This window comes from Schistocerca gregaria, chromosome 5 (assembly GCF_023897955.1).
Source record: "Schistocerca gregaria isolate iqSchGreg1 chromosome 5, iqSchGreg1.2, whole genome shotgun sequence".
Classification (NCBI taxonomy): Eukaryota; Metazoa; Arthropoda; class Insecta; order Orthoptera; family Acrididae; genus Schistocerca; species Schistocerca gregaria.
The window spans coordinates 376,551,600-376,623,688 of record NC_064924.1 but is presented as its reverse complement, the minus strand read 5'-3'; the positions used below and the strand labels follow the sequence as shown (position 1 = coordinate 376,623,688).

General features: G+C 42.6%; 1 protein-coding gene across 1 annotated transcript; it reads right to left on the bottom strand.

The window, feature by feature from the left end:
* Positions 1-43,951: 43,951 nt before the first annotated feature.
* Positions 43,952-70,554, bottom strand: LOC126272022 (serine/threonine-protein phosphatase 2A activator). Its single transcript, XM_049974516.1, has 8 exons — positions 70,377-70,554; positions 70,203-70,291; positions 60,611-60,814; positions 57,876-58,093; positions 57,666-57,790; positions 47,903-48,003; positions 46,387-46,494; positions 43,952-46,127 (listed from the first exon to the last, which is right to left on the bottom strand). Exons 1-8 carry the CDS (start codon positions 70,387-70,389, stop codon positions 45,969-45,971), a joined length of 1,017 nt encoding a protein of 338 aa, XP_049830473.1. The 5' UTR covers positions 70,390-70,554; the 3' UTR covers positions 43,952-45,968.
* Between the last annotated feature and the right edge of the window lie 1,535 nt (positions 70,555-72,089).

The following is a 72,089-nucleotide window of genomic DNA, read 5'->3' as shown; positions in this document are numbered from 1 at the left end:
AGTGCCATGCGGATAAGATGCCTGTCATCTCGACTGCTAGTGATACGAGGCCGTTGGGATCCAGCACCGCGTTCCGTATTACACTCTTGAACCCACCGATTCCATATTCTGCTAACAGTTATTGTATCTCGACCAACGCGAGCAGCAATGTCGCGATACGATAAACCACAACCGCCATAGGCTACAATCTGACCTTTATCAAAGTCGGAAACGTGATGGTAAGCATTTCTCCTCCTTACACGAGGCATCACAACAACGTTGCACCAGGCAACGCCGGTCAACTGCTGTTTGTGTATGAGAAATCGGTTGGAAACTTTCCTCATGTCAGCACGTTGTAGGTGTCGCCACCGGCGCCAACCTCATGTGAATGCCATGAAAAGCTAATCATTTGCATATCACAGCATCTTCTTCGTGTCGGTTAAATTTCGCGTCTGTAGCACGTCGTCTGCGTGGTGTAGCAATTTTAATGGCCAGTAGTGTAATATCTACGAGTTACGTTACGTGACCAGACTAAATGGTGTCATGCCACGACACAGAAATGGTGACAAGGCACTCTGACTTGCATGCTCGAAGGGAACTATATGGTTCTCCAGATCATTTCAAGTCTTAAGTCTCTACGATGGATATATGCAGACTGAAGCGACGAATGAGTTTATGGGAAATACGAAGTTGACTGAGGAGTGAATGGAATCTGGACTGAGAAGGGAGACGTGCTAGGGTAATCCGTGCAGTCGTGCAAAGCCGCGGAGCCAGGGTGGCGTAGTCGTTGGCGCGTCTGTCTAGCGAGCAGGAGACCCGGGTTTCGAATCCAGACCTTGGTGCAAAGTTTCATTCGTCGCATTAGTCTGCATATGTACGTAACTTGCTTGTTATTGTATCAGAGATTCAAAGTTCATTGGATTGTGACAACAGCAGCTGATGCTGCAACAAGAACACTTAGCACTTAGAGATAGATCAATTTACCGCATGATTAAAACAAGAACAGATTACAATTGTTTATTACAGATAAGATAGAAGCACATTGCGCATGTCACTGGATAGAGAAAGTTTCAAGGTTTTGAAACAGATGCGCTTATTTGTAGCAATATGGCAACTACACCACAAGAGAAATCATTTTGTGTGTTGAATTTGCGCGTAGTCAGTCCTTCGCTCAAGAGCAACATGCATTCCGCCATCGATTCGGCAAGAAGCCACCTCTGCACAAGCAGATTTATGACTGACATAATTCTTGGAAGCAGGTTGCCTACGGAAAGGGAAGAGCATAGGTCGGCCATGTGCATCTGATGAAAATTTCGAAAATATCCGAGATGCGTTCACACGAAGCACTCTGAAGTCCACAAAGCAGGCAGGCGAGGAAAATCAACTTCCTCGAACAACGATGTGACGTGGTGTGAAAAGACACCTGCATATGACACTTTACAGTTTGAAGATACTGCAACAACTGCGCCCCGGCGATCATAGGAGATGGTACCGTTACGAATTTTGCATTTCAGTTCTCCAGGATACGGCAGAGGATTTTTCCGAACGACTCATCTTTTTAGACGAGTCGACGTTTCATCTACCAGGTGAAGTAAACTGCCATAAAGTAAGAATTTGGCGGTAACAGAATCCTGACGGCGTCGTCGAACATAAAAGAGACTCACCAAAATTGAATGTGTTGTGTCCATTTCATTTCTCGAAGTTTATGGACCTTCTTTTTTTGCGGAAGAAACTGCGATGGAATGTCATACCTACATATGCCATAAAATTGATTATTTCCCCAACTTCACGAAGATTCCTGTGATTTCATTTTTACACATGACAGCAGTAGTAGCGTAATGGGGCTCCTACTCCAATTTTTATATCAAATTAATTGACAAATTTATCACCTCCCCACTACCACCCCTGCAGTTGACGTCATGTGTTCTCCTCAGCCTCAATGTGGGTCCCCTGCCTCCTCTCCCCACCACAGTCTCCCCCTTATGCCTCCACCGCCTAATCTCTGGCGGGAATTCCAAATTTTGGCGAGAATTTCTAATTGTGATGGGAATTTCCCTGTCCCAGGGCTGTGCTGACATTCCACCCCACCCTCCACCTGGGAATTGGTGGGAAATTAAAAATGGCAGTGCCTTTTCAGGGACTTGAAGCCTGGTCCTTCTCGATGGAAATCCCAAGAGCTATCCCCAGCACATGGCAACTGTCCAGATGCAGGAGAGGAAAGTTACGTTAATGTACTTTATTTATTTTAGGTGGGAAACTGAAATAAAGTTTTGTCCTAATTATGTAATTAATCGTAAAGATTGGTCTTAATAACACAACTATATGCATAGCACTACACAAAGAATGCCTAAAATCGCAATACAGCTGAAAAATTGATGATGTCATACAACTGGTGTTATTCTGTGGGGAAAAAATTTCTCAATACCACTCGAAGCTAGTGGCAGACGTACTCAGACTCAACCCCTCGCCTACAAGCTGGCTGGAAAAAGGCTGGAGTGGAAGACATTATTTTCATTTTTGGTCAGAATTGTGTTCAACTGACGAAATGCTGGTGTTAAACAGAGAGGAGTTTAATGAGTGTAAGCATGCAGCTGAGGAGTGTATCCATCGTTGCTTAACATCAGTGTTCGCTACAGACGCCTGCATGACAATCACCTTGCAGCCCAGGTAATCGGCGCCAATACAAGCTAACTCGATTAATGGAAAATGCTTCACTGTTCTAATTACACATCGAAATTGTCGTGAACAAAACCAGCACTTGTAATCAATGGGTCATAATGCAACACATGTACTGGGGAAAATCATTGTCGTGAAAGATGGTAGAGGGGCGGCAATTGTACCTGTGTCCTCCTCAATGGGCACTACTGAGTATCCAACTTGGAGGTAGTCTACCGCATTTCTCTCTTCTGATACATCGAAAGCAGCGGATTCTTGCACTCTAGTTTTGTAAGAATTTTGATCATAGCAACCTGTTCACGCAATTTACTCACATGTCGGGAAAAAACACCATCATTTCGAGTGTCCAAAAAACGAGCTATAATTCAAGAGGAATCTACTTCATAATTAGACGTTATGAAGTATGAAATAACATAGGACTTGTGGTAACACCTATTTTTTAAACATGCAATTGTGATGATAATAATAAAAACAGTCACGAATCTACGAGAAGAGATACAGCTGGTTTTTATTAGTTTTATGAGCAAACTTGGTGTAGTTTTGATAGAATATAAGCATTCAAACTTTAACCAGTTATGCCAGTCCTTGTAATAGAACATCCTATAAGATCTCTCTTCCGATACATCAAAAACCAAATTACATCTGCGTGTTGACATTGAGCATATTACATCTGCATATATTGCTCCATTCGAGCTGGAGGCCAGTGGTCAAAGTCGCATGCACAGATCTGCATAAGGTTTCGTCGACCGTACTGGAGGAAGACCATATAGATTTGTACACTGCCATACACTTAGTTTTTCTACCATGGCTTTGAGGTCTGTGTCAGGCTCTAAACCAACGTTAACACGTTTTGATCCACTGGCTCTCACAGAAAGCCGAACATTGCATGGTAAAAATTACGAAGCTCTCACAAACCATGTGGGTAGAGATTAAACACAAAGTTGATGTTTCTCATTGACAAAAATATGAAATATATCGCAACATATGGAAGCTGGAAGAGTGTGCGGCGTTGTAGAGCCTTTCCAACAGCCAGGTGACGACCTATACAGGTAATCTCATTTTCCACAGCGACAGAGTAGCGGATGTGTCAGTGTTCCATTTGAAAGGGCATTATTTCTTCATCTTGCAGTCATGTACATGATCACTGCTCTGGTGCCGACCACCGCCGGATGATGCTGTTCATAATAAGCGCGAGGTAGTAGAAATGGGTAAAAAAAAAGTGTGGAGGGCATTACAGCGTTTTAAAATAGGACGAGTTTGCAGAATTGAGGAACACTTCCAAAAGCTGTCTCAAGGTGATGACCTCCACATTTAATCCCATGCTCCACAGTGACAAGAAGCAGATATACAGTGTTCTGCCAAGTATCTCTCCATCTCAACCAAAAGGTGTCAGTCAACCATTATGTACTAATCAGCAGCACACGGGAAGACGGATGGGATGGGAAAGACACTGATGATATGGGATGTTGTAGTGCAATACACAAAGCAGTCGACAACATGATCAGTTTTAGCAACTTTACCAGCTGTTCTGTAATTTCATCGCTAGCACTAACACAGCAAAATGTTACCCAATTTCTGTATCATCACTAAATCACCCCCTTCACTATATTCCTGGTACAATATACTAGATTGCTAATGCAGATAGATAACTGTGTAGTACATCCATTCGGTCATACACACCAAGTATACCAGACAGCATCCTATACCGACGCAATTAGGTTATCTACATACACTCCTGGAAATGGAAAAAAGAACACATTGACACCGGTGTGTCAGACCCACCATACTTGCGCCGGACACTGCGAGAGGGCTGTACAAGCAATGATCACACGCACGGCACAGCGGACACACCAGGAACCAAGGTGTTGGCCGTCGAATGGCGCTAGCTGCGCAGCATTTGTGCACCGCCGCCGTCAGTGTCAGCCAGTTTGCCGTGGCATACGGAGCTCCATCGCAGTCTTTAACACTGGTAGCATGCCGCGACAGCGTGGACGTGAACCGTATGTGCAGTTGACGGACTTTGAGCGAGGGCGTATAGTGGGCATGCGGGAGGCCGGGTGGACGTACCGCCGAATTGCTCAACACGTGGGGCGTGAGGTCTCCACAGTACATCGATGTTGTCGCCAGTGGTCGGCGGAAGGTGCACGTGCCCGTCGACCTGGGACCGGACCGCAGCGACGCACGGATGCACGCCAAGACCGTAGGATCCTACGCAGTGCCGTAGGGGACCGCACCGCCACTTCCCAGCAAATTAGGGACACTGTTGCTCCTGGGGTATCGACGAGGACCATTCGCAACCTTCTCCATGAAGCTGGGCTACGGTCCCGCACATCGTTAGGCCGTCTTCCGCTCACGCCCCAACATCGTGCAGCCCGCCTCCAGTGGTGTTGCGACAGGCGTGAATGGAGGGACGAATGGAGACGTGTCGTCTTCAGCGATGAGAGTCGCTTCTGCCTTGGTGCCAATGATGGTCGTATGCGTGTTTGGCGCCGTGCAGGTGAGCGCCACAATCAGGACTGCATACGACCGAGGCACACAGGGCCAACACCCGGCATCATGGTGTGGGGAGCGATCTCCTACAATGGCCGTACACCTCTAGTGATCGTCGAGGGGACACTGAATAGTGCACGGTACATCCAAATCGTCATCGAACCCATCGTTCTACCATTCCTAGACCGGCATTGGAACTTGCTGTTCCAACAGGACAATGCACGTCCGCCTGTATCCCGTGCCACCCGACGTGCTCTAGAAGGTGTAAGTCAACTACCCTGGCCAGCAAGATCTCCGGATCTGTCCCCCATTGAGCATGTTTGGGACTGGATGAAGCGTGGTCTCACGCGGTCTGCACGTCCAGCACGAACGCTGGTCCAACTGAGGCGCCAGGTGGAAATGGCATGGCAAGCCGTTCCACAGGACTACATCCAGCATCTCTACGATCGTCTCCATGGGAGAATAGCAGCCTGCATTGCTGCGAAAGGTGGATATACACTGTACTAGTGGCGACATTGTGCATGCTCTGTTGCCTGTGTCTATGTGCCTGTGGTTCTGTCAGTGTGATCATGTGATGTATCTGACCCCAGGAATGTGTCAATAAAGTTTCCCCTTCCTGGGACAATGAATTCACGGTGTTCTTATTTCAATTTCCAGGAGTGTATTTCCAGCACATCGATCATAGTGCAGAATTTACAACTAAAGCCGGCCATCTTTCCGTCTGTGGATGGGCGTCACAGAGATTTCTTGCATTTGTAGGATAAAGTTGGAAATTGACAGATCCCTCCCACATTGTGCTTGACGAAATCTCCCTGCAACACCAATCTTATTCACGGTACCTATCCAAATGCACTAGATCCCTCCAGATGCATGCATGTCGAGGAGGGTAGCACTTCTTATCAGTATGTAGTAAATATGACAGTGTTATAACAGAAGGTTAAGAAGAAACATGTGGTTTATACATGAAGAAGCTCCATATGGATGGAATGTGAAACAACAAATTTGCTTGCATGACCATCCTCCGCAGCAAGCATAGAAATACTTGTTTTGTAAATAAAAAAGCTCCAATCACAACACAAAACCTTTACACACAGCCAAGAAAAACACACACAGAAATTCTATCCAAGATCAGTGAACCTTATTGACACAAAGTTAAACAGTAAAGAAACACAGCTCTTGGAGAAAGGATTACAATGCAATATAAATTCAGAAATAGATGAAAATTACTTAGAAATCCTAATTATAGAAGCAGAAAGTGTTTTGACAAGGAAAGATAGGAAGGAAAACAGCAGTGTCGACATTGGTCTAACTAGAGAACTAGTAAAAAAAGAAATCCAGAATATAATAACCAGTACAAAAACATAACAACACAAAAACAACAAAACCACAGAATCTACAACACTTAGAAAAGTTAGGAGAACATTTCAAAATGAAAATGTTATCATTTCAAAAGCAGACAAGGGGAAAACAGTAGTACTGATAGAAAAACAACAATACATTGAAAAAACACAAGAATTCATCTCACAAAATAACATTAGAAAATTAAAATCAGACCCAACAAACACATTCCAGACAAAAGTAAAAAACACTGAACAATGTTGACGTCATACTGGATAACACAGGGAAAAGAAAGTTGACGCAGATAAATCCCACTGCTCCTGTTCTTCGAAGCCAACCAAAAATCCACAAACTGAATCTAATTGTGAGGCCAATATTCGTTTTCAGAAAATGCCCCGCTTACAAGCCTGCAGGACACATTTTAAAATTACTGTCTGAAAATTTCAAAGTACAAGAAGACAGAACCATTAAAAACACTACACAGCTAATACAATAAATCAAAGAAATTAAAATCCCATACACAGCAACACTCCTCTCATTTGATGTAGAAAGCATGTATTCCAACATACCAGTACCAGAAACAACAGAAATCATGGATAAGAACCTGAAAACTTATAGTGCACTCCCTGTTGAACAGATTAAGGAAATACGTACTTTAACAAAACTCATAAGAGAACAAAAGTACTTCCGATTCAATAATGAATTTTATTTACAAGAAGATAGATTACCAATGGTGTCCCCAGTATCAGGAGCCTTAGCAAATATTTTTGTAAGCTACATTGAACAGATTATTTTCCCAAAAATAGTAGCAAACGAATACAACGTATTACAACGTTTCAGGTATATGGATAAAATCCTTTGCTAAATCGATGATCCACAAACAAAAATTTAAAAACTACATAAAGAGATCAACAATATATATGAAAATATAAAATTCACAATTGAAAGAGAACAAAACAACCAAATTAACTTTCTGGATATAACAATCAAAAAATAAAACAGTAAGCACATGTTTGAAATTTACCATAAACCCACAGCAACAGACATTATGATTCCCCAATCCTCAAATCATCCACTCTCACAAAAGCAAGCAGGACTTCGACACATGCTCCATAGACTCAACACACTGCCACTCACCAAAGAAAGCTACCAAAAAGATCAGGACATAATAATGCAGATAGCACAAAATAATGGTTACGATAACAACATAGACCCAAAGCTAAACAACAAAATTAAAAGCAAAATAAAAGCAGAAAGCACGAAACCACAGACAATAACACCACAGAACCAAACACAAATTTGCAGTTCCATAAAACCAACATTAATACATTTCGATCCATTGGCTCTCACGGAAAGCTGGACATCGCACGGAGTAAACTATTTTGCTCCCACAACACACAGGACGCTTGAAATAAAAGACATAGTCAGTGTTTCTTTTTGACAAAAATGTAGAGGACGTACGGAAGTGTGTGGCATTGTGGGGCATTTCCAAACAGCTGTTCGAAGGTGATGACCTCTACATTTAATCTCATCTTCCACCGTGACGGGGTAGCAGATGTCTTGATGTTCCGTTTTTCGAAGAGGTTCTGCATATTGTACCCAGGAAAACGATCACTGTTTGGGTATCCTAGGTGCTAGTCATCCTAACCTGCAAATCTTTGGAGACTGCGTCTTTCATTTTTATGACTTGCTGTATATAACGACATGTGGGACAAGGGGGTATTCAACAGGACTTAAACCCATAGAGAATGGATAGTATGAACCATTAGTTGTCAATCCCACCAGAGGAGGAATTGAATGATTTTCATACACCCAGGCGAATATGTAAGTACCCTCATTCCTCTACATTTTTCTCGTGCTTTCATCAGTTTTGCGTATTTTCCAACAATTTCCGTGTTTTGCCAGGTTTTCGGTAATTCCAGCGCATTTTACTCAATTACTCGAGGTCCAAACCACCACTCTCGACGAGTTGTCATGTCAATAAAACGTTTCATCACATCCCGTGATGCTATCAGTCAATGACATTCCAGCATGGTTCTCAATTTCTGTATCATTGCTAAACCACCCCCTCCATTCCTTTGCGAAACCCTGCTACATAGCCTACGTGACACGAGACAAGTACTGTTTGTTAGTATAGGAAATACGAGTAGCAGTCAGCAGAGAGGAGGTGCAAATCCAAAACACTTTATAAATTCGGTAATATTTTGTTACGGTATGCCCTCTCCCCCTATGTGTATGGCACCACAAAGTATTCTCACATTCGTGGGATAAAGTCAGAGAGTCAAAGCTCTAGCACTCAGGTCTCTATTTCGAAACGAGCTACCCCTTCGTTGAACCTATAGGTTTGACCTCTCTCTGTGCATCTCGTAACTCTTCTTTGTCTTTAACCAATCCTCTCTGCAACATTGTCTCCAGTTTGATTTGAAACTGATCAGAAATAGGAAGGTGCTATTCCCACTACATTCGATGTCTCATGAAGGAACAGAATGAGCTATGTTAGACGTAATCAATACACTCTGATATTTTGCTTTCGCAGAGAATATAACACGAGTTCCAAACTTGAACTGACCGGCGCTAGCGATATAGACTGGTATTCTTACTGCAATACCGTAACTGCCGTTCTGTCAAGACTGTTCCTTTCCAATCTTACTCAAGTCGCCCATCCAATTGCTGAGGAGATTGGCACTCCTTATCGGTGTATAGTAGATACGAGATTGATACATTTGAGAGTGGTGTAGTGATATAATGGACGATTAAGAAGAAGAAACGTTTCATTTATGCATGATGGAGCTCCAGACGGAAGAAGTTCGAAACATTTGAAGTCAATCACTTGTGATATCAATTCTGTAGAATTGTAGTGTTTGGATTATATAGCAAGAAGGTAATGGTAAGAGAGAAATGATCGTAGAATATAAACACAGACACATAGCGGCTGTATTTCATATGTGACATTACATACCATGCTGCAGTAACTCCGTGAACAGAACACAGTCTCTTCCATACACACAGCATTTGTCAAGCAAAAGTGTACATGGGGATTGCAGTACCTCACAAATCCCTGTCGCTAACGTAGAATCACTACAGTTATGACAGTGAAGACTCAATTTATGTTCCAGATGTGGTACAGAAATGCAGTACTTCCCATACATCTTCATTCATCTAGAGGACGGAGTTGAAATAGATTTTCTATCGATGGGTATGATCCATCACAAAGTCGCTGGAAGTCCTCTACTGACTATGGTATGGAGAGTTTTCCTGTTAATGATTGTAGGCAAAGAGCGCTGTAAGTCACACACGGAACACCCAATTGTGTAAGAGATGAACGCAAGTTATACCACACAACTGATGCATCCCTAGAGAAGAATGTGAAAAAATGGTTAAATGCAAGATAAATGACATGCTGCAATATCTCCCTCTCTCTAGAGTCTAGAGTGTATCATCAGTCTACCATTAAATCATACTTCGTTACAACCCTACTCAAGTTATTATTCCATCTAATTTTTATCACACTTTAACGGAAATCCATGTCAAGTTAGAGGCAGATGATCCTCTTTTCCAGGAAAGCATCAGGGACAGCAGTCAACTTGCATGTATCACTATTACGTCGATAGACACACAGTAGAACGTTGTCAAAACCATGCTGCAGCCGTTCTTAAAGGTATTTCTTAGCTGACGCCGCATGGTTGTGATCGGTAGAGAGCACAGAGAAGCCCATTGTAAATACTGTTTTTTCTTGAACAGAGTCAAACACGCGATACACTCTGTAGTTATGTATTGCAGTCCCCCATCTGGTAATACAACGCTCTTTAGCTAAGGACACTTTATAAAAATCTACCAAGTTGTTGCCGATAACTCTGGGGACACACCTGGGCTTGTGATCCGACATATTGCTCTACATTTGGTTGTCATCCACTTTAAACATTCCAGTCCAGCCGTCTTAACACTGTCGAGGAAAAATGACTGTCTTCTGCTTCCTGGTGCTTCTATGTAAAATTTTTCTCCTATTCCACTGCTGCCACACACTCGTTCCTATGTACAAGAATTGTCCTGCACCAAGCATATATGTAAGTACTCCTTCATTCACTCACAATTTCCACGCATTTGTGTGTATTTTCCTCAATTTATACGTATTTTCAATCAATTTTCGTAATTTTATCGATTTTATGTCACTTCTGCTGTTATGATCATGACACCACTTCTCACCACATATTCTAAAATTGCTTGTAAATGTAGTACAGTTGTCACTGCGTAACGTAAATGCAATATTTGTCTGTATGTGTAGAAGTCACGGTAAATTTTTACTGTTAACGAAACGCTGCCCACCTCCAATGAATTCGTTCGTCCACTGCAGAGAATCTTTGTTTTCCCATCTTTGGAGTGGAATTGTGGCCTTCGAAAATATTTCCACAGTCCTTTGGGCCAAATACCCATAGTTTTCTTTTTCGCAGCTTCAGAGTTCCTGCTAATTGAAGACTGCCGGTTAGTTGTCAAACAAGGCTGCTTTATTTTGCTGACCTTACGCTTTTCACTCAGTACTTTTTTCGCCCCTATGAAATTCTGCCATTGCAGTATTTACAAAACAAAAAAAAAGAAAAAGAAATCTGCTTATTTATTGGGGGAATGAAAGTCTACAGTCCCTTGGTCTGTCGCCAGGCAGTCCTCAGCAACTTAACAGCTATGAATTACTTTCACACACATGTTCGTCACCTTGTTTAGGATATAACGAAACTTGATGTGCAACTACGGCTCCAGGTTTATGAAGTTTACCGAGCTAAGGCCGGAAATCGAATTTCGGTGATTCTTGCGCAACACACAACAGTAAGTCAGCCCATAATTCTGCTATATTACCTTTGAAAACTGATATAAACACACTGAAATTAAATGCATTCGCATGAGGAAGGCGTTTTATTATTCACATTTTTACATCATGTACTCATTTTCTGCCGGTGACTGGAGCTGGTTCCAAAACTGTACTACGCAAAGTTGTTTCTTCTCGCATACCGTTGGCTCTCAAGGAACCTGAAGTTATTTTAAACTGACTTAATTTTGTTAGTTGCAGGAAATAAAACTTTCAAAAACAGAAACTACACTGCACTCTGCTAGAGATAGCGAAGCATAATTTTAGGTTCTTCAAAAGAAATTAGTTTCCTTCTTGCATCATATTTTTCACTCTGTCATACATTTCAACTTCTCCGTCCTCCTATTTAATTTTTGTACATGTAATTTTTTTTTCCTTATCGACCTACATTGTCACTGTACCACGAACAATACAGTATTTTCACTCGTTCTTCCACCTTAAAAGACAAGCATTGCAAAATGATTCAGCAACATCTGACATACAAATCTGATACTGTATTTTATCCATTGCAGTCCCTCTTCTTCCTTGCGGATTATCTACGTCCGGCGCCGAGTTTCCGCGTTTGTGGAGATTACCAGCGACGTACTGTATCAAAAACGTTATTCACTGAAAAGACGACACGTTTCAATAGACAGACGATCGAATTCCGATGGTCCCGTGCCCACTGCACAGTCATAATTGCTGATGTCATTGGGTCAACATGGGAATACGTACGGTTGGTTTGCTGCGGAGCTCAGCAATGTGCGATGAATGGTCTGCGTGAGCAGCGTTGTGCTCTTGCGGCAGACATGCCACAAATCACCATCTATCCTACTTTACAGAGCAGACAAGCCTCCGAAACGCATGTTCTGTGAAGAATCGTGAACATCCAAACACTCCGCCACACACCGTCAGGTGGCTTGCGGAGTATGGATGTAGATGTAGATGTAGATTTAGCACCAACTGGTAGTTTCACTGTCCTCCTACCTCTTCCCGAAGATGTTCACCACAGTAGCACGTGAACATTCGGCCAATTTCGACGTTTTCGAGCTACTCGTTCACAGGCTATGTGTAATAATAATAATAATAATAATAATAATAATAATCAATTTCTCTAAGTCGCTTATCTCAATGTATTCCCCCATTTGCATCCCACATCTTCGCTACGGTTATCCCCCATCCGTGTCGGCGCTCACATACTTTAGCTGCAAGAGAATGTCGTTTTAAAATAAGAAATTATCCTTTTCGTGCATTCGTTTCGCACTGGATCGTAAAATTCAGATCTCATCTGCTAAAGAAATTCATTTTTAATTGTGAAGGAGCTAAGTTTGTAAATTATTCTTTAGTTTATGAACTACATCCATAGTTTTGATCCTTTTTATAGTTGAAAACCTTCTCTCACCTGAAACACTGGCTGCAAGAATAGTCTAAATAAGTCCAAATAGTTTTAGAGTTTAACAGTACGGAGTCTAGAATCCATTTGATATAAATTTAATAAATCACAAAAAATTTTACTATGCTTTTCTTTGGAAATACGCTATTGGCCATTAAAATTGCTACACCAAGAAGAAATGCAGATGATAAACAGGTATTCATTGGACAAATATATTATTCTAGAACTCACATGTGATTACATTTTATGGGAGTGTTTACAGCTGAGAGAGGTAACTGACACATGTACTGGAAACGGGGTGAGTGGCAGGACAGGTGTATTGGAGATTCAAGGTTCAAAAATGGTTCAAATGGCTCTGAGCACTATGCGACTTAACATCTGTGGTCATCAGTCGCCTAGAACTTAGAACTAATTAAACCTAACTAACCTAAGGACATCACACACATCCATGCCCGAGGTAGGATTCGAACCTGCGACCGTAGCAGTCGCGCGGTACCGGACTGAGCGCCTAGAACCGCGAGACCACCGCGGCTGGCGAGATTCAAGGACTGTGGGGAAGAGGGAGTACCACTGTGCTTTTTTTTTTTTTCTTTGTTGGATTTCAGTTCCCCATCTAGGGTGGGCTGGCAACAGCATAGGCGCCGCTTTTCAGCCAAGAGGCAGTACATCACATGGAGACACTTAAAACAACATAAAGGAAAAAATATGGCGAAAAAGAGATATAAAAAGGGGGTATAACGAAATATAACATACAAAATGGGTCACTGTAAAAATGGAGATAAAAATCTAAGAAAAAATGGTGTACACAAAAAAACCACACACTGTGACTATTAAAAGAACACAAGGTGAAGTACGGCCAGAGCATAAAAGTTGCAACAGGTGACGTATCACTGAACAAGCACGGACAGCAACACTATGTACAAGTCCAGCACAAAATTAAAATCACAGCACTTGACATCATCGTGGAACAGCACTGGACACAACACTGACTCAACACACTGATGACACAGAACAAACTGGGAGGATCTGCCAGGGATAGGGATATGAGGGAGAAGGGAAGAAAGGGGGAATGAGTGTTGCTAGAGTGGGGAGGGAAGGGGAGATGGGGCAGGGGGTGTGCCAAAGGGGGTTGGGGAGGGAAAGACAGGAGGGGTAAACAGCTGAGGAGGGGGGTGGAGAGACTCAGGGTGGAGGAGGAGGAAAAACCACTCTGGGGGAAGGAGGGGAGAGGAAAAGTGGTGCCCTGAGGAGGGGATGAATGAGGCCAGGCTACAGTTGGTAGAAAGGGTAGACATCATGACGAAGTTCATCATCTGGGAGGGGGAGGTACTAGAAATTGCCCTGATGAAGGAGATGGAAGGTGTGGAAGTGGAGAGAGGATATGTGAGGACATGGGCAGGATTGGGAGCTGTTGTGGGTGTGGAGGCTGGGGGAAGGAAGTAGAGGTGCAGGTAAACAGCAAGGGAGGAGGTGGGGGGATTGGGTGAGGGGGGAGAAGAGGTGAGGTGTAAGGGGGGAGGCCAGGGGTGGCACTTCAGAAAGTGATAGTGGAAGTGGAGAAGGGGGAGGTGTAGATCACAGTGGAGATGTGAGGACTCATGACAGACAGACGGATGGACAGACAGATAATCAGTCAATGGAAGTGGTGGTGGCTGACAGACCGATGGATGGGAGGGTGGACTGACAAAAGGACAGGTGAGCAGGTGGGCAAGCAAGCGAGTGGACAGATGGGTGACAACAACAATGGCAGATGGCGGAGGCTCTTCCAAAAACGTCGATTGCACTCTGAGAGCAGCACAGGCAGCATAACCGTCTTATTAGGAAGTTAATGGAATCCAACCCACGAGATGTGCTGTGCCTTTTTTTTTTATTTAGAGTAATTTCATGCCCCTGCCCCATATGGGCAGGGGAGCGCTGCCAGTGATACAGTCCACTGCTCTACAGTCCAGTGGCTTTACAAAAACACATTAAAGGGGAGCTCTTACATAAAAAGGGAGGATAAAAGTGGGACATCAAAAACACAGTAAATGGAGATGAAAGGAGTTAAAATACACACTAATACAGGGATATGCACTGGGGCACAGTGGAAAAAGTCACCATAAAGTTAAAAGAACACAGCTAGCAATTCACTGTGTTCTTAAAATCACTGGGGCCAAGCACAAGTTAAAAATCGACAACAGTATAAAAATCACACAAAGAGAGACACTTAAAAAACAAAACACAGGAAACGACAGAATGCTCATGAGGAATAAAAACTGCTGGGATGGACCTGCTGAGGGACTAGAAGGCGTAGAGGATGAAAAAAGAGAGGAGGAAGGTGCAGAGGGAGCTGGGGAGGAGGGAGGAAGAGGAAAAAGGGAGGGCAGGGGGCGCACCAACAGGCAGGAGATGAGTGGGGTGGGAGATGAGTAGGGAAGACAAGGTAAAGAGGGAGTGCAGAGAAACAGAAGTGGAGCACAGGAGAGGGAGGGGGTGTAGAAGGGAGAAAGCCACTCAGAGGAAGGGAGGGTGAGGAGAGGGAGCCCTGAGGAGTAGGGGGAGGAAGATGGGGTTAAAGTTGGTAGGAGGGGGGGGGGTTACGTGCTGGAAGTTGCGTTAGGAAAGGTGTATGGTGTGGAGATGGAGAGCAGGTGGGACACAATGGTAAAGTTGCGGCAATGGACTGGAGGTGCAGAGGAAGAGGGACACCAAGGGGTGGGGGGGATCGAGTCGGCGGATGATATACAGGGTGCAGATGTGTTCAAGGAAAAGAAGTAAATGGGGGAAGGGGATGAGGTCAAAGAGGTTTCGCTTGGGGGATGGAAGGCAGATACAAAACGTGAGGCGGAGTGCATGGTATTTTAGGGTTGAGAGGGCTTTATAGAATTTGGGAGGGATGGAAATTGAGTGACGCTGGCATAACAAAGGATGGCTTAGATCAAGGATTTGTAGGTGTGAAGCATGGTGGAAAGATACAATCCCCATGTCCAGCTGGACAGGGGTTTCAGGAGGCAGAGTCTGTTGTGGGCTTTGTGTTGCATCATAAGGAGTTGAGGAGTCCAGGTGAGGTTGCAGTCAAGAGTGAGACCAAGGTATTTTAGGGTAGGAGTGAGGTGGACAGGACGACCACAAATGGTTAGATAGAAATCATGGAGACGGAAGGATTGGGTGATGTGGACTATGATGATTGCTGGGGTCTTGGAGGGGTTGATATGAAGGAATCACTGGTTGCATCAAGTGGTGAACTGGTCTAGGTGTAGCTGCATTCTCCGTCCAGGAAGTCAGCTCTGTTCTGGCCTCACTTTGGTGTTTGTAATAAAGTGCTTTTAGTGCTAATTGTTGTACTTTATTGACAACTTTGCTTTTGGATTTGGATTTCAGCGTAGTTTCTATGTGACATTGTCTGATGGAGATGCCAGCCACTTCAAAACACCTAAATTACTGTGATTCCAATTAGCCAACAAACACACAGACAGGAACCGGAATACAATCAGTAGATCGTTCCCATGGCCAGTATAATCAGGCGACCAGTGGATTAAATTCCAGCAGTAAGTCAGCTGACGTCAGACATCCTTCAGTGTTTCCCTCAGATACCGGTTAGGACGCTACGAAATAGCTGAAAGGATTCGACCAAGTCGCCAAGTACAGCAGATGAGGTGACATGATATGTTCGGCAAATGTGAACTTTTATTTAGATGGCATATTGCTGCAGTGGTTCGTCTGTCTCTGTGTGTGAAATCTTATGGAACTTAACTGCTAAGGTCATCAGTTCCTAAGCTTACACACTACTTAACCTAAATTATCCTAAGGACAAACACACACACCCATGCCCGAGGGAGGACTCGAACCTCCGCCGGGACCAGCCGCACAGTCCATGACTGCAGCGCCTGAGACCGCTCGGCTAATCCCGCGCAGCAGCAGTGGTTCGAGAGCAACGGAGAGAAGCTCAATAACCGTGACAAATTCCAGGCCAAACAGAACATTTTGCTACAATCAGCAGCCAAGCCCGCTTAGCGTAAGAACACTTGAATAACAGGGACAAACATCATGGGGAAGGCGCACAATCCTAGCTACAGAATATTTCGGCCCTCTTTTGAATTTAATTATAACAGAGGCTGACAAAACCTCACACTCGATTAAAGGAGTTGCATTTGACATGCATCATGCTTACATGGTAAAGGATATCTCAACGATCGAGGAATTCATCGAGTGGTGATAGCGCCTCAAGGAAATACAAAAGAAAAAATCGGAAGAAATATCTACATGGCACCTATGACAGCTGTGGAAGACCACAACGTCATCGCCTCTCTCAGTGCCAGGAAATGAGAGAAGAGAGCGTTTTATCGCAACCAGAACTAGCATGACTCTCCAGCACCAGCCGAACACGACAAGATGAATGGACTTAGCCAGTTCGGACTGATACCACGACCATCAAATCGTTACCCAACACCCAACCAACGCAGGTACAGCCCACTCCTACACCAAGTATGACACGCAGGAGACCAGGCATTTGGAGGACAGCAGACAACACGCCGCCGTATTTCACTGTGGACGCCATAGACACGCTGTATGTTACAGCAGATAAAGAAGGCAAGTTTCTGACGATTACTATGCCACCAGACGTCAACCATAACAGCACTTCTGTTTATTCCAGTCAACTGCTGCATCCTGGAAGAGGTCGCTCTTCAACACCCCGTAGCCATTCCCCGTAGCCATATAGAGGTACCAGCTACTTGCCTAGCTGCCTTCAGGGAAACGAAGCGAGACCACCATCTATAAAGATGAGGCCATCATAGACGTAAACCCTCCATGGACGATAGTCACCAAGAAGCCAGGAAAATACGACATTTTGTCTATGCAGTGCGTGACTGAATCTCTTGTAAAATTTTTTTTGTTTTTTTATAGACACAATCACATGTTTGTGACACAGTCATAACCGGTTTCGGCCATACAATGACCATCTTCAGATGCTAAAGGCGGCATACACTGAACACATGTTCATGCGTTTGACAACGCATGTGAATGTGTCTATAAATAAACAACAAAGTTTTACAAGCCAGGAAAAGTCATTGACGTCATCATCGCCAGCTAGAGAATACTGTGCTCCGTCGTATGAAAGTGATTGTGCTGAATGTCACAAATAGGAAGTATCGGATGATTCAAGAAGAAAGAACAGATTTCAATTGTTTATTAGAGACAAACTATGAAAGGTAGAAACACATGACACATATCACTAAATAGAGGAAAGTTCAAAGTTTTGATACAGCTACGTTGTTGTTTGTTTGTAGCAACAGGGCAACTACACCACGAGAGAAATCATTTTGTGTGTTGGAATTTGTGCGAAATCAATCCACTGTTCAACTGCAAGGTACATTCCGTCGTCGATTCAGCAAGGAGCCGCCTATGCACAAGCAGATTTATGAACGGAATACAAAATTATTGGCAGTTGGTTGCATATACAGAAGGAAGAGCACTAGTCAGCCACGCACGTCTGCCGAAAATGTAGAGCGCATCCGAGATGCATTTACACGGAGCCCTCGGAAGTCGACAAGACAGGCAGTCCAGGATCTCCAACTTTCTGAAACTCGGTGTGGCGAGTCCCGAAACGACGCCTGTACATGAAGCTTTACAGGTTGCAGTTGCTGCAGCAACTGCGTCCCGGCGCCCATAACAGAAGATAGGAATTTTACATTTCAATTCTCCAGGATACGGCAGAGGACACTTTTCCACAGGTATCATACACTCCTGGAAATTGAAATAAGAACACCGTGAATTCATTGTCCCAGGAAGGGGAAACTTTATTGACACATTCCTGGGGTCAGATACATCGCATGATCACACTGACAGAACCACAGGCACATAGACAGAGGCAACAGAACATGGACAATGTCGGCACTAGTACAGTGTATATCCACCTTTCGCAGCAATGCAGGCTGCTATTCTCCCATGGAGACGATCGTAGAGATGCTGGATGTAGTCCTGTGGAACGGCTTGCCATGCCATTTCCACCTGACGCCTCAGTTGGACCAGCGTTCGTGCTGGACGTGCAGACCGCGTGAGACGATGCTTCATCCAGTCCCAAACATGCTCAATGGGGGACAGATCCGGAGATCTTGCTGGCCAGGGTAGTTGACTTACACCTTCTAGAGCACGTTGGGTGGCACGGGATACATGCGGACGTGCATTGTCCTGTTGGAACAGCAAGTTCCCTTGCCGGTCTAGGAATGGTAGAACGGTGAGTTCGATGACGGTTTGGATGTACCGTGCACTATTCAGTGTCCCCTCGACGATCACCAGAGGTGTACGGCCAGTGTAGGAGATCGCTCCCCACACCATGATGCCGGGTGTTGGCCCTGTGTGCCTCGGTCGTATGCAGTCCTGATTGTGGCGCTCACCTGCACGGCGCCAAACACGCATACGACCATCATTGGCACCAAGGCAGAAGCGACTCTCATCGCTGAAGACGACACGTCTCCATTCGTCCCTCCATTCACGCCTGTCGCGACACCACTGGAGGCGGGCTGCACGATGTTGGGGCGTGAGCGGAAGACGGCCTAACGGTGTGCGGGACCGTAGCCCAGCTTCATGGAGACGGTTGCGAACGGTCCTCGCCGATACCCCAGGAGCAACAGTGTCCCTAATTTGCTGGGAAGTGGCGGTGCGGTCCCCTACGGCACTGCGTAGGATCCTACGGTCTTGGCGTGCATCCGTGCGTCGCTGCGGTCCGGTCCCAGGTCGACGGGCACGTGCACCTTCCGCCGACCACTGGCGACAACATCGATGTACTGTGGAGACCTCACGCCCCACGTGTTGAGCAATTCGGCGGTACGTCCACCCGGCCTCCCGCATGCCCACCATACGCCCTCGCTCAAAGTCCGTCAACTGCACATACGGTTCACGTCCACGCTGTCGCGGCATGCTACCAGTGTTAAAGACTGCGATGGAGCTCCGTATGCCACGGCAAACTGGCTGACACTGACGGCGGCGGTGCACAAATGCTGCGCAGCTAGCGCCATTCGACGGCCGACACCGCGGTTCCTGGTGTGTCCGCTGTGCCGTGCGTGTGATCATTGCTTGTACAGCCCTCTCGCAGTGTCCGGAGCAAGTATGGTGGGTCTGACACACCGGTGTCAATGTGTTCTTTTTTCCATTTCCAGGAGTGTATTTTCGGATGAATCGACGTTTCATCTGTCGGGCAAAGGAGCCCGCCGTAATATAGGAATATGAGGATCGCAAAATCCTGACGTCGTCGAACATGGAAGAAACTCACCGAAACTGAATGTTTTGTGCCGTTTCTGTTCGCAAGGGTTATAGAACTTTCTGTTTTGCAGAGGACACTGTGACAGGAATATCATACATGGACTTGCTGAAAAAATTGATTGTTTCTCAACGTCACGAAGATTCCAGTGATTTCATTTATATGCATGATGGCGCTGCACTTCCTTTCACCTCTAAACTCGACGTTATCTTAACAACAACACCATTCCACAACACTGGATTGGGAGATGTGGACTACAAGATCTTGTTCATTTCTTTCGGCCTCCCATCTCATCAGACCTCAGACCTTGCGATTTTTGTCTGTAAAGTACATAAAAGACAGAGTCTTTGTCCCACCTAAGGCAGCTACTCTTCAAGAGCTGAGAAATTGAATTTTTGAAGCTGTCGATTCAATAAACACGGACCTGTTGGTTCGAGTGTGGAATAAAATTGACTACCGTTTCGATGTTTCTCAATGCTCATGTTGTTCAAATGTGTTTGAAATCTTATGGGACTTCTAAAGTCATCAATCCCTGAGCTTACACACTACTTAACCTAAATTATCCTAAGGACAAACACTCACACCCATGTCCGAGGGACGACTCGAACCTCTCCGCCGGGACCAGCCTGCGCATGTTGAGTGTATGGTATAGTGCCTGTGCGAAGATAAAATTTAGAGCCTTTCTCTGTCCAGAGACATGCACGTTCGTCGTTTCTTTCTTTTGAGTCATCAGTCTTCTGAATGGCTTTAAGCGGCCTGCCACGAATTCGAATCCCTCTCCCTTGCCATCCTCTTCTTCTCCGAGTATCTCTTGCAACCTCAGTTATATGCTGGATGTATTCGCATCTCTGTCTTCCTCTACAATTTTTACTCTCTCCCTTTAGTACCACGGCAGCTATTCCCTGATGTCTTAACTGATGTCCTACCATCTTGTCCCTTCTTCTTGTCATTGCTTTCCATACATTCTTTTCCTCGCCAATTCTGCAGAGAACCTCCTCATTCCTTACGTTATCAATCCACCTAATTTTCAACATTCTTCTGTAGCACCATATCTCAAATGCTTTGATTCTCTCCTTTTCTGGTTTTCCCACAGTTAGTATCTCACTACCATACAATGCTGTGTTCCAAACGTACATTCTCGGAAATTTCTCCCTCAAATTAAGGTCTGTGTTTGTCCAGGAATACGTTTTTGCCGGTGCTGGTCTGCTTTTTCTTCCTCCTTGCCATGTCCGTTGTGGGTAATTTTCCTGCCTGGGTAGCGGAATTCCGTAACTTCATCTGCGTCATGATTCCCTATCCTGCTATTCAGTTACTCGCTGTTCTCATTTCTGCTACTTCTCATTACTGTTGTCCTCCGTTTTACTCATTATTCTGTTCATTTCATTCAGCAGATCCTGTAATTCTTCGTCGCTTTCACTGAGGATAGCAGTGTCATCAACAAATTAATAAACAATTGAAATCTGTTCTTATTTTTTGAATCACCCTGTACATCCAGCCGACATGAACATGTGTTGCAAGAGTAACTGTCACTTACAGAATACAGCCCCTCGAATTTTTATTTTTAGCAGAATTTAGTCACAACGTTATTCTCAGATGGAATTTCTTGCAGGCATCACAAGGCGGATACATATGGGGGCGCGCGGGGCGCCCCCTCCCCCCCCCCCCCCCCCCCCCCTGCGAGGCCGTTCGCTTTGCCACCCGCGCTGCCCCCGACAGTCAGCCCGCACGCTATTCGTTCGTTTCTTTCGTCAGTCAACTCGACTGAGTCGAGTTACCGAGTAGTTGTACTTTCCTACGTAGCAAGCGCGTCCGCGTCATCGAATTTTATACGATAGCTAACACATACCTACGAGAAAAGTCGTGGCCATTCTAGTGATCTCGATATATTATGAAGGAGGATCGACTTAATGGCTTAGCTCTGTTGAAAGCTCACCCTGGCTTTGATTGTCCTATTGACGACGTAATTGACCAATTAGCCAGGAAGAATAGGCGCACAGAATTCATCACTTAAGAAACAGAACCACAATTGTAACTTTTTTATATCATAAGATGGCATTGTCTTGTATATGTATACAATCAATTTAAATAAACTTTCTTAATGTGATTTCGTAGGCTTTCCCGGCATAATAAGTCTTAAAAGTCTCTTCGGGTTTGCTGCCGGATCCTAAAATCAACTTAACTCGATATTTCGGCGATCCAACTGGTCGCCATCTTCAGGAAAATGCTGCTCCTGCTGATGAGTTCCGCTGAGAACTGACGCCAGCTTGCAAATCGACGTCCTATATAGGCCACCGTTCAGTACACGGCACATGCGCCGCCCATCACAGTTTCTGCCTTCCAAAACAGGGAGGTGGCGCCGCCCTTAGTGAAACGCTGCTGGCAACGATATATCGCAATCAAGGCCGCACCGAAGAACGTAAAGTTTTGATGCGAGATAATACAGGATTCCACGTTTTGCTAAGAGGAAACCCTATGTCTCTGTTGATTAAATTATCAGTCAACCTAATTCCAATCGCCTCTTTATACACACTGTTCCAAAAACCGGAAATGTCGGCAACCGCAACAGTTTCCTCAAATTTCATTTTGTGTCCCTCATTTAGGCAGTGTTCTGCTACCGCCGATTTTCGGCTGTTGTAGACTCGGATGTCGGCGATGTTCCACACACACCTGTCTTGCACTGAGCCAATAGAACGCCCAACGTAAGCTTTCCCACATTGACATGGAATTTTGTACACTCTGTGTTTCCTAAGCCCCAAATCATCCACAGGATGAGGTACGTGGGCGATACCTTCTTCGTCTGGCCACATGAACGTGATGCTCTTAACAGGTTTTTGGACCACTTCAACTGTCTTCATCCCCTTATCAAATTTACTATGGAGGTTGGAAATGATGGGATGCTTCCATTTTTAGACGTAATGGTTTATAAAAAAACCAGATGGAACTTTGGGACAGAGTGTTCACCAAAAGCCGACACACACAAATTGGTATCTGCATCCTAAGAGTTGTCATCCACCACACCAACGTAGTGGCGTCCTTAGGACTTTGGTTCTGTGGCCTTTCTTCCTTATGCTGGAGGCTTATCGTTTAAGATTGGACGAATTTTAAGGAACTTTAACATTAAGAGTGTTTTCCGTCCACCTTCTAAGATTAGGACTCTGATCGGCCCTGTGAAGGATGCTTTGGGGCTTAGGAAACCCGGGGTGTACAAAATTCCATGTCAATGTGGGAAAGCTTACGTTGGCCGTTCTATTCGCACAGTGTAAGACAGGTGTGTGGAACATCGCCGACATCCGAGGCTACAACAGCCGGAAAAATCGGCGGTAGCAGAACACTGCCTAAATGAGGGACACAAAATGAAATTTGAGGAAACTTGTGGTTGCCAACATTTCCGGTTTTCGGAACAGTGTGTATAAAGAGGCGATTGAAATTAGGTTGACTGATAATTTAATCGACAGAGACAATGGGTTTCCTCTTAGTAAAACGTGGAATCCTGTATTATCTCGCATCAAAACTGAACGTTCTTCGGTGCGGCCTTGATTGCGATATATCGTTGCCAGCAGTGTTTCACTAAGGGCGGCGCCACCTCCCTGTTTTGCAAGGCAGAAACCGTGATGGGCTGCGCATGCGCCGTGTACTGAACGGTGGCCTATATAGGACGTCGATTTGCAATCTGGCGTCAGTTCTCAGCGGGACTCATCAGCATAAGCAGCATTTTCCTGAAGATGGCGAACAGTTGGATCCTCGAAATATCGAGTCAAGTTCATTTTAGGATCCGGCAGCAAACCCGAAGAGACTTTCAAAACTTTCTTAAACTTTGCACGTGACTTGATTATTTTTTATTACGGTAAAAGTAAAAGTAGCTCAAGATATCTTTAGCGCCCCCTTCTTGAGGTTTTCCTGAATCTGTCATTGTACACAAGCAATCATAGATTACTACTCCACACTGCTGAAGCTATTCCGACAAGCACACGTAATCAAGATTTCTCTGGAGAGTTATTTGCCAATAAAGACGTTGTTTCCTGCCACCATCAACAACACGAGTTTCAATCATCAATTCAGATGCTGTTAAACTGTGCTTTCGCCACTTGAAAAAAGCAACTCAGGTTCACAATAGAAATGTTAATGCCAGCGATGATCAAGGAGAACTTTGGAACAATAGTTGTCACGAGCAGGTACAACTCATCCCTAAAGGTACGTGCGTAGGGACAGACGAACCACTTTAGGAAGAGCAGCGTAATACCAGCAACGAAGAACTGTTCTCTGCTACTACCACAGACAATGCAGGGAAGGAAGCTACTATCGAATTGTCAATATGATCTGGCCTGACTTAAGAACACTGTCGGCCATTCTGTTTCTGTTTTCTGATGCTTTCAACTCTGGTAATTAGTCAGCACTCATAAAGAATGTTACAGGCTGAACGACGGATAGTCTGGAGGGGAAGGGGGGGGGGAGTGAAGAAGATGCTGCAAGATGACATCACTAAACCTTCAGGGGGTGCTGTGGTCCTTGTGAAGAAGAAGGATGGCACAAGTCGTTTTTGAGTCGATTGCCAAAGACAGAACAAACTCAAGAAGATAGATGTCTTTTCATTGCTACACGTTGATGACATGTGTGATTGCTTGAAAGAAGGAGCAAAGTCTTTCTCAGTTGTGGACATGCAGAAAGGCTACCAGCAGATTGATGTTGACACGGCTGACTGGTAAAACCCAGCCTTCATAGCCCTGGACAACATTTACGAGTTAAAAATTATGCCATTTGGACTGTGTATTTCTCCAACACATCTTTGAACAAATGACAGACAACCTGGTTCGAAACCTTAAATGAATAATATGTCTTTACTATACGGATGACAGTCATCTTTTTATGACATTTGAACAACATCTAAGCCATCTGACTATCATGTTGAAGGGCATTCACTCTGCAGGTCTCTGGCTGAATCTGATAAAGTGTCTCTTTGCAGCCCAGAAGATAAAAATCTTGGGACATCTGGTGAATGGCGATGGAGCCAGTACCAATCCAAAGAAAATAAGAGCAGTACTAGATTTTCCAACTCCTCAACACATTTATGATGTGAGAAGTTTTTTGGAATGTGTTCATACTACCATCGATTCATATAGGACCTCTGTACCGAGTCAAATCCTTTGCAAGAGCTACTGCAGAGAGCCGCCAAATTCTCCCGGACAAGGAGCAAGAAAATGATTTCCTTGCCCTTAAGAAGGTGCTGACAACTTCTCCAATCCTAGCATTGTACGACGAAAATGATGAGACAGATCTTCGCACAGATTCTAGCTGTTATGTGATAGGAGCAACTCTAGGAAAAGTGATAGCCTGTACTTCCAGAATACTCTCCAAGACCGAAACAAGCAACTCTACAATTGACAAAGATTGCCTTGCATTGTTTGAGCCATCAACAAGTTCTGGCCTTATGTATTTGGCAAACCATTTACTGTTCTGATGAATCACAATACTACCTGACAAGCCTGAAGCAACTGCCACATCAGATGGCCAGATGGGCACCGAGTATTCAGGAGTAGGATGTCACAGTGGTACACAAAAGTGGATGAAAACACAAATACACGATCTGCCGTCTAAGGGATCTTTTGGTGGAATAGAGGAGTGTGGATGAAATCTCATTCATCGGTGCATCAGATGATTTTGCTACTGTACAGGAAGAAGAGCCACCATTGTTGAAAACCACAAAAACCTTGTAGGAGGAGGAACCAGCCAAAGAAGATTTCTAATTAATTAAACAGGGATTTTATAAGAGGCTATTCAATGCCCACCTATCCTGAAATATTTCCACGATGCTGGTCACCTGAGAGACAGAATCAGGTACAGGAATCAATGACCAATCTCCACCAAACAAATTAGAGACTACACGAGCCACTGTACAGAAATACACGTTGCAATTACCCCTGGGGCACCTGGTACCAGACCCACCTGCTACTTTGGGCCATATAGTATCCACTGTGGCATGTCGGACGTCTCACATGAAATTGAGGATTGTACTCTTCCATCATGAACACAAAAAACACAGAGCTGTCGCCCATGTCCTCCGTGTGAAGCCCTACTATCGTTCAAGGAAACTGAAGAACCACACGTGATTGCAAAGCTTTGATGGTAGACGCTACCTTCTATGCTCGTCACAGTGAAGAATATGTACCAACATGATCAAAGTATGAGGACCCACCACTGTCACTGTACAGAAGACCATTGACAAGTTTAAATCCTGGATACTAAAGTCAGCTCCAATAAGAGTTTCTGGAACAGCAGGACGCTATTTCTCCAGAGGAGGGAGCAATGCCACAAGCATTGATGCATCAAGTGTGGGGTAGGGATCAGCTTCACAGCCTGACATGCTTTGGGGAGGCAATTCATACCAGACACCGTCAGTTATTTATTCAGTGTGTCACGACGTGGCAGTATTGAGGCATTCTAACAGCTACTCACAATTGTTGTAAAGTTTCATATTGAAAAGTCTCCTGCAAGATTTCACCTGTTATGATGGACAGTTGAGTTCTAGGTCTACATAGTTGTATTACGTTCTTCTCCACTTGGAAACTATAGGCAACGAAGTTGAAAAGCCCCACAGTCACACCGGCACAGCTCTGCATCGATGTCCAAGATTTTGTGCTCAGTGGTATGATACACAATGGGCTCAGTTGTTTACCTTCCTGACTACAGCAGCATACCTATACGACGTACATTGTGAACTGTTAAGGCCGTATATGGCATTACAACGAGATAAGACTATTATCAAATGTTAATGTTTTCCACAAACCCACATAGAAATTACAACTTTTATTCTTCTGAGCACATACCAAGGCCCACAGTTCCCTCACTGCGCGCCCTAGTGGCCTACGTAGCAAGTAGCCACCCTTTCCATAGTTCTAGATGCAATTAGTACAGCCTGTTCAAAGAACATCGTTTCTTGCCTGAATATCAATACATAGTGGGTACAAACTTATGGATTTGGGTGACAGTCCTGAAAAATCAGCAGCACTAATCGAAAATAATTGTGTAATATTGCATTTGTCAACCATTGTTTCCAGTTATGTTGACTCCACTGAATAGAAGCCATTGAAAAAAGACCACATACACTGCAAGGTGTCAGACATCAAGCCACTGAAAACTGTCTTTTTCAATGAGCGACTAAATTAAAGAGGCCCTACAATACAGCTGGTATTCAGTTGAAATGGATCGATAAAATACGGCAAAAATATGAACATTGGGCTACGTTTCTGAACAATGTTGCCTCAGCCTTTATTTAACATTCATACAACTTACAATCAAATTAGCACCTTTCAACCTAACTTGGGTCTTGGTCTATGCAACAGATAAATCTGCCACTACAACCAAATCAACCAATTTTAGCCAACTGCCGGGTATTTGTACCATACTCATTTTAACAAATCAAGTCTGTCATCTGCTGTCTCACACGGCTTCTACTCTTCCCATGAGATATCAGGTCCTTGGAGCTGTTGTTGCAAGTCAGGATGCAGAAACTTTTCCAGCGACTTTTGAAAACAATATCCAAAGAATTAAGGTGATACTAAATATTTTTGTAAATTAATGCACATTTTAGGCGGAGTTTACACTGTGACAAAGGTATTGTTTAAGCACTAAGATTGGCATCAAGCAGACATGAAATATGTCTAGTCCTATTTCTTATCTACATCTACATCCATACTCCGCAAGCCATCTGTCGGTGTGTGGCGGAGGGTACCCTGAGTACCTCTATTGATTCTCCCTTCTATTCCAGTCTCGTATTGTTCGTGGAAAGAAGAATTGTCGGTATGCTTCTGTGTGGGCTCTAATCTCTCTGATTTTATCCTCATGGTCTCTTCGCGAGGTATACGTAGGAGGGAGCAATATACTGCTTGGCTCTACGGTGAAGGTATGTTCTCGAAACTTTAACAAAAGCCCGTACGAGCTACTGAGCGTCTCTCCTGCAGAGTCTTCCACTGGAGTTTATCTATCATCTCCGTAACGCTTTCGCAATTACTAAATGATCCTGTAACGAAGCGCGCTGCTCTCCGTTGGTTCTTCTCTATCGCTTCTATCAACCCTATCTGGTACGGATCCCACACTGTTGAGCAGTATTCAAGCAGTGGGCGAACAAGCCTACTGTAACCTACTTCCTTCGTTTTCGGATTGCATTTCCTTAGGATTCTTCCAATGAATCTCAGTCTGGCATCTGCTTTACCGACCATCAACTTTATATGATCATTCCATTTTAAATCACTCCTAATGCGTACTCCCAGATAACTTATGGAATTAACTGCTTCCAGTTGCTGACCTGCTATTTTGTAGCTAAATGATAAGGAATCTGTCTTTCTATGTATTCGCAGCACATTAAACTTGTCTATATTGAGATTCAATTACCACCATGCATCAATTCGCTGCAGATCCTCCTGCATTTCAGTACAAGTTTCCATTGTTACAACCTCTCGATACATCACAGCATCATCTGCAAAAATCCTCAGTGAACTTCCGATGTCATCCACCAGGTCATTTATGTATATTGTGAATAGCAACGGTCCTATGACACTCCCCTGCGGCACACCTGAAATCACTCTTACTTCGGAAGACTTTTCTCCTTTGAGAATGACATGCTGCTTCTGTTATCTAGGAACTCCTCAATCCAATCACACAATTGGTCTAATAGTTCGTATGCCCTTACTTTGTTCATTAAAGGACTGTGGGGAACTGTGTCAAACGCCTTGCGTAAGTCAAGAAACACGGCATCTACCTGTGAACCCGTGTCTAAGGCCCTCTGAGTCTCGTGGACGAATAGCGCGAGCTGGGTTTCATACGATCGTCTTTTTCGAAACCCATGCTGATTCCTACAGAGTAGATTCCTTGTCTCCAGAAAAATCATTATACTTGAACATAATACGTGTTCCAAAATTCTACAATTGACCGACGTTACAGATATAGCTCTATAGTTCTGCACATCTGTTCGACGTCCCTTCTTGAAAACGGGGATGACCTGTGCCCTTTTCCAATCCTTTGGAACGCTTCGCTCTTCTAGAGACCTACGGTACACCGCTGCAAGAAGGGGGGCAAGTTCCTTCGTGTAAAATCGAACTGGTATCCCATCAGGTCCAGCGGCCTTTCTTCTTTTGAGCGATTTTAATTGTTTCTCTATCCCTCTGTCGTCTATTTCGATATCTGCCATTTCCCATCACGGGAAATGAACCACATAAATAACATGTTATTTACTGTAGAACATAAAATGCTATTTCTTAAAACTCTATGATATACACTTGATCAGAGAATAATTAGTTTGCATGCTGTTTATGCGCAGTACAAGGAATGACTTTCTATAGTCATCAATAACCGAAAAAGCTCACTCTGGGTGACATCATGATACTGTCAATATGACATAACATCAGCCTCCCCTCCTTCCCCTTTTCTGAAGAGATGAAGCACGGAACATGCTGAAGTAATGACTGAAAAAGTCAGATACCTTATAGTTTCACTCCTCCCATAGGAATTTTGGGGATGGTAATTATCTGTGTTGTGGCTAACCACATAAGTAGAATACAGCTGGGCCCTTTCTCAATGTTTTGTGGTTTAGTAACAACAATGCACAGTGAATATGGCGGTGATGTCTGTCTGCTGCTTAACCACCCACTTTCACTTGCATTTGCACTTAGATGTTAGCTTGGAGCATGCACAACATCAGCTGTTGACTGAAGATGGCAGAGGTGTGTCACAGTTAGCTGATTTGCAGCAGCTGTTGGTGAATGTACACATCTACTGAACCCAGGAGTCCCTAGCACATGCATAAAATGGCAAAATACTTGCCTAGCAAATCTGTGTGGAAATGGCTGTTGGATCAGATGATAGGTTGTTGCAGTAGCACATCTGTAGCTGACATCTTGGTGTCTTCTGCCAGTCTGGTATCTGAGCAGAGGTGTCTATACGGGTTGTTCTCTTGAAGTTCTGATGTGGCATTGTGGAAGACATGAGGAGTAGGTCTTCATCAGTACATAAAGTTTTGAGTTGTTCAGTAGATAAAGTGTATTGTTTACCATTTCTGTCTATAACAAATGTATTGCTCCCTCTGGCAGTAACTATACAGAACCCAAAGAAGCGTGGCAAGAGAAGCGACAGAGTCATCTTTGAGCCAAAAGTGTTGAGACTTTTGTAGGTCCGTGTGGATAAGCACTTTTCTCTATCTGTGTCTCATTGTATTGTATGGTTGGAGATGCTGCCTTTGTCAGCTTGACTATTGAAAACAAATTTTATATACCTCCGAGGATGGTAGCGGCAGTGAAGAAGGCATTATGAGTTCACAGGACCATAGCTGCTCTCTGTAAAATAGCTGCCCAGGTGAACAGTGGATATCCTCTCTGGCTAACAGTAGAGTGACAAACTGCAATGACGCATGGCACAACATGACGGTTTTTAGGAAGCGATGCATTCGCTCTACCACTGTGTTACCGACAGCCTGTCATATGAATGTGACTGCAGCTGCAAAGTGGAGTAATTCATGAAATAGCAGCCAATTGAACTGACATCATCTGTCAGTGATTATGGTTTGTGAAATGTATATCGCAAAACCATGGCTGAACTAGCACTCTGTGACAAATTCAGTAGAGATACCTGGAGTGGGCACTGTTCCTGGTCATCTGGTGAAGTGAGCAACGATCGTGAGTATGCCCTAATGAGTAGCCTATGGAAGTGATCCCATAATATGTATGTTAAAGTGTGCAAAGCTTGCTGTGAGTGTACAAAAGTTCTCAACTAGTGTAAGAACATGTGGATCTTTTTCTTGTTTGCAGACGACACCAATCAAGTTCGTAGAGATCAATGCAGCACCATTTTGGGAGAGACAATCTGTAACAATAGTATCCTGTACGACACATCAGTCATGAATTGTGCTATAAATTCCATGTGTCTGAATTTGCGAAATGAGTTGAGGTCGGTTATTCGAAAGTTGGTTGTGAATGTTTTATGATCTGTGAATATTGATTTTCAACAGAGGAAGTAAGATGTTTGAAGAACATGTAGATTGCAAGCAATTTCCTGTCAACGGCGCTCCACTTCTGTTGTTGAGACAGATTCTTCGAAAAAATTGCAAATTGCTCCTGTCTTATATCAACTTTATGTTGCACTGCAGTGCTGTCTGTTTGTGACTACCATAAGTGCTAAAGGTACATCTAATTTGGAGTGGGCCAGTAGCACAGCCTCAAACATAGCCTGCTTGAGATCTTGAAAAGCAGATTCCATTTCTTACATCCATGGAAGCTTTAAGTTACCCAATGTGTTTTTCCATTAATTAGCCTAATGAAAGGCTTCTGTGCAGCTGCTAAGTGTGGTAAGGGTTGGCAATAGTGGTTAAGCTTTCTGATAAATTTGCAAAGCCCTTTGTAGGTTGGCAGCAATGGCACCTGTTATGTAGCTTCTACACACTCTAGAAGAGGAATCCGGCCTGCATGAGAGAATTGAACTTCTGGTTTGGCAAACACACATTTGGTTGTGTTAATTAAGATACCATATGACGAAACAGTCGTCATGAATGATGCTCCAGCAATGCCAAGAACACTAAGATATTTTCTGTGTAGCAAAAAATTAAGGATAGTTTCCTTAGCACATCGTAAATGAATTGCTGCCTGGTTTGTGCCAGATTTCGCAGACCATGTCATGAATTTAAACTGAAACAGGCTGAATGCTGTGATAACAGCTATCCTTTGCATTTAGCTAGTGCTATAAGAATCTGAGAGATCGTCGTAGCATAATCATTTACATTCAATATGCGGGACACTCGCAACGTAACTTCTGAAATCTGCTACATTAGGAATCAGGTATCAGTCTGGAATAGGTTAGGTTAGTGTTGTTTAACGTCCCGTCGAGAACGAGACGGAGCGCAAGCTCGAGTTAGGGAAGGATGGGGAAGGAAATCAGCCGTGCCCTTTCAAAGGAACCACCCCGGCATTTGCCTGAAATGATTTAGCGAAATCATGGAAAACCTAAATCAGGATGGCTGGAGACAGGATTGAACCGTCGTCCTCCCGAATGCGAGTCCAGTGTGCTAACCACTGCGCCACCTCGCTCGGTCAGTCTGGAATAGTGCGGGTGTTTAAAATCATGTAATTGCCCGACAGTCTCCATGGTTTGTCCCCTTCCGAACCATGTGGAGCAGAGAAGCCCAAGAGCAGTCAGATGCTGTTACAGTACCTTCTTTGATCATCCTTTTGAAATTGGGATAAGTTTGTCCAAAGGTAATCAGGGAGGATGTACAGTTGTCCGGGGGTTGTGCTAATGTAACAGAGTGATGAATAAAGATGCTTCTTGCTAGCAGCGACTGGGTCAGTAAGTCCTGAGAGCTTGTGAAATAGCCTCTGAAAAAGTTTCTCATCAGTCATTGACACTGTTTTGCCTATCACTGATATAGTTTCGCAAAAGACGTAATGATTCTCATGTGCCACACACTAGTGCATTCCGAAATGTATCCGACATGACAATGACTACGGCAGAACTGGCACTTCGATGTAATACCACTGGACATCTTCATATGGGCACATACGAGCACATCGCACATCATGGGGCTGAGCACGGATGATGCGACAGGCAAATTTGTGACAAAGGTTTCTCGGGTCTCCAGCTGGTTGGTAGCACTGATATATCACGACATTTCGGGAAGTGTCATACTACCCTTCTTCTGGCGCAGTGTCAAGATTCGCGGAGAGTGGGGTATTTATATGCACGGACACCCTCTCCACTAGACCTCAGGAGGCTGTGGTGGACTGGCAGCGTGCACACGGAGGTGGGGGTAGCGGTAGCCCCCAGCGGCCGCCTTCGATTCTTGGTGGAAGCATTCTGTCTGCATCCACAGAGGAGGACGTTGAGACGGGCGCGCTCCCGACGGATTGCCGCTATCGCAGGTTTCCATGCTGCACTGAGTTGTTATCCCTCATTCTGGTTGACCAGGTTGTCATGAATCCTTGTTTCTACAGATTATTTGATAATACTTTCCCAGAAGCCAGATGCTCGGCACAGCACCTGCTGCCACGAGACAAGGCCTACATGAGGCTGAAGAAGGATCCAACCCCGATGATGAGCAGAAAGATGATAGCTCTGCTGAAGAAATCTGACTTACCTGAGCCAATGAAGAAGTGGCTGCACCCCACAGCGCCAGCGATACCACGCCTTCCATAAGGAAGGGGTACCTCTGACACCAACTGTGGAGACCATCAACTCTCACAGTTGTGGACTAGCTAAATACCTAGCGACACTGCTCAAACCCCTTGTGGAACACTGCAGCCACAATGTGAGAAATTAAGCCGAATTTGTAAAAATGTTCAGGAACATGCGACTACAAAGGGAGGATCTACTTGTGAGCTTCGACGTGACGTCGTTTTTCACGAAAGTGCCCCTTCAAGATTCCTTGGCACTTTTAGCTCAGCACTTTGAACCACAAACAGTCAGCCTTTTCAAACACACACTAACAACCATCTACTTTCAGTGCAATGGCGAATCCTTCGAGAAGATCGTCAATGTGGTCATGGGCTGCCCACTGCCTCCTGCGACTGCAAAACTCTACATGGAATATTTCGAGGAGGTGGTCCTTCAAGCTACCAAACCAAAGCACTTCTTCTGCTATGTGGACGACACTTTTGTCATGTGGGGACATGGCAGACAGGTGCTAGATGAGTTTCTGGAGCACCTATACAGCATCTATGCGAATATCAAATTTGCAACGGAAATGGAGGTAAATGGGTGCCACACCTTCCTTGACATACTAATTAAGAGGAAGGCAGATGGTTCACTAGGCCACGCAGTACATAGGAAGAAGACACACACGGACCTATACCTTCATACAACAACTTGCCACCATCCAGCACAAAGACAAACAGTACTGACCACCTGTGTACATAGGGTGCAAGCCATCTGCGACAAAGACAGCCTACCATCCAAGCTGCAACACCTGAGGAAAGTCTTCCACCAAAATGGTTACTGTGAAATGCAGTCAACAGGGTGCTTAAAAGGAAGAAGGAAGCAGTGGCAACCCCAGAAGAAGAAGAAGAAGAAGAAGACAAACGACTCACATTCCTTCCATATGTGGGTCCACTCTCAGCAAAAACTGCATGACCTCTGGGCAAATACAATACCAAACCATTCTCCGCCCACCACCGAAGTCAGTGGAGCTCCTAGGTTCTGTCAAAGATCCGCTGAAGCTTAACACACCATGAATATACAACATACCATGAGAATGTGGTAAACAATACATTGGACAAACACAGTTATGTATATCTAAACACTGCAAAGAACATATCAGCCGGACCGGCAGTGTGTGCGAGTTGGTGGGGTTAGTGATCGCCCCGGCGACTGTGTTTGGTTCTTGGTGTAAGCATTATGTCTGCATCCATTGTGGAGGACATTACCAGGCGCACTCCCAATGGATTGCCGCTATCGCAGGGTTCGATGCTGCGCTGAGTTGGTATCCCTCATCTCTGTTGACCAGGTTGTTGTGAATCCTTATTTCTAGGGATTCTTTGATATCATCTTTCTAGAAGGCAGATGCTCAGCACAGCACATTCGCATTTTTAAAGTTGAAGGTGTGTTCTTCATTTATGCTGTGTTCTGCTATGGCTTATTGGCTGATATGTTCTTTGCAGTGTTTAGATATTCATCACTGTGTTTGTCCAATGTATTGTTTACCACATTCTCATGGTATGTTGTATATTCATGGTGTGTTAAGCTTCAGCGGATCTTTGACAGAACCTAGGAGCTCCATTGCCTTCGGTGGTGTGCGAAGAATGGTTTTGATATTGTATTTGCCCAGAGGTCATGCAGTTTTTGCTGAGAGTGGACCCACATATGGAAGGAATGTGAGTCGTTTGTCTTCTTCTTCTTCTTCTTCTTCTTCTTCTTCTTCTGGGGTTGCCACTGCTTCCTTCTTCCTTTTAAGCACCCTGTTGACTGCATTTCACAGTAACCATTTTGGTGGAAGACATTCCTCAGGTGTTGCAGCTTGGATGGTAGGCTGTCTTTGTCGCAGATGGCTCGCACCCTATGTACACAGGTGGTCAGTACTGTTTGTCTTTGTGCTGGATGGTGGCAAGTTGTTGTATGAAGGTATAGGTCCGTGTGTGTCTTCTTCCTATGTACTGCGTGGCCTAGTGAACCATCTGCCTTCCTCTTAATTAGTATGTCAAGGAAGGTGTGGCACCCATTTACCTCCATTTCCGTTGCAAATTTGATATTCGCATAGATGCTGTATAGGTGCTCCAGAAACTCATCTAGCACCTGTCTGCCATGTCCCCACATGACAAAAGTGTCGTCCACATAGCAGAAGAAGTGCTTTGGTTTGGTAGCTTGAAGGACCACCTCCTCGAAATATTCCATGTAGAGTTTTGCAGTCGCAGGAGGCAGTGGGCAGCCCATGACCACATTGACGATCTTCTCGAAGGATTCGCCATTGCACTGAAAGTAGATGGTTGTTAGTGTGTGTTTGAAAAGGCTGACTGTTTGTGGTTCAAAGTGCTGAGCTAAAAGTGCCAAGGAATCTTGAAGGGGCACTTTCGTGAAAAACGACGTCACGTCGAAGCTCACAAGTAGATCCTCCCTTTGTAGTCGCATGTTCCTGAACATTTTTACAAATTCGGCTTAGTTTCTCACATTGTGGCTGCAGTGTTCCACAAGGGGTTTGAGCAGTGTCGCTAGGTATTTAGCTAGTCCACAACTGTGAGAGTTGATGGACTCCACAGTTGGTGTCAGAGGTACCCCTTCCTTACGGAAGGCGTGGTATCGCTGGCGCTGTGGAGTGCAGCCACTTCTTCATTGGCTCAGGTAAGTCAGATTTCTTCAGCAGAGCTATCATCTTTCTGCTCATCATCGGGGTTGGATCCTTCTTCAGCCTCATGTAGGCCTTGTCTCGTGGCAGCAGGTGCTGTGCCGAGCATCTGGCTTCTGGGAAAGTATTATCAAATAATCCGTAGAGACAAGGATTCATGACAACCTGGTCAACCGGAATGAGGGATAACAAGTCAGTGCAGCATGGAAACCTGCGATAGCGGCAATCCGTCGGGAGCACGCCCGTCTCAACGCCCTCCACTGTGGATGCAGACAGAATGCTTCCACCGAGAATCGAAGGCGGCCGCTGGGGGCTACCACTACCCCCACCTCCGTGTGCACGCTGCCAGTCCACCACAGCCTCCTGAGGGCTAGTGGAGAGGGTGTCCATGCGCATAAATACCCCAATCTCTGCGAAAATCTAAGTGGGATTTTCCACTTAATAGCTACAGCGAGAGCTAGATTAGACATCTAATATAGAACCACATGTTGCTAAGCTCTCAACAATTCTGGCAATCGCAACATTAAGGTCATCAAAAAAGCCACCACCGATAATAATGAACTTGAATGATCTTGTTGCACCAAATGTCTGATATTTTAGTATCAATCAAGTGATAGCTGAAACTGTGTGTCCTCTAGCATAGCTTGGAACACATTCAATGAACATTTCTTAATAAGAAGGAAGAAATCTATGTTCACATACTATAGTCTTGATAAGGACATACATCCAATGTAAAATGAATCATGAAGTGCTTAGTAAAAGATTCCATGGGAATTGGAAAAAAGGGTTTAATTCACTAAGATGGGAACTATGATACAAATTTCCATTCAAGACCCCATTCTGGTTGAAGTACAGGATGAATGTGTGCTGCTATTTACATACATGCTAGTTTGTGCTTGTAAACTAGAAACAGAGTGATGGTTCAAAGACTCGAGTATGGTGGTAGGGAAGAAATGAGGCCATTATATTGTGGAAAAACACAGGGCTATCAGGTATCTCAACACTTTGAAAGAAGATTGGTGAGAATATTGATGAAATGTGTTTTTTCTGCATCCTCACTTGGACTGGGACCCAACAATGTTATGTATTAGTGCACAAAACTACATTAGCATGGAAAACAAATGTAATCTTTGTTTACAGACACTGGACATTACGGATTTCTATGAGTAAGTAATTAACATTTCCTTTGTAACAGTGGAGGCACTGCCAATATTTACTAAATTATAAGAGGTTATGCTCACATTCATCATTCAAAAAATACAGGGTCATCTTAATATTTTCAAATTAAACTATAGCTGCTGCCGCTGTAAATGTTTTTACATTGTGTAGTATTTTAATATATGGGTAGCGTCACATTTACAGATCAAGCTCTGACAACAGTAGTCATTTGCAGATTTAATCTGAAGAACTAAAAAGAGTTATAGGGAGAACATCAGCTTTGTTGAGCACTAGAACAAATTGTGGGAAGGAACTGGGCAGCAAATTTTCTTCTGCTGCCAAACAAAAGAATGTATACTACGAACCTTGCAACATTTACCATGTTTAAAAACTGTGGTCTGCCAAAATCCTTTGTTAGTCAAAACTGAATTGAGTTCAAAACCGGACAAAATATCACCAGCACATCTTTCCAATGGATATGAATTCTAACAAAAATATGTTCTTTCATCACAAATGAAACATGAGGTCAACAACAAAGCTTAAGTTGCTATTGCACTACAGCACTTTCAGCTTTCAAGGTTGGCTACCATATTAACCAAAGTGGTAAAATTTCTGCAGACCCAGCTGTAGGTAGGGAGACAGGTCTGCTTATACTGTTAATGCAGTAAGAATTGTAAATAGTAGCAATTGATAACATATGCAAATTACAACCATGTCACTACTGAAAAATGTGGATCTATGAGTTTGCAGCTCACAGTTTGTTCACGCAGATAATATTAAGGAAATTTTAAATTATTGGTTATTCATGAAGCAGAGGTAACAAACAAGATGTACAGCAAGAAGAAAATTTGATGTCACAGAAGCAATGTTTATAGGTGATATCAGAGAAAATAAGAGCAGGAGGGTGTTCAGTACATGCAAGAGAAATCACATGACTACTCAAGAAATTATCCGAATTAAGCTGCTGCAGGTAAAGAAGAATTTCCCAACTACAGTTGTTGCACAATAATTCAAAACAAGCACTGTAAATTGGAATGAAGTGGGTCAAAATTTGATGTTTTCTTAAGAAATTAGGTTTAAACATTAACAGGAATCTGGAAAAAATACTGTCTTGTGATTTACATTTTTGGTCTTTCCTGGTGCTGCTAACATATTTTTACAGGAAACATTTATCAACATACAAATTTTAATAATCTGATTCACTTTATTCCACTACATGGGGTAACACTGATCACCTATCTATTTTCATATTTAGACCAATTGGTCTCATTCAAGATGGAAAGTGGAATACTGTAACGTCTTTTTTGAAGAAACAATGGTGTACATTTAAATAATTTAAAAAAAATCTTTGATATTACAATTAAAACTGAAAATGCAGTTAAATGACCAATACTTAAACAACTGTCTTGTGAAGTGGTCCTCTTTTTATCTACACACTTTAAACTTTCCACCACTCTCTCTGTAAAAGACGAAAATATACCACACTTGGAGACTAGCATATGAGTAGATTTTGATGGAAGGGAATACAGACGATGTTTGCTTCACAATCTGGGATAGATGTTAATGTTAAGAGACTCGAGAGATTTTCACCAATGAGCACTTTTGGATCGTCTATTTTTTGGCAATATGGCATAATTATTGTGGACAGCCATTCATGGTAAGTGTCTACGTCAAACCATACGCCTGAGTTTCAGTTGTACGCAGAACCACTAATTCCAACTTTAGTCCATCCTCAGTAAAAGTGCTTAGCCTTATACATTACATAAGGGTGAAGGAACATTTCCATCTACAGCTATAGCAAACGTAACACCAGTGTTAGTTTTGCTCCAGCCCACAATTCTATCATGATGTTTCACACCCCTCTTCACAACTTTCACAGCTCCTGGATTATACGTAAAATTTGTCTCCTCATAATTTATAACAAGGGACAATGAAAATCCTATACAGCTCACCAAGTTTCTCAAATAGGATACAACAGATTCCTGTGACATCCCAACGCTTAATCTATTAATATTTTCTGAATATTTCATAGTCAGGTTATGACTCCAAAACATAAATGACAAACTAGCACACTGTCTAAATCGTGTCTAGTCCTGCCTACCCATACAGGTACTGCTGTATTACAGTTCCAATGTCTGTGCTTCCAATCTCCAGTGTGCACATACAAGAAAGCCTTCAACAAGACACCTCTCCTCCTTTCCACTTAACTCAGTCGGCATTCCACATTTCTTTATCACCATCTTCAACCCATTTCTGAAGACTAGTAGTAGATACTAATGTGCACCTCTCCTGAATATGAATGTCCTATCTGTATTCTGTCTTTTCTGGACATGAGTATATATTTCCAGGGCATTGTCTTGTGTATTGTGAAGTCCTATACATTGAATATCATGAGGTGCACTAGTTCAAGTACCATGTATTACTAACATGTAACTAAACATGCTCTATTGGTCAATTCCATTACAACATGTATGTCCATCACTCACACATGGACAAAACATACTCTCATCACTGAAGACAGCAAAATGCCATTCCACTCTCCAGTCGACTCTTTCGCAACACCAGGGTAGCCACACTTGGGAGTTTAATAGTGTCCGTGGCAGCCTGGCCAGAGGCAAGCATGATGTTAGTCCTGCTGCAAGCACACAGATCTTTGATGACACATAGGTGTCACATGGACCCAGATTTCTCCCATGGATAATGCGCAGTCTGCCACAACTGCTCACCACACAAATCTATTTTGACCTGCACCTGTACTACATGGACATTCAATAATCGGTTCATGGGAGTGGTAATGTTCCACAGACCACTGCTGAAAGCAGTGACACACCACCAATACATTGTGCACAACATGAGCATAAGTGTGTCAATACGTCCCTCCAGCTTCCCGCAGATCCACAATGTGACCACATGCAAATGCCTGAAGTAATTCAACAGGAGTATGTAATCATCAGCAGGCCACAGTTGTACTCTAGGATGAATGTTACAAACGCTGTTCACCTCTAAAGGCACCACAGTTACTGTCTGCAGAATCAAAATAGAGGGTGTGTAGACAGGCATTCTGAGCACCATCTGATTGCTGATTAGCATGACAATTAAATCAGTAAGACTACAATCCCTCAGTGTCTGGCACCACTGAACATGGTCCCTGAGAGTGTTGCTTCTTTCTGGCAGTGTATTAATACAACACATTTAATTTTTATTAGTCACAACACACTGGAGATAAAAATTTCTCGTCATGCCTCATAAAAAAAGGAGGGTTGTATTATATTCATGGTTATCTTGTAGCCATGTAAATACAGTACATGCATAATCTAATTACACAATATAAACTATTCCTCCCTGATGAGCAACAAAAAGCACAAGGAACACACTAGAAAAAGAAAAGTATGATATACTTCAGTATTTAAGTATTTTTTTCATCATCTGTATATGTGCCCTTTCCAATAATTAAATCTACATGAAGTTCCTAAGTGATATTTCTGTTATTGGATTCCAAAGGGCAATAATTGTTATTTCCACTGTTCACCTTTATGATAACTAATTAATCCTCCGAAACCAAATTTATAGGAAATGTTTATATACGAGCAGCACAGCACTCCCATAATTTTTGTAAAAAGCAGTGCTTGCATTGGCAGTATGTGATTGATCAGTGTATCCTGGTTGTTTGTACAATTACTTTCAATGCACAGCAGCAATATGACTTCACACAGTCACAGTTGCCACAATATGTATAAACTTGTTACAAATTAAACACTCTTAACAAGCCCACTTGCAGATTCAACACTGTAATTCCTGTATCACAACAGCTACTGTTTTTCAATTTACACGTCAAACTGCCCATCTGTTTCCCCCCCCGTCTTGTTCTCTCAGTTATAAATTTTCTACTGAAATTTGGTAACAGACTACCTACAATTCGTGTATACACAGCTCAGCCATTTGTGTTTTTGTATCATACTGTAAGACACAAACAGCACAGTCACAATGAATGAAAGTTTATTCTTCTTCCACATACAAACAAACAACAGTTGAGAACAGACATACACAGAAACAATACCGGTACTGCTACAAGCAGTTGCTCGTAATAAAGTATTGAGACAATAAGAAGGTGAGTGCCTGCCGCACTGTGCTTAAAAAGATGGTGGCTCCAGCAGACAGCAGTGCAAATACTGTGCCAGGCACACAAGTCATTTGGGCCACAAAAGGCAGCCTCTGGTGGCTGACCTGTGTAGATGCCATTGGTGAAATACTTGTAGTGCAGTGTGCTGGCGGCCTAGTGCTCCTGCACGTATCAAAGTATTACACACTGGATTACAGCACTCCCACCCCCTTGGGGAAAGGTTGCTGTGTCAATGCGGGCACCAGAGCAACTGTTGAAACACACATGGCCTATGTGGCAGAAATTGCAGGCTTTTTACAGCAGCAGCAGAAGGAGATTCCAGGACAGAACTGGTGAGTAGGGGCAGAAGTGGCACAGGATTCCAGGCCAGAACTGGTGAGTAGGGGCATAAGTGGCACAGGATTCCAGGCCAGAACTGGTGAGTAGGGGCATAAGTGGCACAGGATTCCAGGCCAGAACTGGTGAGTAGGGGCAGAAGTGGCATAGAACTGGACATGCATGGCCCGCACTTCCCTGTTTAGTATCATATTATAAGACTCGAGACAAGGGCATTGGTAGCAACTCAAATTTCTGATTCCTTGACACGGTGGAGCTGCGCCAATAGCGAAAATGCTAGCTGCTCAGTCAGAGGCACTCGTACTGAAGAGCCCTAAAGGCACTGGCTCAGTCTGTGAAGGAATCGCTGATGGCAGTTTAGTATCGCAGGAAGGCCTAGTAGCAGCAGGCGGAGGGTGGTTGAACACCGGATGAGTGGTTGAACACCGGATGAGAGATAGGAGGTGACAACATTCACAAGGACAGCAGGTCCACCCTGCAATGCTACAACAGGAACTGAGGGAAAAAACAGAGGATCCACAGTCCTCACCATGGCACAGGGATGCAGCTGAGTGTGTTGGTGCGCCACCAGCATCATACAGAAACTGCAGCCTCAGCAGCTGTGGACCATAGCTGTAACCCACTTTGATCAGCAGCCAAATCACCAAGCCCAGACCGTGGAGCCATGAGTAAAATACGATAAGGACTGCACCAATGAGTGTTAGTGTTGGTGTGGTAGTATGAGAAAATGCAGGAAGGTGTGTGGCTGGCAACCACGAAGCATCTTGGGAGGACTCCAATCCCCCACTGGGGTAAATCTGTAGAAGTCAAAAAGGGTGTCAAAGTGTTGTCCACATTGGAGTCTGCAACGTACTTCTTAATTTGTACCTTTAACACGCAGATGAGACGTTCCATCTTGCTGTTACACTCGGTGTGAAAAGGAGCAGCAGTCACCGCACAAATGTCTTGATGGGCACAAAAATTGTGGAAAGTTGCAGACAAAAAATGTGGACCGCTATCTGTCACAAGTGTATTAGGCTATCCTTCAATTGGAAAATTTTTGGAGGGGGCCTGAAACCTAGCCATGGCTGACAATAAAGGACAGCAGATAATGTACAGAAATTTAGACAACACATTGACAATCAACAACTAGAAAGAACTTAGGAAGAGTCCCGTGGAATCCACATGGATGTATTCCCACAGACGCCGTGTGGTGCGGGCCACAGAGAGAGAGTGTTGCCAACACAGAGTAGGCTGTGATAAGATGTAAAATGTCACCATCACCACATCAAAACACATATCGATGGGCCAATAACTTTATACACAAGATTCAGCAACGTCCCTGATTTAGGATCTGAAGCACATCCTGCCACAGAGCAGCAGGGTTCACAACCCTAGGCCACAGCTCATCCGTAGTTAAGAGAACAGTATCACGAAATACAGCATGGTGGTGATGGAGAGCAACATAGTTATCCAAAAGATCAGAAGACCTGTCCAGAAGCCTGTTCGGCCAACAATGCTGAACAAGATGTACAACTTGGTGCAAAACCAGATCAGGAGTGACAACACCTGCAACCTAGGAGCATGTAATAGGAAACCCTTCCACTGTACATTGCACTTCAACATCTAAGTGAAAACAAAGGAGTTCATCCTCTTCAAAAGTAGAATCCATTCCCATTGCAAGCCAGGACAGTGCATCGGAATAGGCATGTTTCACGATAGGCCCAATATGAATTTCATAGTTGTAATGAGACAGAAACAAAGCCCAATTCCGGAGGCAAAGTGCTGGTTTGTCGGGCAGTGTACTAGAAGGATTAAACAATGAAACCAAGGACTTGTGGTCAGTAATGAGGAGGAACTTAAACCCACACAAGATCACATGAAACTTTTTGAAAGCATAGAAGATAGCAAGCATTTCCTTTTCAACTTGAGAGTAGCGCTGCTGGGAAGAGCTGAGTGTTTTTCATGCTTATGCTATTGACATCTGGAACCATCCTCATAGCAATGTGTACGAAAAGCCCCAAGTCCATACTGAGAGATGTCCATAGCCAAAACCAGATAGTGGCCAGGATGAAAATAACCAAACAAGAAGCAAAATATAATTTCAAAAGTGTAAACACGCGCTTGCAGGCCAGCATTCACTGAAAAGGAATATTCTTGTGGAGCTGTCCAGTTGGTTTTTAACTATCACAAGCGGGATAGACCACTCACTTGAGGTGATTGTTGGGTGACTCCCCAATGACGTCAAACTGTACAATTCAGATTTCACTTGATCGCACGAAGCAATTGGAACATGGCGTGCATGGAAAAAGCATGGCCACACCCCGGTTTCTGGCTTATGTGGGTTGCAAAATTAGTGGCATAAATTAGCCCATTCAAGAAAAGAGACTAGAATTCAGACACGAGGTGCACTGTATGCAACTGTATGCAACTAAAGCCACTGAAAGCATCCAGACCAAAAAAAAAAAATGCTACCAGCAGCATCCACGACTAAAAATGTCAAGGAATACACCACATATTTATACATAATGGGAGCCATAAACTGCCCCAAAACTGGAACATGCTGGTGGTTGCAATTCGCCCAACACCAAGTAACCAGATGCACCTCCAGAGATCCCAAATCAACTTAAGTTTGGAAGATCTGTAAAGTCACTTGTAGTCCAAGCATTTGGCCACCACTCACACTTTGACAAACACTTTGTTACGATTTGCAAGCATTGGGGTCACACAATTAACATCCATGTTTATGTCTGCATGATAGGGGTGGGAATGACACACAGACACTATATACCCTGTTTCCTACTGTTGTTGCAATTCGCCCAGCACTTAGGACACCCCGCCCTGTCACGTTCCATGGAACAGTATGGACAAGATGCAACCGTGGAGTGCTGCAATTTCTGTAGTGGCTGTTAACTACATCATTGTCCACTGCAGTGCAGTGGCTGCATTTGACCACTGCCATGTCATTGTCATCCTGAGAAATAACCAATACCCAGTGACCAGGAACAGGTCTTGTCTCAATTTGATATCTACCAGCACGAGATACGTCGAAAGATTGAGCAATATGTAACACTCCAGCCAAAGATGATTCCTTGCACGGTAGTGCACTTTGGTGCATCAGTTTGTCAGGAGGCAACCAAATGATGGCATCATAGACCACAGAATTAGCAAAGGGATCATCATGAGCAATGGTAACAAACTGACATTTGCAACTGAAGTAGTTGAATTCAGCCAACATGCCTGGTAGGTGGGACTTTTAATGACAATGGTAGGACTTTACACATGCTAGAAAGACATGTGCATTTACAGTGAAAACTGTACAACAAACATATTTTGTTGAACAAATGCAGTGCAGGCTAACAGCACAACAACTTTTAGATTTGAGGAGAAATTCAAGAAAGGAACAAACACAAGTTTATCAGTGATACCAAAATGAGGAAGTGTGGCTGAAGCCACTTCTCATAAGCCTCCCTGACTTCAGCCACATTGTCGTAAGTGGGGGGTGGGGGGGGTGGGGGGGGGGGGGGGAGATAGCAGTGAGTACACCAATGGCCTGGAAGCCTGCATAGTCAATGTGGCTAACAAGTTTGTGATAGCAATTGTAAAGGCATGCTGCTGCTCAAGGAGTGATTGGACAAACCTTCATGGACACAAGAAGCAACAGAAAAACCAAATAGACTGAACACGCAGAAGTGAACACCACACTTGTCACCAGTTGTACCATACCGAAAGAGACAAACAACACGGCCACAATGAACCAAAATTTATTCTTCTTCCACATGCAAGTGAACAACAATTAAGAACACTGAGATAAACACAGAAACTATCCATGTACTGATACAAGCAGTTGCTCACAATAAGTATGAACACAATAGTAGGGTGAGTGCCTGCTGCACTGCGCTTACAAGGCTCCGATAGAAGGCACAGTAGATGCCGCGTTGTGTGCAGAAGTCATGAGACCCATCACAGGCGGCCTCTGGTAGCCAGCCCATGCAAATGCTGTTGCCTGGTGCCATGGCACATGTGCAAGTATTATGTACAGAGTTACAGCAGATTTACTTATAGAACTTAACAGATTTGCTTTTTAAGGTAAGATAAATGGAATCAACAACGCAAAGAAAAATAATACTTGATGTCTGCTGGATAACAATGTTTACCATTGTATGTCCGCCCTATTTATACTCTGGTAGATCAGATTTTATTTTCCAGAAAGGATGGTTCTCACAACATTTTCAAGATGCTGAAAAACAGCAGTAATAACAGGAGAATAACTTACATTCCACATTCTTGCCCTTGTCAGCATCTCAACTGTAATACTCAACACCATTCACAGAAACTCAAAAATTAACACAGACACGAAAAGTAAGTAACGTACTAAGATTTGTATACAATAAGTTATTTATTAAAATACATATTTTACAGTATCTAACACTGTCGCAATTTTGGTAAGAAATTTTACAAATTTAAAGTGAGTGCATGAGAATCATTACTTTTTTGGTATTGCATCTGTTGAAGCATATGTACAAATGATCCTGAAATAGCTCTAAAATTTAATTTGGTAAATGCAAAGGTATAAATTTATGTAAAATATAAAATAGCATTTAGCTTTGTCTGGGTTTAATTTTTGGGTGGTGGTGGTGGGGCACGGAATGAGTCAGGTGGCCTGGGCCTCATTGATCCTACACCTCTTTCAGAGAAATGGCTTAAGGGGGCTGCTTCAATGGACATTAATGAACCAAATAAAACATGTTGTACAACAGGAAATTTCTCCAGCACCTGTCAAAGAAGAAGAGAGCCACATTAGGAATGGTATGTCTAACAGTGTACATTACTGAAGAAATGGTTATGGTCACAAAGGGGTATAACAAATAAAATAGCGTAAAATAAAATAAGTACATCCAAAACCTGTAATATACCAACAAGTAGAGAATACTTGAATAATAAGTAAGCAGAAAATACAAAAAATTGATTCTGTATCAACACAATAATTCTTTTTTTTATTACATTAGAACATTTTATTAGTTACTACACTTACTTCTGCAATATACATCCTGATCAGACCAGAATTTATTTTGGACCATGAGGGAACATCACTGATATTCCATAACTGGTTTGAATGCTCCGCAAATAACCCAGTTTTTACCTATTTGACAATAATATCTGCATATACAAAACTGGATACACATATACATAAAACTGATATGTCACAATTTGTTACATTAATTTCTGTTGTTTTTGAATAAATTTCATATGTAAGTATAATTTCATACAAATCAGCTGAGTATTTATGGTGTAAAATACTCAGCATGTTGTGAGTATTCAATTTCTATCAAAAACATTTTCTCTTGAAAACTTTCACAAAATAAATTATTTATTTCACACAGTATATTATTTACAAACCTGTAAGCAGACTGGTGCAACAAATGATTGGGGCATTAGATTGGTCATACAGCAAAGTCATTAGCAAAAATATAATGTTCAAGTCATGAGATGGCAAGCACACACAATGAAAGAAAAGACCACATAACACATACATCGACAGGCTCATGGGATACTATTTTGTAAGGGAGGTGGAAGAACTTTGAGAAGTATATTCTGCATTTCAAGATATGATGCATGGTAACTGATGTCCTGGCAAAGGATACCATTTACATGTTCGAGTCTTTCATGGCACTGTATGTTAAGGAGAGCATTTCTTTGTAGCTGGTTACTGTCTCAGAAAAAAGTGTCAAGGGAATGAGAGGACGTATTACTGGATATTTGTTTGTGAATCAGGTAATAAAAAATAAAGCATTTAGTAAGTTAAGGCCTTGGCAGATTTTCGTATTTCAATGCTACCTCATTACTACCCATTCTGTCCCTCTCCTTATGTGTAAACTAATTCCTCGCTTCGGAAGTTGCTCTTGCATTTCCCACTTATCTTCCTTATTTTGTTCTTGCTATGTGGCTTGCCTGTCCATCACCTTTTCTTCTCCAATCCAAACTTACACCTACTTAGCAATGAGAGAGGTTTTGTGTTAATTAAGGCATTGGACTCTCACTTGGGAGGAATGGAATTCAAAATTTACATGATTAATTTAATTAACTATTCTTGTTCTATCCAATCCTGTACTCAATGATAATCACACTGACAAGAATGATTAAACACTAATTTGCCATCTCAGCACTTTCTTACACCTTCTTGAAACACTGCAATTGATATCTTACAACTACTCTTCCTTATATCATTGACTGCACTTGTAGTTCATAATGTAACTGGTTTTGTGAGAGATGTGCTGGGACCAGAATAGTGATACTGCCACCTCTTCTACAGCTAGTATCTGATACATGAGCAGCAACAGATCTGCCAGATAAGATTGCCATTCTTTTCCACTTCTTGTAAAAAGAGATTTCTTTTTATGTGTAAGTATTTTCTTACACTCAGTGGTATATGTGTTTACTCCCAGACATTTTAGTTAGAGTGAAACATTTTCCATTACAAACCAAATCACAGATTTATCATAATCTAAGTCGCCTTTGAAATGTTACTCTATCATCAATCAAATACATACCTGATTAATAAATTTAATACACCCTAAAAATAAGTAATCGTCACAATAGGCCTCAACAACTTCATTTACTAAGAAAGATTTAGGCTCAATCTGTGGATGATCTGCAAAAAAGTAAAGAACATGAACTTAGATCAGTAAAGGACAAGAACTGCATGTTTACATTTATCAAACTTCACTTATTGTTGTGCTAACACATGCAAGTTTCCTTTTCAAAACTCCTATCGAAAAGAATAAACCTGGTAACATGCGCAAAGAAATTTGTAAAATCATTGGGCAATGACGATCATTTTGAAACAGAAATGTGAAATACATTATTGAAAGTTTATTTTCAAATCTATTGAATAATTAAATTCCTCTTATTGCTCTATGGAAGATAAGTAATATTCAGTAAACAGTCTTGTAAAATACCTATAAGTTTTCCTTTGAATACTACAGGATTAAAAATCTTTGAGAAGTTTAATTCTTGGCACTTACACAAAAACTTGTCTAGATCACACATATTTGTTAATGCTTATCATGACATGTTTCAGTAACAGCAAAAACAATACGTAAATAGCAATCTTGACATCAATCACCTAGAGCCTGACACAGCTTTCTTACAAGGTAACTATCATAGAATGAAGATATGTTGTGAAACTACTTAAGATATATTAAGCTAAAAAGACAGTTGAATATATTAATACTAAATGACTAAAAACCAAATGAGTATATAGACTGAAGCATGGCACCCAATGCTGGAACTTCAATTTAGACAGCACAATGCTGAATGTAAACTTCAAAAGTGCGATAGCTACTCCATGCATCTACAGCAAATGTCAAGAATCAGATATTTTAATAATTGTCATTCGTGTGGATGACATGTCAATTTACAGTAGCTTACTCACACACACACGCGCACGCACACACACACACACACACACACACACACACACACACACACACAAACACAAACAAACAAACATTATTTGTGACTAGACCAGACGCACTACAAACAGTAAATTCTCAATGTATTCAACATGAAAAACTGTAACCTAAAATTCCTACAATGCTTCCCCCACCTCTCGAAGCAGTATTCCACTGCCCATCCAATCTACACAATATCCTAGTCCAACCTTACACCATATCCACTCCCAACCCCTTGCCACGAGGGTCATATCTCTCTGGATAACCCAGGTGCAAGAACTGTCCAATACAGCCACCCAGCACATCTTACTCCAGTCACACCACACCCTTATCCTACCCAACCAGAGGCAGGGCCATCTGTGAAAGCAGCCATGTAGTATAAAAGCTACACTGTAATTTCTGCAAAGCATTTTATATGAACATGATTACCAACCAGCTGTCCACCCAAACGAATGGCCACCAGCAAACTGTGGCCAAGAGCAGAGCTGAGCTAGTGCACATTGCTCTATTTTAATCGTTACTTCACACCCCATACATCTGGATCCTTCCTCTAATTTCAGCTTCTCTCAGTTATATAGATGGGAATTGTCCTTGCAACACACCCTTTGATTCCATAATACTCTTTGTCCCAATCGACACTAACCCCTTGTCCCAAAACCCATACCCTACCCTGGACAGTAACTTCATTCATCCTGCACCAGCACCTACACCTTCCCTGCAGTCCCCTATCCCCAACTCATCTTCCCAGCAGTCAATCACCCTTTCGGAAACCACACCACCATTTCCAGTCTCCTTTCTGTCCTTACCCACTCCTCCTGACACAACGCGTCAAATCCAGACAAACAGCAAGTATGCAGAGGCAGAAAAATGTAGTCGGGTGGCACAATGTAGCTCTAAATGTTTATGTATATGCATACTCTACAGCTGTTGAAAGGGATTTGTCTGAAGGCTAGCGAAGTTCACAATCTTGTTTATGTCCTTATAAATAAAATCAACGACTAATATTTTGTTTTATTGTTATTTTATTCCTTAAATTATTTATAAAAATATATATTTCTGGTAGCAATTAGAAAATGCTGTTTCCCTGCGAGGTACAGCATCCAAATGTGGCAAAACCTATATCAAACTAATTAATGAAAAATATCATATAAAGATATGAAACAATTACTAACAAAGAGATAGAGGGGCTGCCCAGTACTTACCTCAGCTCAGTACAGCCGATAGAAACACAAAAACAACCGAAAATTTAAGTTCCTGGCTTTTGGAATAAATGTTCCTTCATCAGGGAGGTGAGAGGGGAAAGAAAGGGAAGAAGGGAAAGTGGATTTAGTTACTCACAACCCAGGTTATGAAGCAACAGGGAAAGGAAAACAGGGAAGGTAGCAAGGATGGAGGCATGGTTGTCAGAGGGAAGCCAAAGATAATCTACTGTAGGTACTGTGCCAGCTTCAAACCAAAGAGGCTGCATACAGAAGTAAAGAGGTGTATAGTATAAAGATGTACGATGAAAAGATGCATGAATGGCTAAAGAGGAAAGGGAAAGAGTAGAAGACTGAAAAGTAAATGGGAGTGAGGTTGTTTAACGTAGGTTCAGTCCAGGGGGATGGCGGGATGAAAGGATGTGCTGGAGTGCAAGTTCCCATCTCCGCAGTTCAGAGGGACTGGTGTTGGGTGGGAGAAGCCAAATGGCACATACGGTGTAGCAGGTTCCTAGGTCCCTAGAATTATGCTGGAGGGCATGCTCCGCTACTGGGTATTGGACATCTCCTAGGCGGACAGTTCGTCTGTGTCCGTTCATGCGCTCAGCCAGTTTAGTTGTTGTCATACCAATGTAAAAGGCTGTGCAGTGCAGGCATGTCAGCTGATAAATGACATGTGTAGTTTCACACGTGGCCCTGCCTTGAATTGTGTATGTTTTACCAGTAGCGGGGCTGGAGTAGGTGGTTGTGGGGGGATGCATGGGGCAGGTTTTGCAGCGGGGTCGGTTACAGGAGTAGGAACCGCTGGGTAGAGAAGGTAGTCTGGGAATATTGTAGGGTTTAACAAGGATGTTACGGAGGTTAGGGAGACGACGAAAGGCAACTCTGGGTGGTGTGGAGAGAATTTTGTCAAGGGATGATCTCATTTCAGGGGTTGACTTGAGAAAGTCATATCCCTGGTGGAGTAATTTATTGATGTATTCGAGGCCAGGATTATATTGGGTGACAAGGGGGATGCTTCTGTGTGGTCTGAGGATAGGAATATTGTTGTTGGACGGGGAGGAATGTATTGCTCGGGAGATCTGTTTGTGGACAAGGTCTGCAGGATAGTTGTGGGAGAGGAAAGCACTGGTCAGGTTATTGGTGTAATTGTTGAGGGATTCGTCACTGGAGCAGATACGTTTGCCATGAATACCTAGGCTGTAGGGAAGGGAGCGTTTGATGTGGAATGGATGGCAGCTATCAAAGTGAAGGTACTGTTGTTTGTTGGTGGGTTTGATATGGACAGAGGTGTGGATGTGAGCTTCAACAAGATGAAGGTCAACATCCAGGAAGGTGGCTTGGGTTTTGGAAAAGGACCAGGTGAAATTCAGATTCGAAAAGGAGTTGAGGTTATGGAGGAAATTAAGGAGTGTTTCTTCACCATGAGTCCAGACCACAAAGATGTCATCTATAAACCTATACCAGGCCAGGGGAAGCAGCTGTTGGGTCTTCAGGAAAGCCTCCTCCATGCGGCCCATGAAGAGGTTGGCATAGGACGGTGCCATCCTGGTTCCCATGGCAGTTCCCCTGATTTGTTTGTAGGTCTGGCCTTCAAAAGTGAAGTAATTATGGGTGAGCATGAAGTTGGGAAGTGTGATAAGGAACGAGGTTTTTGGAAGATCTTCGGGTGGGCGTCGGGAGAGGTAGTGCTCAAAGGCAGAGAGACCATGGGTGTGTGGGATGTTTGTGTAAAGGGATGTACCATCTATGGTGACAAGAAAGGTTTCAGGTGGGAGAGGAGTGGGAATGGATTTGAGGCGTTCTAGGAAGTGGTTTGTGTCCTTGATGTAGGATGGGAGTCTGCGGGTGATAGGTTGGAGGTGTTGGTCTACCAGAGCTGAGATACGTTCTGTTGGGGCTTTGAAGCCTGCTACAATGGGACGGCCAGGATGGTTCTCTTTGTGGATTTTGGGTAATAGGTAGAAGGTAGGGGTACGTGGCTCAGGTGGAGTGAGTAAGTCTATGGAAGCCGTTGTGAGGCCTTGTGAGGGACCTTGGGTTTTTATGATTTTCTGCAGCTCAGTCTGGATGGAGGGAATGGGATCCTGGGTAACAGCTTTGTAGGTTGAGGTGTCTGAGAGTTGATGCAGTCCTTCTGCCAGATACTCCACATGGTCAAGTACCACAGTTGTGGAGCCTTTATCCGCCGGAAGGATTACAATAGAGCGGTCTGTTTTTAGCTGCTTAATGGCACGGGATTTAGCTGGGGTGATGTTGGGGGTTGTCGGGATGTTCTTCAAGAAGGACTGGGAGGCAACACTGGATGTGAGGAATTCCTGAAATGTGTGCATGGGATGGTTTTGGGGGAGGGGAGGAGGATCCCTTTGATAGGGCGGTTGGAACTGTTCTAGACAAGGTTCAACACTGGGTCTAGTATTTGGGGGCTGTGTTTGGGTAGTGAAGTGATATTTCCAGTTGAGGTTCCGGGTGAATGAGAGGAGATCTTTAACCAGGGCAGTGTGGTTGAATTTAGGTGTGGGGCTAAAGGCTAAGCCTTTTGATAGAACCGATGTCTCTGGAGGAGAGAGGGTTCTGGATGAGAGGTTTAGAACTGAATTGGGGTTGGCGATATGTGGGATTTTACTGTGGTTATAGTTGAGATTTGGTCTGTGTGGGGTATGTGCTGGGATGGGGAGATTGAGTAGGGTGGCTAGGCTAGGTTTGTTGGCTATGAGGGGGGTTTGTTGACGGTTCTGTTGTGGTTGGTGTTTGTGAGGGATAGGGAGAGGGACTCCACTACTTAGGTGTTGCACTAGCACTGTGGATAGTTTTTTCAGGTGGTGTGTGGCATGGGACTCAAGTCTGCAGCTGGCTTCTAGGATGATGTTCCTGAGTGTGTTCTCCAAGCAAGGGTTTGAGAAGTGGAGGACTTTGAAGAGAGATAGGATCTGTTGGGAGTGGTGGTTACATGAAGTAGTGTAGATATTCAGGACAAGTTGGGTAAGGGCTAAGGATTGAAGGTTCTGGAAGTCCAGGAGAGATTGGTGGAAGGAGGAATTGCACCCAGAGATGGGAACTTTTAAGGTAAGTCCTTTAGGGGTAATTCCAAAGTTTAAGCAGGAACGGAGGAAAAGTATGTGGGATTGCAGTTTGGCTACGGTAAATGCATGTTTCCGGAATGAATGTAAATAATGTGGTATAGGGTTAGGGTACATAGTTGGTAACTGGTGTGTAGGGAAATTAAATAACTTAAGTTAAAATAGTAATCATAAGAATGAATAAAACATGGAAGGAAGGGCGAGAAAGAAAGAAAGAAATTGTGTTGGTAATGTTAAATACCAAAGAAAGACCACCAAATAAGAAAAATACAGAAAAAGTTGACCAGACCAAGCAAGTATGTCCATATCAGGGGAAAAAGAACACACGCTGCTCGAAAACAGAGATCGCGCGTGCGCAAGAAAGTTCGCGCGGGCGCAAGAAAGTTCGCGCGGGCGCAAGAAAGTTCGCGCGGGCGCAAGAAAGTTCGCGCGGGCGCAAGAAATGTTCCAAAACATGATTCCTGTGGCAGAGAAAGATAGGCAATGGCACAAAAATACCACCGGCAACACGAAATTGACGGAATTGGATGATACTGATAGGTGTGGAAGAGATTGTTGGCAGTGATTGTTGGCTGGAAAACAGCGAATAACGAACGTTAAAACTATGGAATGTTAAATAAATAAATCAATAAATAGAAAGAGAGAGGTGGACTATAAACGGAACAAGACAATAGGAGGCAAATGAAACTAGCACATTTGGAGACAAAAATATATATATAACACTGAAGAAGAGAAAGTGTTTAGATGACAGATGTAAGTGATAGCTAACAAAAGGGACAAAACAATGAAGAATGTGGACCATATATGTGATCTAACTAATTAATGGAAAATCTCATATAAAGATGTGAAACAATTACTAACAAAGAGATAGAGGGGCTGCCCAGTACTTACCTCAGCTCAGTACAGCCGATAGAAACACAAAAAACAACCGAAAATTTAAGTTCCTAGCTTTCGGAATAAATGTTCCTGCATCAGGGAGGAGAGAGGGGAAAGAAAGGGAAGAAGGGAAAGTGGATTTAGTTACTCACAACCCAGGTTATGAAGCAACAGGGAAAGGAAAACAGGGAAGGTAGCAAGGATGGAGGCATGGTTGTCAGAGGGAAGCCAAAGATATTCTACTGTAGGTACTGTGCCAGCTTCAAACCAAAGAGGATGCATACAGAAGTAAAGAGGTGTATAGTATAAAGATGTACGATGAAAAGATGCATGAATGGCTAAAGAGGAAAGGGAAAGAGGAGAAGACTGAAAAGTAAATGGGAGTGAGGTGGTTTAACGTAGGTTCAGTCCAGGGGGATGGCGGGACGAAACCTTTCTTGTCACCATAGATGCTACATCCCTTTACACAAACATCCCACACACCCATGGTCTCTCTGCCCTTGAGCACTACCTCTCCCGACACCCACCCGAATATCTTCCAAAAACCTCGTTCCTTATCACACCTCCCAACTTCATGCTCACCCATAATTACTTCACTTTTGAAGGCCAGACCTACAAACAAATCAGGGGAACTGCCATGGGAACCAGGATGGCTCCGTCCTATGCCAACCTCTTCATGGGCCCCATGGAGGAGGCTTTCCTGAAGACCCAACAGCTGCTTCCCCTGGCCTGATATAGGTTTATAGATGACATCTTTGTGGTCTGGACTCATGGTGAAGAAACACTCCTTAATTTCCTCCATAACCTCAACTCCTTTTCGAATCTGAATTTCACCTGGTCCTTTTCCAAAACCCAAGCCACCTTCCTGGATGTTGACCTTCATCTTGTTGAAGCTCACATCCACACCTCTGTCCATATCAAACCCACCAACAAACAACAGTACCTTCACTTTGATAGCTGCCATCCATTCCACATCAAACGCTCCCTTCCCTACAGCCTAGGTATTCATGGCAAACGTATCTGCTCCAGTGACGAATCCCTCAACAATTACACCAATAACCTGACCAGTGCTTTCCTCTCCCGCAACTATCCTGCAGACCTTGTCCACAAACAGATCTCCCGAGCAATACATTCCTCCCCGTCCAACAACAATATTCCTACCCTCAGACCACACAGAAGCATCCCCCTTGTCACCCAATATTATCCTGGCCTCGAATACATCAATAAATTACTCCACCAGGGATATGACTTTCTCAAGTCAACCCCTGAAATGAGATCATCCCTTGACAAAATTCTCCCCACACCACCCAGAGTTGCCTTTCGTCGTCTCCCTAACCTCCGTAACATCCTTGTTAAACCCTACAATATTCCCAGACTACCTTCTCTACCCAGCGGTTCCTACCCCTGTAACCGACCCCGCTGCAAAACCTGCCCCATGCAACCCCCCCCCCCCCCCCCCCCCACAACCACCTACTCCAGCCCCGCTTCTGGTAAAACATACACAATTCAAGGCAGGGCCACGTGTGAAACTACACATGTCATTTATCAGCTGACATGCCTGCACTGCACAGCCTATTACATTGGTATGACAACTAAACTGGCTGAGCGCATGAACGGACACAGACGAACTGTCCGCCTAGATGTCCAATACCCAGTAGCGGAGCATGCCCTCCAGCATAATTCTAGGGAGCAGGAACCTGCTACACCGTATGTGCCATTTGGCTTCTCCCACCCAACACCAGTCCCTTTGAACTGCGGAGATGGGAACTTGCACTCCAGCACATCCTTTCATCCCGCCATCCCCCTGGACTGAACCTACGTTAAACAACCTCACTCCCCTTTACTTTTCAGTCTTCTCCTCTTTCCCTTTCCTCTTTAGCCATTCATGCATCTTTTCATCCTACATCTTTATACTATACACCTTTTTACTTCTGTATGCATCCTCTTTGGTTTGAAGCTGGCACAGTACCTACAGTAGAATATCTTTGGCTTCCCTCTGACAACCATGCCTCCATCCTTGCTACCTTCCCTGTTTTCCTTTCCCTGTTGCTTCATAACCTGGGTTGTGAGTAACTAAATCCACTTTCCCTTCTTCCCTTTCTTTCCCCTCTCTCCTCCCTGATGAAGGAACATTTATTCCGAAAGCTAGGAACTTAAATTTTCGGTTGTTTTTTGTGTTTCTATTGGCTGTACTGAGCTGAGGTAAGTACTGGGCAGCCCCTCTATCTCTTTGTTAGTAATTGTTTCAAAACCTATATCAATCTACATAATTTTGTCAATGCAAATAACTAATTTACAGATTCAGAATCAAAATCCAGTATGCAATATATGTTTATCCAAACCCTTAAATATTCAGGGATAGTCAATGATCTTGGCTACATAATGTTCATGTTATTTCTGGTGCACTTAAAGAGGCTGTGAGAGAATAGGCAACTTGCATCATTTTAGATATAGAATACTACACAAACAAAACTGATGAGATGGTGGCCAATTATTTTTTTGATATTCTCGTCTGGTGAAACGTACAAGTATCTCCTCATACTAACTACTAACTAGGAAAATAGGCCAGAAAAATCACACTCTTACTATGTCTGACACTGCAAAAAGGATCATCATTAGCAAAAAGCCAGTATAAATAGTGCCACCAAAGCATCTGTTCAGAGAGTGTGGACCTGATGTCAGAGCTGTCCAGATCTACCTGCTGTGCAGACAGTTTACACCAGATATCACAGACATCAGGACACTAACAGAGCATTCACAAGACACAACTAACCCTTCTCGCACCTGATAAGTTGTCACAGAGGACACTCATGGGTTATCTCTACCACACTGCTTTGCTGTCAACGTTTATCCATTACAATTATACAAAGAATTACGGAGTCCACAGACAACTTGCAAGGTTACTGCCATCCAGTCTGCTCAGGGACTTCAAAATGTTAACAGTTTCACTTAACATCCAGTGTTCTGTCCGGCGCATTTTAATAAATTGGGGGTCTGGCATCTTCTCCCACAGCAACTACAGGTACATATGACAGATAAACTGGAACATGCATTATACAAACTAGTAAGAGATTGGTAAATGAATAATGTGAGGGATGATTACTCATCTGACAAAAAATTACACTTTTTGCACAGCACCAGAGAGACAACATATTTCATTTCTTAACAATTGTGACACTGCATATAAAATGACTATCATTCCACTTGGGACCTGTGAAAAGTACATCAGCTTTTTTATTTTAGTTGTAAATATTTGTCATGTATTATTGTTTATCTGACATGTTCTACATCCTGGAGGACCTCCCCACTATGGCTCAATTGAAATTAAAATAAATCTAATCTAATCTAAACACGAAAAATGCAATGAACATTTAATCCTACTCGACGATCCAGTATGATATTTATTAACTAGAAGAAAAGATATGGCCTGTATATTAATGAAGAATTGTATTCTTCACGTTGTAACAAAATACTCAGCAGACAGCTCTGATAATTGATTAAATACTCAAGCATAAATTTCCTATCATAAACTAGAAATTTATTTAAAGTGCTGCACAAAAATTTAAACTTCAAAATGCCTGTTATTCATTCTGTAAGTTTCCACAAGAGGACATTACAGCATAAAGAAACTGGAGGTGGATTGGGAGCTGTGGCCAAAAGCACAATCTAAAAGAAAAATCAAGTAATACACTACAATTCTCTTACCTATAAGCTGAGAACTTCCCCAAATAAAAGGGACAAACTGATAATCATCTAAACTCCACACACCATGGCTTCCTGCAGGTTCCATTCTGTATGTCAGCTGAAGTTTGCGGACCAAGGTTAAGTACCTGCAAGTCATTAATTTTTATAATATATAGTCATAAAGAGGGATGTGGAAACTGAAAGAAACAGATGATTGGTAAAAAAATCTACCTATTAAAAACACAAGTAACAACTGCCACAGTGTCAGTTTCAACAAAGGCTCCAATCTTGAACAAGCAACATAGCAACATAAGAAATGCCATTTCATGACCTGTACCGTAATCAATTCGAGTTGAATTTCCAAAGCCTTCAACTAAATACACCACAATTTCAGGAATAGCCCGGTGGAACTTGGGTTGTAAGGCTGCCTGCAGCAGGTGTTCTGCTTTCTAAAAGCAACAGAAAAGTAATTCACTTATTATTCACTAATATCTTAAAAAGAGTCTCTCTCTCTCTCTCTCTCTCTCTCTCTCTCTCTCTCTCTCTCTCTCTCTCTCTCACACACACACACACACACACACACACACACAAAAATGGCAAAAATCACAGAAAAATGTCAAATTTTAACATCTGTTCATTAGAAGCTTTAAGTGAAGCATAATCAAGAAATGGGAGCATATTTCCTTAAAAAGCTTTATGGGTTTATGGACCAAGGTAAATCATAATGTATTTTGCATAAAAGATTCCAAAAGAATTACAAATTTTTTTGAAATCAAGGGCACACTTACCTTAAAAAATGCTGGGGGCAGAGAGGAAAATCAGAAAATAAGCGTTCGACTATTCTGAGCAGAAACTTACACCACATTATTATAAATGAAATTAAATGAAATGTTGTGTGGCGAGAGCCTCACGGTGGCTAGACCGGTCTTTTCAGTTGACGCCACTTTGGCGACGATGTGTATAATATGATGATAAAGACAACACAACACCAAATCCTGAGCAGAGAAAATATCCGACCCAGCTAAGAATCGAACCTGGGCGCCTTTGCACAGCATTCCACTGTGTTGGTCACTAAGCTATTGAGGTGGACACCATATTATTATGAGGTGGTTGGTGAAACTATTCATGAAACTGTTTCATTTGTTCTGTGCCATAAACAAATGAAACAAATAATTAACAGACTACAGGCTTTTTCCAGAGTGAAGAAGAAAACCGTGATCTTTGCTAGGTCTCTAGAATGTACTGCAGTGGCTCTACAGGCGTGTCAAAGTTGTTGTAAGGAAGCAACACCACTGTATTAATATTGTCTCACTGTAAGTGCACCACCTTAGTTCACAACTGACTCTTACACTGCCATTGTAATTGTTAGTAGCATCGCACGCTCTTTATGAGGTAGTCTAAGAACTTCGCTAGCAACAAATCCTGAGAAATCCTGTACATAAGTCTCTACAAGTCCTTGGTGGTAGTTGATGTCTATGCAACATATCCCAGATATACATTATGTGATCAGAAGTATGCGGACACCTGACTGAAAATGACTTACAAATTCATGGCATCCTCCATTGGCAATGCTGGAATTCAATATGGTGCTGGCCAACCCTTAGCCTTGATGACAGCTTCCACTCTGACAGGCATATGTTCAATCAGATGCTGGAAAGTTTTTTGAGGAATGGTAGCCCATTCTTCGTGGAGTGCTGCACTGAGGAACGATACTGATGTCGGTCGGTGAGGCCTGGCATGAAGTCCATTACAGGGATGTTATTGTAGTGTAACCTCTCTACGCACACCATGCTTTATGAACAGGTCCTCGATCGTGTTGAAATATGCAATCGCCACCCCAAATTGCTCTTCAACAGTGGGAAGCAAGAACGTGTTTAAAACATCAATGTTGGCCTGTGCTGTGATAGTGCCATGCAAAACAACAAGAGGTGCAAGTCCCCTCCATGAAAAACACGACCACACCATAACACCACCGCCTACGAATTTTACTGTTGGCGCTACACATGCAGATGACGTTCACCGGGAATTTGCCATACCCATAACATCTATTGGATGGCATCTTGGCCTGTATCGCGTCTATTATTATCTTTAGCCAAAATGGAGTTCTAAAAAACAAACGCATTGATATTGTCCTTTGCTGTAAAAGCATCAATTAGGAACTAGTGCCCGGTGGATATATAGACAACAAAAACTGCACAAATAAATTACTGACAGACATCCAAAAACACCATCAGACCATAGACATTCAAAAGCAGTCAGCCATCCCTTCTCAATAAAAACAATCCTTCACATACATGAAACAGGAATTACTGCCCCAGTTCCAAGATCCTGGTAAAACACTGAACAACACTGTCCTGTCTACAACCATTACTGTCAGCGAGTTTCCTTCATTTCTTTAAACTCAATTTCTTTGTAAAAAGTATTGTGTGGCACAACTGTACAGTAATGAAGACAAGTATCAACAAAACCAATAAATGCATAAAGGAAATATTTTCATGCTAAAGCAGGGATTCTGACAAAGACTCAAACCTGCCAAAAAATGTCACTTCCTCTAAATAAAAAAAATTAACCATTGTGCTGAAATTGTTTAATGCCTTAAAACTCTTTGAATATCCTGCAAACCTTATGATAAGCTAAGAAAACAACCAAATAAATATTTGAAAAAGAAATAGATGTGATGCAGTCGAGGGTTTATAGAAATAAGCATAGATAGGAACCTGTAATTCCTCCTTGTGATGGGAGGAAAGAAAATGACTAGAAGAAGTCTAACATTATAGCAATTCCACGTATGAAAGAATTTCAAATGTGAAATTATATTAGCCAGACCGATTTTAACAAAATCACTCATTTATTAGCTACGACTTTTAAAGTTAGACAGTAGCCTTTGTACATGTAACAGTTTCAACTAATTTCTTTCTCCATTCTGATTAGCAGTTTATTTTAAGTGAGAAGCAATAGATCCTTACTTCTTGAAGTCTTGCAAACCAAGTTCTGAATGCTTTGTTGCCAAATCTCTGAGCTTGCACCTGTGGTGGAATTTCATCTATCCATTTATCCAACGTATCCAGTAAATCTAATATACCACATATTGTATCAGACTTTGAACTCTCATAAGAGAGAGCTTTACCCCTGACAGCATCGTTTAGTGTTTTTATAAAGCCAAGGTACTCCTGAAACAAAAAAGAAAGAAAAGAACACTATCAGAACACTGTGATTAGATATATTGTGTAATTTTTATTTCAAGATTGTGAAACTAACATACAAGGAGAATTGAACAATTGTGGGTTTTGGATTTTGATGAAATTTTGCATTGAGGCTCTTCATTGGGGGAAGTGCTATTTTGGCTTTTAGCTCACCACCCCATAGTTTTTATGAAAACTTATACAGAAGTTTTCTATGCCAGTGAAGCATTAATGACTATACTCAGTAGGTAATGTGGTACAGTGGGTGATTGGTAACTCCACCATACTCCAGATATACAGGGTTATTATAAATGATTTAAGTTATTTCACAGATTTGCTGTAGTTATATTATTTGACATATTGCCAAAGTGCTTTGCCCACACATAGAAAAACTGAAAATATTTTGATGTATTACAAGTGTTCTATATGTTGCCCCCTATAATCCAGCTAATGTGAAGTCGATAATGAAGTTCTTTCCACGTTCAGTGCAGCAAGTCCTTATCAATACTTTCAAAAGCACTGCTGACATTAGCTCATAGTTTGTTAAGTTTATTAGTAAAGGAAGCATGAACAATGAATCTTTCTCATAACTCCACAGAACACAATCACATGCAGTTAGATTGGGAGAGTGGATACCATTACATGAATTGCTGACCATCAACCTGACTGTTCTATAGGTTTCTCAATTTCCTGTTTAAGGATTCATAAACATTATGATGAAAGAGGGATGAAGCACCATCCGGGTGGCATGAGCTGATTTTCCAGCATTGCCAAATACAGATGTCCTGTAATAGTCTTTTTGCTGAAGAAAAAGGGATGAAACTTTAAACCACAAGACTTGACAGAAGACATTAACTTTTGGTGAATATCAAATGTGCTGCATGATAGCAAGGAGAGTCTATGTCCAGCAAATTTTCTTAGTGCCTGTTCATTGTACCACTCAAAAAAAAGTGTTGCTCCATCACTAAAGTTGAGTTTCCCACATGAACAATCCTCTTACATAAGCTGTTCCAACTGTGCTGAAAATTCAAAGGATCTTATTTTGTCGTTGGGAGTCAGGGCATGTAGCAATTCCAAACGGTAGGGCTTCAGCTAACGTCATTTCCTTAAAATTTTCTGAACGATCTGTTGTTGTTTGTCCAGCTCTCTACTTGCTCTGTTCATTGATTTCTGTGGGCTTCGTGCAAAACTGTCCCATGTGCAGTCAACTGTTTCTTCACTCACTGCCAGCCAACCTGTTGATTTCCCCTTATGGAGGCATCATGAAGCTTTAAACTGTTCATACCATTGCCAATTTGAGTTGGCAGTTGGTGGATCTTGGTGAACTTTGTTCCGAAATGTCACTGCACTGTCAGGGCAGACTGGCATTTAAAGCACAACATATGCTTTCTCGCCATCTGTCACCATTTTGCCTAGCTGCTCACTGCTGCACTCTCATGGCAGAAATCTGAAATGTGGCAGCAACAATACAAAAAATTTTGAGTTGTCATATATGAGCAATGAGTTTTGTGATAATATGTTAATTAATGTACCTACAGTGAATTTATGAAATTGCTTCGAACATTTATAATAACAGTGTACAGTTACAAATTACAGTCCTCATCCTAATTTTGATGACACTTATTTCCTAATTAAAAATATATCTGATCATATATAAGGAAAAAGAAAAACAAGTACAAATCTGGTGCATGTAATCTTCAACAGTGACCAGTCACAAGCCAGATTGACAATTGCTAACAATCATTAAGACTTGAAGGAACAAATAAAAGTTACATGTTGGTTTCCTTAAACACTATGAAGTGTCTAGCTAAAAGCCACAATACAAGGCATCTTTCTAGTCCTCTACGAAGTTTTGTATAAAATTTAATATTAACAGAGATTTTAGTTTGATAAATCCTCATATCAGTCATGCATGTAAGCCACTCATTGAATTGTAGAAGAGGTTTTCAGCTGAAAAAAACAATGTACAAAATATTTATACAAATTCTTCTAACAGTTTTCACACTGGACATAGACAAATCATGGAAGTCAGCAGAGAACTGCTGACCCTTTCAGTTCTGAGACCTTCTGATATTTTTACTGCAGACCTAACATTCCAATATACATGGTGATTCAAAAGTCCTATCCCATAACGACAAAGTCTACATTGGTGATTCAATAATCTTGGCCCATAGGACAAAGTCACAATTAGTGGAGAAAGCAAATATACAAAAAAATGAATTCATGCTACAGATGTTCATTAATCATACAAACAAAATGTTACAGCATCAGTTCACTGACAAACTGAAACTTGACAGCACAATACATCCGCCATCCCCGGACACTTGTTCACACATAACTCTAATGCAGAAGGTGACTGCATCATGCAGGCAACACGTCCAAACACTAGTGATTTAATCATTCTGTGAATAGCCTTATACTGATTTGGATGTCAACTGTGGTATTCTGCTGCTGCTTCCCACTGACTCACACATAACACATAGATGAGAACCATTTCCACTTTCTTCTGGTGTGTGTACATTGCTGTACAAGCGAGTATGTGACTACACTGCAGAACAGCAGCATGCTATACAACTTCTTCCAAATGCAAATTCACTTACGTGTTTACTGTTATTGCACTTTTAGTGCGTACAAATGGTGTATACATGTACATTTTCTCTCTTGCACCACTTGTTACAATGGTAGTCTCGACAACTGCAAAGGCGGATATGATATTCTGCTATGATTTACGAAATGGACGTTCGCCTGCAAGCCCGTTTCCTCTACCCTGAAAAATATCCACAGCACAGAGTGCCCTCTGAAAAGCTGTTTGGCAGACTTTTCCAGCATCTGACACAACAAGTACTCTCGCACCCCAAAAGACTGACAGTGGAAGCCCCCCGGCCGAGTATGCTCGCCTGACATAGGGGAGCAAGTGCTGCGTTCAGTGGAAGAAACCCCTGGGACTAGTGTGCGACAATCAGCAGAAGCCATGTCTCGCTTTCTTAACTTGTGAGGGTGGGTGTACCTACCTAATGAACAATTGCTGTACACATACCATCTACAGCGCATTTAGGCCCTAAGGATGCAAGATCATCATGGTGGATGGCAAGTCTGCCAATGACTATTGCAAAAACATGCTGCAGATCCACTATTCACACCCAAGGTTTTATTTACGGTGAGGCAGGGTTCACAAGAGATGTGAATTTCCATAACCAGCATGTATGAGCAGGTGTAAATCTCCAAGCAATTCGCGAAACAGGGCATCAACATCAATTCTCAATCAACGTATGGACAGGTGTACTTGGCAGTATATTAATAGGGCCATATGTGCTACCACGAAGGTCAACTGGGGTGCATTATCTGGAGTTTCTCATTAACGTATTGCCGACCTAGCAGGAGGCTGTGCCATGGCAGCAATGAATACAAATGTGGTTCATGCATGACGGTTCATCAGCACACTTTCATCACAATGTGTGTTAACATCTAATGCAGATATTCAATCCCCTAGACTTCTGGTTATGGGTACACTTGAAGGAATTGGTCTACACCACAACAATCAAAAATGTGTGGACACTGCAGGATCAACCCGGTGGACTTCAAAGGCTGTATCACTCCTTGCACCAGATGGCAGAGGGTGTACTGTTACGAATGGACACCACACTGAACACCACCTGTAAAAAGTTGTTTATCGCAAAAAGTATGCACTTTTGGACCCATGTTTATTGGACATGAGTAATAAAAGCTCCCAAAGTATTCAACACTTTCTTTTTAATACCCTGTATATGCTTCCGCACAAGCCATTATTTCTCTTATCTTGTCTTCGCTGTCTTTACACTATAATTGTGTTGTTGTCAGTAGCACTGTTATGCTGTCTGTCATAAATGCCAGTTCTCCAAGCTCTATTGGTCTTGTGAACAGAATATCTTCTTTCCTCCATGGCTGCCCATCTGAGTTCACAGAGCAGTTCCATACCAGACCTACTCACATGCTCATCAAACCTAATGGTAAATAATCTGGCAGCACCCATCTGAATTGCACCAATATCTTCTTTTAATCCAACCAACTGGGGAGCAAAAACACAATAACAGTATTCAAGAATAGGTCAGACAAGCATTTTGTATGAGTTTACTTTATCGATAAGCTGTGCATTTCCTACAGTTCTCCCAACAAGCTGGTGTCAACCATTTACCTTACCTAGAACTGAGCTTGCATGCTCATTCCATTTCATGTCATTTTGCAACATTATGCCTAGATTTCCTGGAATGAGTTACTAGAAAATTGTCAACAGGCCAGTGGCAGCCCACTGCCCAATGAGATATTTGTTTCACTGGCAAACAAAATGATGAAACTCCTTTAGAAGCTTCCAACCTGCTGACAGAATCATTACTGCAATGTTGGCCTGTGTTAAATAATGTGTATAAATAATTTCAAAGAAAAAGAAGCAAGGAAGACAGATTACGAATTTACATCCCTTCAATGCGTTCACTAGAGACTGAGCACAAACACTGAGGAAAGAAACTGAGTTTCTTCTTTTTCAAAAGGGCATTACAGAAGTGTCGGATCCCATTCATCTGCTTTGACCTATTAATTCGTCAATATGGTGGAAATGCCTACTTCTAGCATACACATATTGGTGACAGTGACATCACTACATACACATGCCAACAAATGCAAACAAAAATGATGCAAGTGTGTCTGACTCCAAAATAAAATTAAACTAACAGGACAACTATGGGAAATTTAGAGTTTTGGTGGGGTCAAGCTAACCATAAAACGTACAGCTAACAATAAAAAGACACTGCATCATTGGAAACAAATAATATAAAAAAATTTCAACTTACAACATACCACTACAGCCACAAAACCACAGGAATCTTACACTTCACTCGACCGACACAGCAAAATGAAGCCCACAATACCAAAAAACTAACACCTAGAATCCCAAAATGTGGAAACAGATACTTCCTTGAGATTATATATATATATTAAAAACAAAGATTCCATGACTTACCAAGCGGGAGAGCGCCCGTAGACAGGCACAATAAAATAACACACAAACACACACAAACAAACAAAATTTCTAGCTTTTGCAACCAACAGTTGCTTCTTCAGGAAAGAGGGAAGGAGAGGGAAAGATGAAAGGATGTGGGTTTTAAGGGAGAGGGTAAGGAGTCATTCGAATCCCGGGAGCGTAAAGACTTACCTTAGGGGGAAAAAAGGATAGGTATATACTCGCGTCCCTGTGTGTGTGTGTGTGTGTGTGTGTGTGTGTGTGTGTGTGTGCGAGCACACACCTATCCCCCCCCCCCCCCCAAGGCAAGTCCCTCCGCTCCCGGGACCGGAATGACTCCCCACCCTCCCCCCCCCCAGACCCCACATCCCCCCTCCCCCCGAAGAAGCAACCGTCGGCCGCGAAAGCTAGAAATTCCGTGTGTGTGCCCGTGTGCCACTTTATTGCGCCCGTCCACTGGTGCCCTCCCGCATGTCAAGTCCTGGAATCTTTGTTTTTAATATAGTTTTCCCATGTAGAAGAGACACACACACACACACACACACAATTTCGAGCTCTCGCAATCAGCGGCCGCCCCGTCAGGAAAGAGGGAAGGAAAAGGAAACGCGAAAGACCCACCCTAGGGGGAAAAACGACACACACACACACACACACACACACACACACACACACACACACACACACACACAAGCAGACATATTTAAAGGCAAAGAGGTTGGGCAGAGATGTCAGTCGAGGCGGAAGTGTGGAGGCAAAGATGATGATGAATGAGTGGCGGCAACATGAAATTAGCGGAGATTGAGGCCTGGTGGATAACGAGAAGAGAGGATATATTGAAGGGCAAGTTCCCATCTCCGGAGTTCGGATAGGTTTGTATTGGTGGGAAGTATCCAGATAACCCAGACGGTGTAACACTGTGCCAAGATGTGCTGGCCATGCACCAAGGCATGTTTAGCCACAGGGTGATCCTCATTACCAACAAACACTGTCTGCCTGTGTCCATTCATGTGAATGGACAGTTTGTTGATGGTCATTCCCACATAGAAAGCGTCACAGTGTAGGCAGGTCAGTTGGTAAATCACGTGGGTGCTTTCACACATGGCTCTGCCTTTGATCGTGTACACCTTCCGGGTTACAGGACTGGAATATATATATAAGTGGAATTGGACATTTCTCGTTGCCTATATAAGATGTTGATACCCACTACCGAACCACAAACCAAAGAACCAAAAACTTCCAACACCCATCTAAGTCACAAAACAGCACGAATCCGAAACCCCAACAATTCAAAAACCCAAATACCTACAAAACAGACAAACATCACAATTACTACAGGATAAAACCAAAACAAAAATTACTTAACAACGGCCTCCAACATTATCACCTGTGCTGGCCACCTCATGCACACCCGTGCCCATAAGGAAGGTAAGCAAACTGGTCCTCCCCAATATAATCTATAAATACTCCTCCCCCCCCCCCCCCCCAAACCATAACATGCCCCATTAACACCACAAACAGTACTCACAAGCTTACCCCCCAACAAACAAACAAAATTGCAGACACACGTGTGCAACCCCCCCCCCCCCCTCAAAAAAAAACCACACACACCTTCCCCATGGCCCTCAAAAAAGTATGAAAAATGCAAAAATTCTCAGGGACGCTCTGCTACCAGTGACACTTACCTAAATGAGATTGCAGGTTACCCCTCCCTACAACTGATTTAATTGGTCCCCAAAACCACTCTATGGTATTAGTACAAGCCCCAGCACTATAATCCTTAAACTGAATACTATGGTTAACTACTAAACGTCAATAACCCCCTCTTCCCCAAACCCCCATACGTTGAAAATGCATCAGACGTTACAGTACAACCCTCCTTTATACATTTCCCGATCAATCCCACGAGTTTCCTCTTACTACGACCCTGCAGAACCCTACAAACACAATCAGCACACTATCCCCCAAAATAACAGCCCTCTCCCCATACCCACAAACTAAACTGAGGACTGCCCCCTCCTCACACCAAACTGTGACCCATTGATTTCAACAACAATCCCTGGACCACCTAACTTCCCCTTACACTTCACATACTCCAAATACACTTCATAATAAAAATAAAACCAATCTAAAACAGTTCTCACACTCACATCAGTCTCACACACACAAGAAAACTTACACGTAAGCAAGCCAATCTCCATTATGGCCAACCTAGATTTCTCGAAACAAGTACCTGCCTTATTGATGCTTATACTTATACTTTTGCACCCACAATGCCACACATACAGATCCCTGGTCCAAGATGTCAGAACTCTTGTCAGCCTCATGTTGAGCCCAAAAGTGTGACACCTAATGTATTTTGCTATTAGCCTGAAAACCTGCAGATGCATTATTACAGACAACATATTGTCACCCATAGCAGCAGTAACAAATCACTCTGTCATATGTACATCTAACACAAAAAATGTATATCATTCCATAAAACAAACACCAAACTAGTCAGACATAACAACAATACCAAACACACACACACACACACACACACACACACACACACACAGAAAAATCAAAACACACACTTCCACAACCAATGCTACCACATTGACTATCCAGATTCAAAACCATGTTCCCACAGTAATAACCAAGACGCAAATCAACAAAGTACTGTGAGTTAAACTCACATGTCAACATCCACTACCAGACGACATCGTCAAATACAACAGCACAACATCTACAAATACAACCAACTCAAAAACATCATGCCATAGTGACATCACACACCACAACACCATTACGTCACGGGGCCAAGCAGAAAGGTGGAACTGGAGTTTACATTGACCCCAACATTAATTGGCTAAGGAAAACAACAGAAAATGTTAAACTGTATGGTTGGACCAGAATTGGAAGCACTCCGCCTAAATTTGAGAAACCTATCAGTGTGTCGTCTTACTTGGCAAATAAAGTTGAGAAAACAATGAAAATTTACAATGTCAATGCTGAAGTGAGATCATCATGAAATTATGTTAAGCAGTAGTAACGTCATTTTTAAATGTTGCTGAACAATTCCTTAACAGACATTTTGGTGTACAATTTTCGGACAGCTGCTGAATTTTCTATTGGCCTGCAAAAATTTTTGACAATAATGCTATCACCTCACTGAGGTAGCTATTTAAAGACCAACTGTGGCATTCCAACCTCCTGAAGATTATGTTCCACTTACCAAGCGGAGACTTGGATGACATCACCAACATCACAAAAAAGTTTCAAAAAACCTAACAAACTAGACCTTCCTGGAGTAGGGAGTTTTGGGTAGTGGAAGCATACCAAAAAATAATTTTAGCAAGTTCTTAAAAAATTAACAATATACATCAACAGATCAAAAATAAAAACAAATTTGTAGGCTATACAATAATTTTTTATCAATCTCTATTTCCACCACACCAACATAGGTCTCATAAATCCAAAGCGCCCGCAGCCACATTGAAAACTACAAAATTAGATAATCACCTTGATACACACACACACACACACACAGACTAAATGACATTACTAACAAAACATCTGAACATCATCATGAGCAATAACACCGAACAAAAATATTGCAGAAATCCATTTACATAATGTATTTCACACTTATACTGAATGGATCGCATTATTTACATCATCTAACTCTACACCCAATCTACTCGTAATTTGCATCTCATCACCAAAATTTTCCTAGAAATTGTGTAGTTCAGCAATTCATCCATTTTGTTAAAATAAATGGTACAGAATACGTCATAATACACCAAGTATTCCAATTATGTTCATTGGTGCGGAGTGGAAAGTCACAATGTAATGAAACCATTCATTTTTGTAACCTCTTTCCTGTGAGCATGTAGCAGATACTCGGCTGCATCTGAAAAATGTGGGAAAACTACCACAAATCTTGAACAATCCACTCGAAAGAATTAGCATTCACACTTCAAAAGAACTGATAATGAAATTATGAATGATGACAAGGATTACACTAGTTTCGTGAGTTGCATTTAAAAACAGTCCTGTATTTTAAAGCTTTCCGACATTGTAACACTTGCTTCTGTGTAGTAGTTTCAACAATGAACAACTGTTCTGGTCAGTCAAACATGTGCATAATTGACGAAACACACTCCATTAGCCTAAGTTTTCCTACATTTCTGCAAGTAAAACTGACAACAACACGGATCGTTCGAAATCATGTGCTTAACGAGACGTCCTATAGGTTAATGTGGAATCGGAAAATGTACACAGTATCCCCTAATGTAGAAAATAACAGAAGGATCGCTGGACAGTTATCCAGTCAGCTACCAATGGAAAAAAGTAAACTGGTATTTCAATACATATCTGATTTCTTAAAATAATTCTTACATGGTATGCTTTTGATTTTTTCCATTTTTCCATGTCGGCCATGGAAGTGACAGCTCTTCTTGGCGTAACGTAGACATGGTCTTCTGGCACTAAAAAATATAAACCAAATTATCAGAGATGAAAACATGTTGATTAAGAAATACATCAAATTAACAGCGTCAATTGTAAAGCTACCGATTGAGCCCATCTTGGATTTGGGGAGTACCGAATTACTCTTTTTACGACAATCGTTCTTTGTTACATTTCAATTTACGGCCGGAAAACCTAACAACAAACTACAGCAGCATCTGTCAAAACAACACTCCCTCTTCGGTCTGTTTCTCTTCCGTCTGAGCAGTTAGAAAGATATTCTCCCATGCCTACAACTATCAGCGTTCTTATCATTCTATGGTCAGCAAGGACACTACCACAACTTCTACAACTACAAAAACAGCAACCTATGTTTGATTTTCTGCAGCAGTTTGTGTGTACCAATGACGTACCTTAGAGTCGTAAAAGATTTTTGAGCGAATAAAGAAACTTAATACATTTAACCATAAATGCAAATTGTACACATTTCGTAATTTGTAAGATCGTATAAATTGTGGGTTATACGCAGGAAACAGTTTCAGAGTGTGATGTGCCAGCTGTTAAACTAAAAATCAGTTATTCGAAATGCTTGTATTGACAAATATAATAAGATTCTAAAATCTTGGAAGAATGGCGTGACTCCCAATGTTATTTAAATGCCAGTTGATGGTTGGCTGCTTTAGGGGAAGGGACATAAAAGTGAGACCATTGGTCCGCCAGCTGTTGGTCAGTTTGCCATAGTAGACAGCATTTTCGTCTCTTTGTGTTATTTCTTTATTAGATGTGTTTGTTTCCCTTGATTTATCCTCGTGGAAAATCTATTGTTTGATCCAACATATGGGTTTATTCTAGCTTGATTAACTCAAGTCACAGCTCTACACTATAAAATTCATACCCGTCCATATGATTTCAATTTACGCCATATTGAAAGTTGCTACGCAAAATTTGTGGCGTCCTGTGTGAAGGGTAGTTCACGATGCCACTACAGCAAGCCACAATCCTTGGTGTCAACATTAAATGCGTGTGTGAAACCGGCTTAAGTGCTAGGAAAACTGCATCGAGGCATAGAGCAGAAATATTTTCTACACTATGATCCAGCCATAGAGTATAAACATAGGGCATAACACTATAATTGGATCGAGGAGAAGATTAAGATTCTATAAGTAGGGCCCAGTGATCTCCATACTAACAGAGATCACTGTTCGGGCCACATGCAACAATGTATCTGTGCGTTGTCTGTGTAATAAATCCAAGGAGGTTAGAATACCCCATGGACTAAATCGCCGCAAATCAAATACGTCCACACGGTACAGTATCAAAATACTGCTGACCCGCCATCCATCGGTGTAGGAACGAATTTTCAGCAGCAAGGGGCTACTCTCTCACAAAGAACATTAAAGTTCAGGACATAAATAATGCAGGAAATGCTGCTGTGGTCTGCATTCGAAATTAGCCTTAAAAAGTATTAGCAAAGATTCAGAGGATCCAGAAAGATTTAAATGGTGAAAACAATCGCTCCTTAAGCGACGGCATATTTCACGTATTGACGTATTTTGCGAATTACGCTGTGAAACCGATACGGCAAAAACTTGTAACGAAGAGTAATTTGACCACGTGAACAACTGATAGCGACACTCCGATTCCAGGCACACAGGTAGAAATTACATGTATTTAGAATTTTCGACAACAGTCTCCAACAGTCTCGAAATAATATCTGACAGATGCAAATCTACGAGGGCTATCCAGAAAGTAACAGACGTATTGGTCTGTCGCAGCGATTGGCGGTTGCTACAAGCTGCTACCTTGTTACCATAACGT

Excerpts from the sequence above, each read along its gene's own strand:
- LOC126272022 (XM_049974516.1), bottom strand. Across the intron at positions 60,815-70,202 it reads AAAAATCAAAAGCATACCAT|GAGTACCTTGGCTTTATAAA; the intron begins GTAAGAATTATT and ends TTTTTGTTTCAG. Across the intron at positions 57,791-57,875 it reads GTTACTTGTGTTTTTAATAG|GTACTTAACCTTGGTCCGCA; the intron begins GTAGATTTTTTT and ends AATGACTTGCAG.